This window comes from Amaranthus tricolor, chromosome 13, assembly GCF_026212465.1.
Source record: "Amaranthus tricolor cultivar Red isolate AtriRed21 chromosome 13, ASM2621246v1, whole genome shotgun sequence".
Classification (NCBI taxonomy): Eukaryota; Viridiplantae; Streptophyta; class Magnoliopsida; order Caryophyllales; family Amaranthaceae; genus Amaranthus; species Amaranthus tricolor.
The window spans coordinates 2,706,936-2,779,024 of record NC_080059.1 but is presented as its reverse complement, the minus strand read 5'-3'; the positions used below and the strand labels follow the sequence as shown (position 1 = coordinate 2,779,024).

Genomic DNA, 72,089 nt, shown 5'->3' with positions numbered 1-72,089 from the left:
GAAAAGTGAAATAGATGAAAGAGCAATTGTTAGTAGCTTAGTACGTGCACTACATACAGGATTTTGGTTGGCACGAAGACCAGGCGGTTAAAACACCTACGATAAACAGACACACGCTAGAGGGCTGAATGATAATGTTATTTACACCCATCCTTCAGCAAAGACTAACAGTGACCAGTTACCATGAAAGCTATGTGCAGAGCCCCTTGAATTCTCAAGATTCTCGATATTTTGTCAAGTCGAATGTCATCGTGCTAGAACAACTGCAAAACCGCATAGGTATTACACAATATCAAGAAAAGTAGAAAAGCCGATGCTCATAGAACACAAACATTATGTAATGTAATAAGAAAACGCGGACAATCACTAAACAACATAACGCGGGTAAAAAGACACTAGTGAGATGGTAAAGAAACTCACCTTTGATCAGAATCCCTGTAAACTCCCACCAAAGCTTCAGCCTTGTCATAGAAACTATCCTTGAGTGATATCACAATACTTTGGAAACCACAACCTCCATCGTCATCCTGATTTAGTCGAGCACCTCCACAAGATTTTGATCGGATGAACCCAGCTACCTTGGCAACATTTAAATTATCTAAAGCAGCATCAACTTCATCCAAAATGAAGAACGGTGATGGCTTAAAGCTGCAAAAATACATGGTGATAGTAAAAATAAGTACATTAAATTAGAATGTGAAGCAAATTGGAAAAGCTTAGTTATCAACTATTAAATAACACTTAAATTCCAAAATGCTAATTTCTTTCAATAACTACTTTTCCACGGGGAATAAAGGGTAGCAAGAAAATAGACAGAAAAAGTAAGGTAAATCAAGGTGAGTTCCCAAGACAAGAAAAAAGCATACAAAAGATGTTAATATGAGTAAGGAACATCCCAAAATGTAAGATGTTGAATTCAAAATGAAATGTCAAACCAGACAACCCCCCAAGAAAATAGATAAGTAGCGCTAGATAACAATGCAAAAGCTTTAATCACAACATATAGGGTTGACTACATGAATCAAAACAAACAAACATGGGAAATTCTTACTAACAAAGATTATACCTTACTTGGTTCTATCTAATATTAATCAACAACTAAAAAAATTTAATTCCAATGAAACAAAATGGTGTTTGCTACCAAGAGTCAATTGGAAATAATTTCTTCATTAGTTTTATCACCAACAAGCATAAGGTTGCGTACACCCGATCCCCCCAAACCCCACCCTAAGTAGAAGCCACTTAATGGTGTTGGGTAATGGAATATTTGTGTTGTTGTATACGCTCCTGCAAATCCCAGTTCTTCGTATCATTCTTTACTCTTGCTAATTAAGTCACCTTTGGTCAATCTGTCCATTCTAAGCTCTAAAATAGAAAATTAGGGATGACTCAAAAAAAATTGACAGCTAAAAATGACCTCCATATCTACTACTGCAAACAAAATATTACCAAGGTAATGATAAAGGTTGGGAGCAGTGTCACATGATTCGCTAATTGCCTTGCAAATCGCGAATTGAGAAAAGCGAATTATGGTATGTTTTAGGCTATTTGAACCATTTTGAGCGATTGCCGAATACAAAAGGCGAATTAACTAGCGAATTTGTTTCACTGGTTGGGAGCATTGCATTTGCAGTACTGTTACATGACTTCTGTCAACCCTCAAAAATCAAACTCCATCCACAGGAGTCATTAATGCACTCTGCAGGCCTCAGGAGTTTACAAGTAATATCTTAAATCTAAGCATCTTCCCACATCCCACACCAACCAAATATTACCATTCATGTCATAAAACCACTAAGATTAAAAGAATAAAGGAGAAGCAATGTTGTATGTATTTATGCAGTAGCCCAGTGCATCATGCATCACACCTGTGTATAGAAAAGAGCAATGCCAAAGCAGCAACAGTCTTTTCACCACCGGAGAGTTGTTCCATATCACGAAATCGTTTTGTTGGAGGCATAGCTGTGTACTTGATGCCATGTAAGAATGGGTCATCCTCATTTTCTAGATTCAGATATGCTGTACCGCCAAGTGGGTGTGTCTGGCTCCGAGTTAGTTGTTTGTATATCTTGTCAATATTATTGGAGATATGATTGAAAGCATCCATAAACTTTCTGTATCTGTATAAATGAAATTTACGGTAATCAGATCATATTGTTCTGAGACACATTTCAAGCTATCATCAAATACAGATATGGTGCAAACATGTAAAAGCACCACTAACAAGTGCTCAATGGTGGAAAGACCCCAAATATAATGGAGAGATGACATGCTCAACAGGTCTGTGTTTGTGAGTCGGGCACAAGCCCAGGCACCAAAGTGGAGGGCCGAATGCATTGGCAATTGTGGTCTATTTCTCTTAAACTCCCTCTGTTTTCATATGTTTTTCTCAAATAGAATTTACAAAAATTTTAGTATCAAACTTTGACTATGATTTCTCATAGATCTATTTGAAAAAACATATTCATATGGGATCTTAAAAGACTCGTCTCAATATATACTTTCTAAACATCAACTTTTTAGAATTTTTAAAAACTCACAATTAAAATTATTTGACATTTAAATTTGCATTGGGATCCACAAAAAAAGTGGATGGGGGAAGAACAAATGAAAATGGAGGAAGTAAAAACTAGTTAAAATAGTTATGTGCAAGAAAGTATTCTAAGAGAATTTAGCTTGATGGTTACATGATTTGACCCTTTCACATTCATAAAATTGATTACCTTTTCTCAAAGTTCTTATTTTCCTTGGATTAGCTCAAAATTTCTTTCTCCTATTAGAAATATACTAATTTAAAATGCAATTAGAGTAGCTTATTAGTTCTTTCTAATATGGTTTTTTGTATAAAAAAAATAACTTATATCTACTGCAAAGTATATTTTGATTAAATTACATTCCTATAAACTTTACAAACTTTTATCATGTAATTAGATATTGATATTTATATATGCTTTCTGAAAACAAGCTGTAGAAATGGCCATCGAAATGGTTTTGTAAGTAATTGGGTGGTTGACGAAACTTCATAATGCTTTAACTATGAGAATCAATATATTTATAAGTTGGTTTGTTAAGAGTTACAAAAAATAAACACAAATTATAAGCAAATTTATTATGAGTTGGTTGGTTTCTTAAGATACTTCTTTTGTTAGTTTGTTAAGATACTTTATTGCACATTACTCGTTAACAAGGACCAAATTCTGATTCCCCTTTATGCCACCAAAATCTAAAAAAAGATAGATTACTCGTTAACAAGGACCCAATACTTAATTCACCCTTATACTAGAAAATCTAAAAACAGGTGTGAATGTGTGATGCTTAATAAGCTCACACAGTTGAAACCCATATACCAGACAGTCATCCTTGAGTCAAAAGAAATGTATAAAAGGTATTAGGTACCTCATGTCCCTAACTGCATTGAATCTGTCAGCTATTTCTTTCTCCTCTTTGCTGGCAGCATCAAACTCTTTACTTACGAGATCTTCCTTTTGTTTTAGAGCCTCATACTGATCTAGAGCTTTGAGATTAGGGGCTGTTTTTTCAATATCTGATATGAGTGCATCCATCTTATATTTGAAATCAACCTCCAGCTTTTCCCTTTCAGATGGCCTCATATCCTTTTGCAGTGTTCGGTCCAGCTCACTGAAATCGAAAATGGGGCCTTGGCTGGAATCAGTTTCCATTGGGCTTGAAGCTATAGGGAGGCTTATTTGCTCAAATTCACACTTCTCTAATATATCCTGCTTCCTTGATAAGAGATTATCAATTTGTGTTTTCTGGTAAAATGAAGACATTTCCAGAGTTATCAAAAAATTCATTAATGTTCATGAATATAAGCAATAGCTTTTAAGATAGTCATAACTAACCTTCACGTTGATTTGGCGGTTCAATTTATCTAAATTTGCCATACCAGCGGAGATCTTCTTCACTATCTCCTGTTTGCCACGTTCACATACTTCGAGCTTCGATTTCCACTCTAACAGAAAAAAAGATCTTCACTATTCATTATGAATGTTCGAGTTTTGAACACAGTGTCACGGTGAGACAGTACAAACTTTTAAGTAGACAGGGAAGGTTAAGCACAAAGAATTTTCAGTGTTCAAATACAAATTTTGATTCATTTAATTGATGGGCTTAGTGCAGGAAGAAAGCAAAGGACACCTTGTAGTTCATCCTTCATTTGATTAATCTCAGCAGTAATGCTCTCCATTTCTAACTTGGCTTCAACCTCCTTCTCCTGACAATTTTTGAGATCATCTTCTAAGGCGCGGAGAGAGGATTGAATCTGAGCAATTTGTGAATCCAAATCTTGGTTCTGTTCATACTCCATCCTGGGTATTCAAGAAGATAGCATATACAAAAACATCAATCCAAAATCTACAGGGAAAGTCCAAACTACAACTAAGTTTTAGCCAAATGCTGCAATAGTACTAATGAACAATGACAATGAAAGTCCAAACTCCAAAATCCAACTAGGTTTTCACAAAATGCTGCAATAGTACTGATGAGCCATGACAATGATCGCATCTTCATATTTTCAAGATGTCATTCAAAAAGTATCAAATTTCAACTTCAATATCAAAATTTCATATATTCCTTTCCAGATATTTTATCAGAGAAGCAGCTTATAGCATATTTGCAAATGAAGTGGGAAGGGCTTTAACAATAAGGCTTTTCAATGTCAGTGAATCATAGTATTATCCTCAAACAGCAATGCACATTCTCATCAATCATCAGCCTGTAGACTTTAAGTTACCCGAAAAACTTAAACAAAATGAAAGCGCTTCCAATCTGTCATCATTTTGGAGCAAGTTACTGACAACAAGGATCAGTAAAACAACAAAGCATCAACCAACCAGAGCTAGCACATATGAAATTCCAACACAAATTCTGAACAGCATTGACATTACACATACCTTTTTGATTGGATGGTTCCATTCACATTTTTCACTGCAAAGGTCAATTAATCTCTAGTCGTTCTTGAAAATTTCTAAAGATAGATTTCAGACTTTAATGCTTAATGTATCTAGAAATAGCAAAAAGATCCTTTAACCTGAGTTCAGTTCGATGACTTCAGTCATTTCTCATCAAATCATATTAAGTGAGATAAGATATTCAGATGTATTTTGAATTAATTTATCATGAAAATCTCATCCAATAGTGGTTTTTGAGTTAATCAAGAGGCCTAAATCAGGTTATCTAGTTTCTGATACATTTAAGGTTGGTTTATGATTCAGATTGGATTTGACAGGATTACAACATCAATTCAACGATTATTTGCATAGTTGGACTTGTTTAGATAAAATAACAGCCGGACAGCATATAAAACGGACATCTACTACTTAAATAGGAGAAATGAAACGTACTGGTACTTCAGCTTTGATATTTGGTTACGCAGTGCAACTTTTTTCTCAAATGTCTTGGCATCAGCTGTGAGTTGTGTTTCCTCATATTCCCGAATGTCTACACCGACCGCTTTACTGAAATCTTTGTAGATGAGGTCCACAATTTCATTAATCCTGGTCTCCAATTTCTTGATTTCTCCATCCCTCTTGTTGATATTAGCATTCAACTGCAACAGAACACACAATACGTGAAAATTAGCATGAGTCTCACCCAGTGCAAAAACTATACAATTAGATTTGCATACATTTGCAAGATCAGGCTCAATCCTACGAATCTCTTCTTTAATGTTCTCCTTCTCATTCTTCAATTTCTTAAGCTTGTCCCGGATACTTTTCTGGAAACAAAAGAAGGATCAACATGACTGAAACAATAATTGGCTAAAAGACACAATAAAGATATAAATTTCAAATTGAATTCTAATGCTCAGAGACTTGTGAAACAGAGATTATTATTCAAAACCCAAAAGAAAAGTTATAACGAGGATACCACACAATGGGTTCACTAATTTAATTACCTCTTCAATTTCAGCATACTTCATCTTCTTTTCCAAGCCACTAATTTTTACAGAGATCTCTGTCTCTTTCAAATGCATCTCCCGGGGAGATTCAGTAGCCTCCAGCTCAGATTCATATTCTTCTTTTCTTTTCTTCAGCCCTAAAGTAAGAAATAAATATTAATAGTTGTAGAAGTTCAGATTGAAATGAGCATAACACAAACCTTCAATTTTCTTATCGTCCCATTTGTTCGACCTTGCCTCCATTCCACCAGTTGTGCCTCCAGTCATGGTACCAGCTTTGGTAAGGAGAATTCCATCCGTAGTTACAACTAAGAAAGTACGAAGGATTAAAACCAACAGAGGTCCAACATATCACATATAGAAATAATAGCAAAACATAGGAAAGTATACCTTTAAACCTTTCCCCAGTCCAGCTCAGACGCTTGGCTTCGTCAAGATTGTCACAAACTAATGTATTCCCTACAGAAAATAGAACCGCCTTCTCCAAGGCTGGATCAAACTTGTCATAGTCAAGGTTACAAACTCAATTTCATGCAAATCCCCGTGAACGAATGTATATAACAGCCTGATGTGGACTTGGCAGCATTAACTTAATAAAAATCCACAACATTCACATGACACCTTCAAGGTGAATAAGGTCTAAGCAGACATTTATTCCTAGACCAAAAGTATTTGAATTCACACAATAACATAATAATTGTGCATTATTTAGTGTACCGATTTCCTTTGGTTCATTACAATACAAAACTAAAATCATTGGCTCCATTGGAATTCACACAAAACAATCAAAAAAAAATAAAGCAACCTTGTAAAACATGATAATTTAGAAATCACATCAAGATCACTGAAGGGTATCCCAATGACCTAGCACAAAAGCCAAAGTCAGTGGCCTTATTAAAAGCAACCCATTGCATAGGACTTACTGTTTCAGTGACATGGGAAGATGGAAGACTGAGCTTAAAATAACACATTTATTGTAACAGAGCTCAATCAGGCAAAAGTAAAGATTCAGAGACAAGTCTGTAAAACAATGTAAGCGGTTTAACAGAAACCAAAGAGTATACAACTGATATTACTTTCAAGGAGCATTAACCTAACATCTAAAAAATGTGCATAGCACAAACTTATTATCACTCCAACAAAAAAATGAATGTTGGTGTATATTAATTCTTGCATGTACGGACACACACTCAAAAATTATAAGCAAGCTAGCCTCCTTCACCATTAAATGAAATTTCACAATATCAATAAGAAATCATTAGAAACAGTTTAATAGCGCCATTATAAGTACAATAAATTCACCACACACAATTTAAGTTTGTAAATATAGAAAGGATATTGTATCACATCATAGACCAACTTTGCGGTACCACCTAATGTTCGCAGCCTCTCAGTAATCGGCTTCACACGGACTGATTGAAGAGGTATAAAAGTCTGGGGAGGAAGCCTTTGCTCTTTCAAATACTATCACAATCAAACAGCGAGCACATTAGACATCAATGAAGTTATTATAAACTCCAACATTGCAGTCAAATCCAACAATCAAACTACACACTAGGAAAGAGAACAAAAGTACTAAGAAGGAGAAGGGAAACAGAAGAATTCGCAGATTAGAAATCTAGTGCACCGCTTAACCCTTCAGAAACATAGGATAGGACTAAATTTGACACTCCCTAGTCCCTATTGAACATCTCACACACACACACACACATATATATATATATATATAAAATCATGTCCATTTCTTATTTATATAAAGTTGCATATGATTGTTGCTACCAAGTGACAATCGGAAACAATCTCTTTGCTAGTATTATGACTAAAAAGAGTAAGGTTGCATACATCCGACCCCTCCAAACCTCTTCCTAGGTGGGAGCTACATAATGGCATTAGGATAATGGAATGTTGTTGTTGTTGTTATTGTTGTCGTTGTTGTGTGTGCGTGTGTGTGTATATAATATATTATACTTGTATAAGACAACAAAGAAGGATGAATTACTCAATAAGGATATCATCAAAAACACTCTGAGGGTACTCAATTACAATGTTAAAAAAACAAAACTGCAAAGTGTAGAGAATAAAGCAAAATTTAGAGGGGTTGATTGTCTGAAATGCATTTCTCACTTCTCTGAATCAACAAAGATATCCTCGTTCATGCACTACACTACACAACTACTTAAAAGGCCTCACTCCCAGCACATATAAAACCATACACCCAGCTCGTGTAGGTCCATCTTACTTGGGCATCTCAAGTAACAAGTCAAACTTTACACACCTAGATATTGGAAAGATAACCACCTTGTTCAATGACACAAATGTCAAAAAACTTCGCTACGCCTACATCAACACATTTCAGTCCTATGACATATAGCTTGCTCTCCAGTGAAAATGTACCACATATTTTTACGCTTTTGAGCTTCAAATAATGCTTTTACCATAAAAACCAGGAATCCACCATCCGGCATTCCCATTAGGTTCCAAGAACTTTGTCCCATATCTGACGCTTAAAGGTAACATTAAGTTCGAGTTTCAGATGAAGTAGTAACTATTTATATATATATTTTATATCCCTTAAAATCCGTAGTTCCGAATACCTTATAGGTAGCATTATACGTTCATGTTTCATATTGTACCCCTTTCTTGATAACATCGGTTCTTACAAACAGTGTATTCATACGGGTTTCTAAGCGGTCTCTAGGCGTAAAAAACGTAGAATGGATTTAATTCAATGGAACGGAAGATCCAACTTTTGGCAGGAAAGGTAATCCCTTAACAGGTCCCAGGAATTTGGAAAAGGGTGTTTATCAAAGATGAGGCTCTCACACATCAACTTTCAACTAGAGAGCTCAATTCCCTGAGCTGTAACTAGAGAAGATAATTAAAAGAGGGGTAGAGTCGTAGAGAAGCTATGCAATGTATCTCAGAAATCACAAATGAGCTAAGAAAATAGTTTTGAGTCTTTGACAAACATCAATAAACAAGTCAACTAGAAATGTGCACACAAAATTCAGAGTTTAAATACTAAAATATATCATGACCATCATGTCCCCACACTCACGTCTAAATTTTGGTAGTGCCTATCCCAATTAAAGATTTTGAGCCTAAGCAATTTGGTAAGACACTCAAATGTACTGAAATTCAAGATTAATACCCGTATCAATGTAATATAGATTTTGAATACTGTAACTAGCATACATACAATGGATGGAGAACCACTTTTTGAGCTAAACAAGTGAGCTCAGATTAAGATACCGAGTTTGTGATTAACAATGAAGCTTTCTTTATCCACAAAAAGAGCATTCAACATGTCCATCCTATTATTGTACAATTAATCAAAGAGAAAGACGTGCAAACGTATACCTTGATGCATTCCTTTCCGGTATGTTCATCCTGCACTACAACAGCGTCCATGAACTTCCCCATAGCAACAGTAACAGCCAAATTATATTTCTTTTGTGTTGGACGACATAGTTCCGTCATTCGACCATGAACACCAGAAAAAAGGCGCTTCAGGGTATCAACAGTTTGGGACAGCCTAATATCTCTCTCATTCTCATGTCTGTCAGCCTTCAATTCACGCAACTGATTCTCTAACTCACTTATTTTTAGTTTCAAATTATCATATTTTCTCCTGCATCAAGAACAACAAATAGGAAATATAACGGGTTCAATAACATTATAATGTAAACAACAACTGAAACAGCTGAAAGCACAAATAGTTTAAAGGATCAAATACGGATGATACAGCTGCAGAATATGTTCTTATTAAAAAATTACAATAGAAATAGGATACCTTGAATCTTGACTTCTGTTGCGCATCTCCTCACGTTCTCTCTTCAAGCGTTCCATCTCTTTCTCGTGTTCCCTTGAAGCCTTTTGATCTTTTTTCAATCTTTCTTTCATTTCATCTTCTTGTGCATTCAGTTCCTCATACCTGCTTTTCAACTGCTGAAGATTCTCTTCCAAGTTCTTTTGAACCTCAACATCTGCCCTCTGTTGCCTATCCAGAACTTCTTTTTCATCTTTCAATTTCACAGTTTTCCTCCCTGCTTCCTCCTTGCTGCAAATTCATCAGAACATCAAAAAACTAAGCCAAGACAGGCCAAAGATCAATCAGAAACTCAGAACCACTCCACATACTTGTAGAAGTAAAGATTTCACGATAGTGAATGATCAACTACATGTATGACTCACTTTGCTGCATTTCCATATCAGAATGTCTTACCCATTTTGTTACATTCCTCAATTAGCAATAGGATCACATTTTCTCTCCTCATCACATCTACAAAATCACTCTATTTTTATCTCATTCACACACTCCTGTCACCATTGTTCCTTTCTCAAAGTACTTCCAACCGAACTTTAAGCAAGAAAAATTAAAGGTTGTAATCTAGGGGGGACAGATGAAGATTTAAAAGAGCACCCCTTTGAAATAAATTAAGAGGCAGACCCACCAAATTGTATGTGCAAACAGACCTACTGCACATGGCCCATATATCTAAAGAGCCTCCGGTTAGTGCATCCCTAGTCAAAGCTTCTCTAGTTTCCATTTATTTCTTTTACAATTAAGTTTGAAGTAATCAATAACATAAAGGCCATTAACTTAAGCAATCAACTATGAATCGATCATTATCCTTAATGCAACAATTACTTTATTTTCCCATTGTACTACTAATCTACTATTATGCAAGTATTTTCAGAAAACCATACAGACATTTCCCCCAATGTAAAGGTGTAAAAAATAATGTATTTTGGGTCGTATCAAAAGATATCTCATGCTTTTGATCAAGATTTAAGCGTTATTGTATTCAATATAATTGCATCAATTCTGATGCCGCATCACCATTCTGTAATCGCAATCACGACATGTGCCGCATTTTTGCACTATAGCATCAAACCACATTGTGGCATAATCAATGGGACAACATAGAGAGACCCAAGGAGCATTCTTTAACTACTTTCCCAATTCCCATCCCCTGCTTTAACATAAACCTTTCCCAAGTAGCAATAGCCAAAAACAGTCAAACAATACTCTGGATACACACAATCACATATTTGACAACAAAAGAAGTCAATTCAATATGAAATCTAAACAGTCAAGCACCTATAAATAGATATCCGTTAACCAAGCAATCAAAACAGTTGTCCTGCCAAGTAAAGATGCAGAAAATTGCTTGTTCACCTCCTACTCTACGTCGTATTCACAAGTCCCCCCCCCCCCCCCCCCCCCCCCCAAAAAAAAAAAAAAAAAAAAAAAAAAAACACTATACTACTTTAGAAAGCAAAGGGACTGAGATCATTGTGCTAAAGATAGCTAACAACAAATTATACAGATGAATCAGTCCTCTTTTCCGTCATAACTCTTGGAATTTCCAAATGTACCAATGAAACACCTAGTATGTTCCCCTAGGCCTTAACATTAGAATGTAACCCACGTTATAATATGAGCCATCCATTGTTTTGCTCAATCTATGCAGTAAGCAAAAGCTGTAAAAGTACAAGTAAATACAAACCCCTCCGGACTACCTTCATAGTGCATCATCTTGGAATTTTTGGGAATTATGTTACCTGAACTAAATGCCCAAAGAAAAATGTAGGGATAGTTTTTCAAACCAAAAAAATCCTAAATTACAATAAGTTATTGATTGCATTTTTCTTTTTTTCTACTCAAGGTGCTCGTCATAATCCAAGTGAAAACCTCCATGCAGCTATAAAGTATAAACAGAACAGATATATCTTCTGGTAAAAAAAGCATTCAAGAAAAAACAAGCAGAAAATGACCAGAGGCAATGCAAATAAAATGACTAAAGTGGTAAACGAAAAACTTACACCCGGTAGTACTCTTGCAACTGACTTTCGGACAACTGAATTTTCCCCCCAACATCAGGTCCATTTTCTTCCACCTCTTTCAACTTTTGAGTAGCAACCATCAAGTCTTTTTTGAGCTTTTCTACTTTCACAGCATGCTTCTTTTTTTCTTCTCTCTTTTTGTCAAACTCTTTCTGAGTACTCTTCAATTTTGACTTAATGCGGGTCATTTGCTCCTTCAACTTCAAGAGTTCAGGTTGCTGCCAAAGAGAAGAACAGTTGGCTTCTCCAATCAGAGCAATAAATATAAAGGATGAAAGCGGCTTTGGCAACCAAGGAAACTCACATTCTTGTCGCATTTATTAGTCTTCTCTGCAATCTTTCTTTCAAGTTTATTTATCTCTTTGTGGTATCTGGCCATCTCTTTCTCCTTTTCACGCTTTTCATGCTCATAACCATTCTGTTCCTGAACAAGCTCTTGTCGGCTTTCCTTCTCGGCTTCAATTTCTTCAATTATTTTGTTGATATCCTTTTCTATGTTGTAGATTTGCCAAAGGAAGTGTTCTTTCTTCAGTTGTTTCTGCATAAGAGCAAAATCATCAGAATATGCAACTGCTATGAGTTCAGTCAACAAGAAACTCCATGATACTCAAAGAAGAAATAGTCTGCAAACTTTTGAGTTCCACGGACCGTTCTACCAGAATATATGAAGTCAAAATTTTTGGTTCAAACATTTCCAGGTAACAATAAAGTTTATTCACGGCAGTGAGGAGTTAAAAGATATGAGCTCGGGCCAAAAACCAGGAAAGAAACCTGCACATGTCCTGAAACATGGAGCTTCTAGAAACATGCAATCCACTCTTTCCGGTCAAGGAATTCTAATACTACATACCACATATCCTAGATGACAAAAATTTTAATTAAGGTAATATGGAATGTTCAAACTTGAAGTTGAACCTACAAAATATAGGAAATGTTTGCAAGGAAGTCCTTATTTCCATACTTATATTAATTAATATCATTTGGATATATATATATATATATATATATATATATATATATATATATATGAATGTTCAAATTTAGACTTACTAAAAAGAAATATTAGTTTATAGATTTTAAAACCCCAAAAAGAGGAGCCTATTATATCATGAGTACTAAATTTTTTCCATTAATCCCAAAAATATTAAATAAGGGCCAAGATTATTTACAAAAGTGATACCAATTTTTCCTGCAAGCGAATGTGTCTCTCTGCTTCTTCTTTTTGTTCCTTCTTCTGTTTCCTCTCCCCAACTATTGTTTTCTTTCGTTGATATACAAGAGCTGATTTTTCCTCGGCCCTTGCTTTCTGCTCTTCCAACTCCTCATAGTCCTTCTTGTGTTCCTCGGAGCCAGAAATCTGCTCCAAAAGTCCAGTGAGTTCTTTGGGATTCTTAGATGCAATTGACTCTACATCTCCCTGCATTACCAACAATTCAAAAGCTAACTCGTAAGAAACAAAAAAAAATCACAAACAAATACATCTATATTCTTATACCCTTAAGCCAACTGAAAAAAGTTGAAGATTTCTCTCCACATGCGCACCAGAGGCTAAGGATTGCTATTGGCTTTTTCACAGATAAAACAGCCTGAATGAACTAACATAAATACATTCTTCACAGATAACTCCAGGTAGAATTTTTCATTTAGCTTTGATGGCACGAGTTGCTCGCCTAATCTAGGTAGGAGTTCTCTATTGGAACCACCCGCATTGAATCATATACATAAAATCTTAAATCAATACTTCCTTTCAATAATAGTGTCAAAGTCTTCATCCCAAAATATTATATTCGGCTAAATGAAACAAAAATTAGTCATGGAGGTCATCCATATAAATTTTCCTTCTCTATTCCTTTGGATTATCTACCATCAAAACTTGTAAATTGAAGTTCTTTGTATCATTTTCATTCCTACCCTCAAGGTCATCTTAGATTATCTCATCCTCTCATTTTTGTTTTTGGCAAAAAAAAAAAAAAAAAAAAAAAAAAAAAAAAAAAAAGTGAAGCAAAGGTACTTAAGACTTTCACTTAAAAGTAGATTTTTGTATCAGATTTTCAAAAAGGTGCTTCAAAGTTGAAACACCTATTTTATGTCTTACTTTAACTTAATTTAAACTCTTTTGTATTTAGCATCTACTTCCACACCTTAAGATAGCACTAATTTCATCTCTAATTTTATTTATTAGTACAATGCCATGACTAAATAACATGCACCATGGAAATTCTTTCTATGTCTGGTTATCCACAACACCGAGAACATTTCCGCAAACGCATTAGTGATTGCAATTTTTCTCCTTACTACAAACATAAATTGCTGAAAGCTAAACATTGATGGAGACCAATTGTGAGCGGACAATCTTTTATTGCTCCTTCACAAGTCTTAACATTAGTTACTATTTCTCCATAAAATATTTTCAACTATATTGATATACTTACGTTACTTATATGGCTTATATTTGTCATAACCAACCAAAGTACTTTCCTCATTATTTTGTAAAAAGTCTTCTCCACATCAATGCAAATTATATGCAATTCCTAATCCTTACCTTCCGGTACTCTATATGTTGTCGTATCAAAATAGCTTTGATGGCGAATCGTTCAGTATAAAACCAAATTGATTTTTGAAAATGCTTGTGGGTCAACTAAGTCACTAATATATCACTACATTTCATAACTTCATAGTATGACTCATCCTTATACATCCCTTTTGTATCTGTTGAAAGGTACTATTGTATTTATCCTTCAATCTTTCACATGTTGTTTGGTTCTTGATATCTTGTTAGAGATTAGGTAACCAATTCAATCATATCAATTATAATAATTTTCAAGCTCATCATCAATACTTCTTCTACCTCTAGTTTGTTTACTCGCCTCATAAATCTCATTCTCTTGAATCAACTTCATCCAGATGTCTACTGTTGCCCTCTTGACATCCACTAAGCAACTTCTCCAAGTATTTTTTTTCTATCTATCCTTGATCTCTTCATCTTAGACAAGAATCTTTCGCACCCTTCACTCAATTAAGATCCTTCCGAATTGTTTATCTCCTTATGGGAATCCTATAAAAATATTTTTCCTCATCTCTCGTCCAAGGGCGGAACAAAAACTGAAAATTTTTTTGAAGGCCCTGTGCAATTTCATATATTTTCAACAATTTTGAATCTTTAAACACTTAAAATATACTACATAATTTAATATTAAAGCTACTAATTTTTAGGGGCCCTATAAGGTCGAACATGTTCAACATGCTCAGAACCTCCCCTGCTCTCATCCAACTTGTTGTATATCTTTTTGCACACTAATAATTTTGCCTCATGTATTGCTTGCTTTATTTTGGTTGACTTCCTTGTATTTTTCAATATTCTACTCACTCCTACATCATCGTGATATCAAATAACATTCTTTTCTTCCTCTATTGCAACCTTTAGTTACTCATTCCACCATGTTTTAACATTTTTCACTACCATATCACGTGTTATTTCTCCAAAATTCCCTAAGCAATAAGGAGTGATACACTCCTTAATTTATGTCCAAGATGAAAATGTATCCTCCTGATTTATCCGATCACCTTTTTAAAAGCACTTTCAGTAAAATTATTTCCATTTCTTAAAAAATGTGTGTTCGTAATCTTTTGGGATTGGCGTGGCATTGTTGTTGTTGTTGTTGTTGTTGTGGTAGTATTTGATCCTTCCTACACTTGGATTTTATCTTTGTGTGGGTTTTATTGCATATGAATATTAAGCATGAAGAGTTTGAGTAACGCATCCACATAGTATGATCATATAATTTAAACAACTTCTATTATTTCACAAGTCAAGAAGTAATCCATCTAAGTGACAATAAGTCACTATTTCATTTTCACACATTTTTAGAATATTATTAAGCACATATATCAAAAACCTAACTAAAATACCTAAAAAACAATATTAGACATTAAGCCTCATCAACAACAGGTTATAAACCAAATGCAACTGTCAGATATTAATAATAACATCAAGTAAAAAAAAGAAACAATAAAAATAACCTGGAAAACAAGGAAATTCCGAGCTTTAACAAGAATTCCAAGTTCCCGCAACTTCTCATTATACTGATCCCAATTAACCACCCTACCATCAATACGATACTCACTACCACCAGCACTAGTAATCGTACGAGTAAAATGAATTTCACCACCAGAAGATAGTGAATAAACGAGCATAACATAAGCACGGCGACCTCTGTTGTCGCGTTCACTATCAGTGAAGGCGTAAATGAGGTCTTTAAGTTGAGCGCCTCGAAGATGACCAGTGCGAACACCGAGAACGAAACTTATGGCGTCCATGAGATTAGACTTTCCAGCACCATTAGGGCCAATTATGGCAGTGAAATCGTAGAAAGGTCCAATAATTTGATGACCTTTATAAGATTTGAAGTTCTCGAGCTCTAATCGGTGGATTTTTCCAGGTGATGTTAGTGCTGGCATGATTTCTAGGGTTTGGGAATTTGTGGAAAGATAGAGGAAATGGGGGTTTGGGGGGAAGTAGACGATTGGGGAAAATGGCGGGGGAAGTAGAGAGAGAGAAAAAAATTGAAAAGGAAATGTTCACAAATCACAATTTATAGCAGCCCATGATTCCGTGAACCCGTCTCCTCTCCAAAGAAGTTATGTAGTGAAACTGATATCCAGCTTTTTCGTTTCAATTTAGTTACCAATTGGCAATTGTTACTCTCTGAGTTGTTTGAATTATTTTTCAATTGTTTTTTCAGAATTTGACATAAAGAGCAACTTGCTATAGAAGCTAAGATAAGATTAATTGATATTTCACTTTAGTTATATATATATATATATATATATATATATATATATATATATATATATATATATATATATATATATATATATATATATATATAATTTTGTATGATAACTGTTATTTGCAAATAACTACAAAAAGATAAAATAGATACTATTAAAAATACAAAAAGAATAAAAAAATAATAAATTCTCAACCCCTCCTATGAAGTTAGGGCGCATAAGCATGATATATTACTTTCTTAAATAACCGTTATTTATCTTAGATATATTTTTAAACCAAAAACATTATGAGGAGATTTTGACTAATTTTGTTTAAATAAAAAAAAAATTGTATGCATTTTAACTATAAATGACATGAGAGCATATGTAAACAAATTCTATCCGATAAAATTAATTTATTTGGCAAAATGCCAAATTCTTACATTGAGATGATTCAAGCAAAATTTAACCTTGATTATATTTTAATTTATAAATTAAAGAACTTCATATTATAAATTTGAAAGAGAATGACGTTAAATTATCAAAACATGAGTACAAGAACAAATATTGGTCGACTCTACTACAAGTGCAACAATCCCTTGGTTAAGGTTAAATTGAAAAGATGAACCCATCAACAGTTTTGACTTTTTGAGCATCAAAAAATGACATGGTAAAACCTCTTCGAACGATCAAGCAATACTTGCAAGCATCTCAATCTTTACTTGTCAAAACTTACTAGTCTTACAATTTCAATCGATAGGAATAGCACATAGGCTTAAGCTTTAGACTTCTTCCCCTTTGCTTCTGGGACAGGTTTGCTCTGGAAAGGTAAGAATGTCTTCCCTAAGACATATTGTCGTAAGACTTCGGGAATTTCAACCCCATCTTCCCTCTGATAGTTCTCTAGAATACAGCACAAGGTTCTTTCAGTAGCTGTCAGCGTAGAATTCAACAAATGGACGTATCGCTTTGTTTGTTCATTACTCTGCAAACCGAACGCAATAAATCAGATTTTTGTTTGAAAAAAGGCTAAATCATCTACGTTGATAGACTTAACGTAAACAGAACTACAGTAGAAGGTGCGATTTAGCTAAATAATAAGTAGATTATGAAACCCACTAAAATTTAAAGGATAAGAGATTACCTTTTTCTGCCCATAACGAATTTCTAATCTCCTAGACTGGTAGTCTGTACAGTTCGAACATGACACCAACTCTCGGAATGTGCTAGATGCAGGGAACCAAGCTTCCAAATCATATTTCTTTGCTGCAGCATCATTCAGGGCACCAGAAACAATGGACACTATCTGATAAGGAAGACCCAACTGCGACAACAGCAATAGCAAGTGAACAATTTTTTTTAAAAGTGGACTATATGCACTTGCTTTCCAGATAGCAATGATTTAAACAGTTGTGAAACTGAAATCAAGAAATATTCCAAAACAGCAAAGGAAAAACGCAAAACACATGATAGAGAATTAGAGAATTTATCATAAACAAGATGAGAGATGTTAAATATATCATGTAATATCTCTCCGGAAGTCTTTCGAATAATGAGTCTACACACACAAGCAGAACACAAAAAGTGAAGCGAGGAGAAAAACAACATACCTGCTGGTAGAATTCTTCCGAGTTTTTTAACATCTCTTCGTGCATTTCCCAGGAATCATTCCCATTTGGACTAGTCATGCAAAATTGTTCAACTTTCTCGAACTGATGTACTCGGAAAATTCCAAGAGTATCTCGTCCATGAGAACCTGCCTCTTTTCGAAAGCATGACGAGTAACCAGCATATCTAGAGAAAAATTAACACTAATCATCACATAATCAAACGCTTCAAACCAATTCTATCATGCAAAAGAACAATAAATCACCTTATAGGGAGTTGCGAAGGATGAATCCAATCATCCAAGTGAAAAGCACAGAGTGGTTGCTCAGCAGTGGCAATTAAATACTTGTCATCTCCCTCACCTGTTACCTATAGAACAGCTCAACAAGTCAAATCAAAACCTAAAACAATTTTCTAAACATCACGCAATTAATAATAAGGCTATCATATTTCTGTGTTCATCAGAGACCAAGGATGGCAAGCATAAAATCAGAAATATTGAGGTATATGATCGAAGACAATAGATATCACAAATATATTATGCAAAGGCTAATTGATGGCAAACAAGTTGCAAGCAGCGTTTAGCAATTACCAATGTTTCATATTTGTTCAACAATTGCAAAAAAAGAGTATTATGGTGATAAGCGACTGTCAAAAACACTGATAGACAGACATGCCGAATGCATTAATTTCATAAATGGAACTCAGTTGTAACATAGTGGAGAATTTACCTTGTAAAGCTCTTCATCAAATTGGGCTAATTGTGCACATTTTGCCATGATATCTTTTCTCATGAAGAACGGAGTCTGCAAAGGTGTATATCCCTTGGATGATAGAAAAGCAAGACCAAAGTTTATCAAAGCTTGATTAAGAAGCACACCATCACCTTTCAAGTAAAAACCTCTACCACCAGCAACATTGGATCCTGTAATTGTCATATTTAGCATAACTAGATTAAAAAATATGAAACACAAATATTAACATTATTTTGTCTAATCAGCATCCTCAGAAGGTGAGACTTATGGAGAGTTCATATTTAAAAAATTAGTGAACCATGTGACTATATGAGCAGGACATTTTCCAACAAAATTAACTCTCAGGAATACACAGGAGCTGGGCTTGAGCTTTATCAGCATCTAGCAGCAAAATGAGTAATAGGTCCCCGTACACAAGGTATATTCCAAATCCCACCAAGCACCGAGGATAACATTAATAAAAATACAATCGGACCACCAACATTTGTAGGGATAAGTGAACTACTGGGAGCAGAAGTTGTACCCTTCTAATGAGAGAGTATGTGAAGCATACATAGTGTTTTTTACGGTTCATGCCCATTAACTTGATAAACAAAGCATGACAGCAAACATGTCAAATGTTGCACATCCTCAAAAAATTATAGAAGATAGTTGAGCAAATGAAACTTCCACTTGTGTTTCAAAATCTACTATTGTTGTATTACATCCTACACTTGTGCCTTCCCAGTGATGTGCATTCGCTATTTAATGAAGCAATATAAAACATGTGGGGAAAATAAATTATTACAGTCCCCTTATTCTCAAATTTGCACAGCACATGCCTTCTTTTTCTAGGTTCAATTCAAATTAACTTGTGATTTGATAATTGTAGCATGTATTATTAACATTCCTGCCATTTGGTAATGTGTTTATAAGATATCAGAAATTTAGAACTAACAATTTTTTTCCAATGTCTTAAGACGCTAGGCATCAAAGAAAATGAAATCAGATTAAAACCATGCAATATAGTGGTACAAAAGACGTGGAGAACGTTTCCAAGTAAACAAGTATTGAAACTACTCTAGAAAAGTTTGATAATAATGATAGTTGGTGTCTACGCATTTCTTCAAGTAACTACATGTGATCAAAATTCATGAACTCTTTCAGCCGTAAACCTACTATTACATATGATAAAAATCAGCATTGTATTGCTTTTATAGTCCTATATCTTGAGAAGAAATCTTCCCTTTTATAAAGAGCTTTTATTCTCGATAATAATGATAGTTGGTGTCGACGCATTTCTTCAAGTAACTACATGTGTTGAGAGACATTGTAAAGCTGCAGGGAAGAGGAATGGAAAACACATTGCACATATGATGAGGCCATAATTGAACAGGGGCGGAGCAAAAATAAAAATTCTTTGAAGGCCCTGTATAATTTCAAAAATTATGATATTTTTCTAACAATTTTGTATATTTAAACACTTTACATATACTACATAATTTAATGGTAAGACCTTCAATTTTTCAGGACCCTGTGCAGTCGAACATGGTGAACATGCTCAAAATCTCCCCTGTAATTGAAGAAAACATCTACCACTATTGGGGGAAGTACAACACCAGTTAAGTTCTCTAGGTTTAACTTATTGGGCAACTTAGACATGTAATTACATAGCATTTGGCTTCAGCTTATCTAGCTTTGCTAGGGGCTCTCTATGTTTACACTGCTGAAAATTCCCTACTTCTGGGACCTTGCTGATTCCCGTCTCCATGCAATTAGTCACAGAACTTTGAACCATTGACAGACAACCCACTTATAAAATGTGTACTTAGCATGTCCTTTCATTGATGATTGCTTCAATGAAAATACATGGGCAAAGAAGATTATGCTCCACTTAGATAATGTATAAATGTATGATGTAGAAACATACATTATATATGCTAATATAAGTTTTTAACTTCTTGTACACTCTTATGATGGAGGTAGTATTGTTGATTTAACTTTAAAATGTCATTAAAACGTTAACAACTTGAACGATGCAATACGAAGACGATACAGGCATACAACTTATTTTTGCAGTATGCAACTTTGTATTAACAAAAGTAAGGTGGGTATATCAAGAACAGGTTTATAGCACAATAGAACTCATCAACAAAAACAAAGCAGAATAAAGTACCTTTCTTTGTATCTACAATTCCAAGCAGCTCAACGAGCTCAACATGGTTTTTGAGCTTTGGCTCGACACGCCTTTCTCCCCAAGTTTTAATAACAACATTATTGGCCTAAATCATCAAACAAACAAGTTCGTAAACAATAAATTGATAACAATCTATCAAAAATAATTAAAACAAAAATTAATTCCTAAATTTCAACTATACATCTCAATTACCAAGAAATTGGTATAGATTTCACCTTTACATTAAATCCATATTCAACATACCTCATCCTTGCTAACAGGGACTGAATCATGAACCAGGTTTCCTATCAATTCCAATTTCGCATACAATGCAGCCTTAACTTCTTGAACTTCCGCATCTTTTTCTGCACTAGACTTCTTGTTCTCTTCGGTACTCCTTATCATCTCAGATGCATCCTCACCAGCCTTACATACAGAAATCAATTATCAAAACACAAACTAACATTCAAATTACACGAAAATTCACAAATGCAATAGAAACCATACAATCTTCAACCGTGCCACTTCTTTATTAATCCGATTGAAATCCTTCCGTAAACTCTCAAGCTCAAATTGACCTATAAAACCATCAACAATCAGGAAAATCAATCACTTAATAGTCATCTAATTAGTGAAACAACCAACACTCCATAATTTTCTTTGCAAATCAACCTAAAAACACATTATTAATCAATAACGTTAATTACTTAATCCATATTGACGATAACATAGACATCATTACAAATTGACCTAACAAAATCATCGTCAATCAAACAATTACATCCTCCTACATATCATTATATGTAATCACTTTCAACTTCACTTCAATTACTAGCTGTTTTTAAATCAAGAAGTAATTTTTAATATGTCATCCACAAAATCCAGCTCGTGTAAAATTTCATAAGGCCTGCACTTAATCAGCAACAATTTACTAAAAAAAAGTTCACAAATTGACCTAACAAAATCATCTTTAATCAAACAATTGCATCCTCCTGGCTCCTTTATAAGTAATCAAATAATCAATATCAACTTCACTTCAATTACTTGCCATTTTTGCAATCAGATTTTTTACATTTCATCCACAAAATTCAATTCCTACAAACTTTTGAAAAAAAATGTTCAACCTAATCACTAATCAGCTAAAATTTACTAAAATGAATATTAATTCACAAAAAAACAAAACGAAGAGAGAGTACGTTTCCGCCATTCCTGATCGAGCTTGATAATCTCATCGACGATTGCAACGTCGGCAAAACGACGGCGTTGAGATTCTCTAATCAATTCAGGGTTACCTCCTTTATCCTCTCTGAACAAATTGATGTCCAACATTATTTCTTTTTGCTTTAGATTCAAGTTAGAGGTAAAGAAACGATAATGGGGGCGGCAACGAAGAAAAGAAAGCAGGTTGGTTGATGCAAGTCTTCGCATGAACTGAAGAAAAAACCCTATCGACTATCGTTCGTGCCGGAAAATGTATTAATTCTATTACCTAAAATAATGCTCAATTTTGGTTAAAAAAAATTGTTAATTCCAATAATTTTTTTTTTTTACCACACTAGTATATACACCAAATTTATTACTATAAAAATACATATAAATATAAACTTTAAAAAATTATACAATTGCATATTGTCATTATAAAATCATATATAACTTATTTATAACAAGATAATGATTGCATAATTAAATAAATAATTATTAACTATATATTAATATTTTGCTTAACTTCAATTCTCTTTGAAAGATGGCTAATTTTGAAATATTGTACAAAAATTGACATGTTTGCAAAAAAATTATTGTCAAAAAAATCTAGTAATTCTCTCATTCCAAATAAAATTAATGTACGTGGTTTAAAAGAATTAATATGATATTAGAATTATTAAAACAAGATATTAGTTTTCAAATAGATAAAAAGTTAAAGTAACTTATGCAGAGTCAAAGCTTAATCTAAGCCAAATAAGTTATTTTCGATCAAAACAACACGAATCTGAAAATTTAACTACAATTCTTAAACTTTTTGGTATATAGTAACCTTAACTAATAAAAAATTCGTGACTATAATTTCTAAGAGTTTCGGACTTCAAGGTTGTTTTAATAATTGACTAGATAGATTTTCGTGTAAAATACGGATATTTAAATATTTGCTGATATGAATAATGATGTTTTATAAAATTAATTCATTTACAACATACACTTAATTATTTAAATTTTGTACTATTATGATATTATCATCATCAAAGTGAATAAATAATTTATCATACAACAATATCAAAACAACACTTACAATAATTATTGAAAATTGAGACATCAAATTTAAAAGTCTTCAACCATGCGAATTTAGTTGAAAAAATAGCCAAATTAGTTAGCTTGTTCATTATGTAATGATGATTTATCTATGGTCAAATAATAAAAATTTACATGTATATTTTTTTGGTTTATATAAGGAATATAGTATTTCAATAGATCATCACATAGATTTATGGTTAATCAACAAATATTATATGTTTTAATGAGTTAATTATTTCTTTAAATATCAAATCAAATATCAAAAATTTTGCTATCAATCAACGACAGAAATGAGGTGGAAATTTTTTTAATAACAACGTGACCCGTGTAAATCTTTATTAAAATACTAATAAAAAAACGACTTGATGACACGGGTCACATTGTTATTAAAAAATTTTCCGCCTCATTTCTGTCGTTGATTGATAGGAAAATTTTTTATATTTGATTTGATATTTAAAGAAACAATTAACTCATTATAACATATAATATCTGTTGATTAACTATAAATCTATGTGATGATCTATTGAAATACTATATTCCTTATATAAACCAAAAAAAAATATACATGTAAATTTTTATTAGTCAAAAATTAATCCTATCAATTATCACATTTATATCCCTAATCATATTAAATCAAATCCACTCAAAATCATGTAAAAACATTATCAACCTTTCCAAATCAAATCCTACTTTTCATTCAATTATATTACATACACAATGCCAATTTAAGCCATCATAGTAACTCAAAATCATCAAAACAAACATAAACATAAAAGGGCACAACATAATAAGGAATCAAAAAATTGATAATCAGTTTGAATTTTGAATGGATTACAATGTTGCTAAAAAAAACCCATGTAGTAGTAATAAAAATCATTACAAAGCTCCTCTTATTTACATTACTGAAGATGTTCATTCTAATCAGAGGACATTTTGAGCATGTTTGACATGTTCGAATGGATAGGAACCCAAAATTTGGAGACCACAATACTAAATTTAGTATCCCAAAACTTTTTAAGTGTTTTAAAAATATAAAATTGTTAAAAAATTTGAATTTGCACAAGGTCTTCAAAAAATTTATTAATTTTTATTCTGCCCTAGTCCTAACAGTGATATTTGAAAATTTGGATCAGCCGCTTACTCTTACTCCATGAGGCAACCATCCTAATATATTCAGGATTTCATTAGATTAGAATGGCTTTTTTTTCTTTTAGAAATTAGCAAAAAAAAATCTAAAAATAAATTAGAATTTTAGATAACAAACCCTATAATAAAAAAATTATTAAAACAGGATAAAAACAAATTTCCTAATTTTATTGAAAAAAGGACCAAGAAATTTGAAGAGACCAAGTTGTTTGGAGAATTGTACTCCTAATGGAAATGTAAATGAAAATTTAATTATTGAAAAAAAAAAGAAAAAAGAGAAAAGTCTTATAAAGCTTTCGAAGGCAGCTTTTCTTGGGTAATGATTGAGCGCAAAAAGTAGTAGTGAGAGAATAACACGTGGCTTAAATTTTTATGATATTAGTAGAAGTTATGATATGATGATGATTCTCGACTTTATAAGTTAGAAAACTAAGAAACCTTTTGCGCAAAGTTTGTGTTGCCAAAATAAACACCACGGTGCATTTAAAAGACAGTTTGAAAGAGTGACATTACATTCCATGTACAACACAAGGGGAAGTAAGCCAGTACCTATGCTGCTATGCGATGATGCCTAGTCCAACAGTCTGGATCCGGATTTAAACCATGGTTTACCAAAATACAGAAAACGAGAAACACGAATCTAAAAGCGGAGCTGCTATTATTACTCGAAGAAAGTGTCCCAAGAAACATAGCAAGGCTGCCAAGATCATTATTTACAAAAACCAACAGCAACAGAAACTTTAGGGTGGTGAAATTTTGCATTGTCATACAGGATGACTAATACATAACTAAAACTATAAAACAACTACAACGAATCGGCCATTCAGAAGACATGGCCATCAGCATACATTATCACTCACTGACAGTGGGAGAAGAGGAAAAAAAAACTCGGCCCACTTCTCCTTGAATCTACTTTTCAGTCTGACGGCTAGATTCAGCGCCATCATCGAGGACATCAGTAGCAGAAGATTTGGTATCCTCTACTTTAAGGGATTCCCATGATTTGTCTGCATCAGCGACTTCTACCATGGGAGCGGATGGAGCATCAACAGATTGAGAATCCTTTGGCACTTCAGGCTCTTGCACATCAGATTTTCTGGAAGCTTGCATTTCCTCAAATTTGGAAATGACTTGCTGGAGTTCATCATTAAGATTCAGGGCCTCAAAGAGCAAGCTTTCGTCATCATTTGTGCTTTGAACGATCCTCTGCAGAACAGGCTGAGACTCCTTGCATTTGTTCAGCATGCTTATTGTCAGTTCATCCTGTAACAGCATAAAAGAGCAGCATTTTCAAATTCCAACCAATGAAATCAACTATCAATATCTGAATTACTGAATTGAAAAAATGGACATTGGTTTACGACACAAAATATTGCAAGTTTAAACTCCGAATGCTCTTCCGTTATGGGAACTATTCCAATTCACAGTTTTCACACCTACTGAGAGACATAAACAAATTAATAGGAGTAGGAAAGTATAGCATCAAATGAGTAAATAGCACAAGTCAATTAGGTCTTGCAACAAACACATGAATGATCTGATATATCTTTTGGCTCAGAGAAAATGTCAACAAATGTCATGTTTGAAGCTATGACTCTGGTTCTCTTCATTTCAGCTACTGTCAAACTCTCAAACAGTTTGACTCAAGTCCGAAATTTGACTCGTCAAATAGGAACATATTCATGCAAACTTTTCTGAAGTGGCCAGTCCTATCACTTTGAAAAGTACCAGTTCTTGTTCTGAGCACTAGATGATATATTTGGAGCAGCATAAATTGTAGAAAGCATAGGGCTGCAGCTGCCAAATACTTCAAAAGAAAGAAACGGACAGAATAGATCATATATTCCCTTAGGCAGCTCAAGTTATAGGGGGTGGTACTTAAAGATACAAAATCAACATAAGCAAATGATCTATCCTCTCTGTTCTGTCAAATTTTCAGGCACTTTCCCCCATATCCTTCTCAAATTCCCATTCTCAATTAGTCTTAGAGGTTTAATCAGTGGGGAGATTCAAAAAGATGGGAAAACCGTTACATCTATTGCCAAGGTTAACTGCAGAACTCAATTATGAAATATGTAATTATTGATTGCATATTGGCACTACTGTAATGCCATTCTGGTTAGTTATTTTGTATTGTGTAATATTCTTGCCAATAAGAGTGAAGAATGACAAGAATTTGAATTTGCAGGAAGACTTCACAATAGATAGGAACAAATGGAGGGGAAGAAGATATATGGATGATCACTAAAATTGATTTTCCTAGTTGTAGTCATGTAGATTAGTATTAATATGGACAGATAAAATACAGGTAGAATTGAAATTATTCTCCACTAAAAGTGGTCCGCGTTTAAGATTTTCAACTTTGAGTTTTTAACTTGAAATCCCCCTTTTATCTGTATCTGCTTTTCAAGCACTAAAAAACTTGTTACCTCTACAAAGAGTTACTTTTTTTATTAAAAAAAATGAAAAGCAATTGCTAAAGAATAAATATCTAAACTAAATAAATATAATAAAATATAGAAAAAAGGTAAACAAGAAAAGAAAAACTATATTAAATTAGCAAAACCTTCCCCTTACGGCCACCACAAACAACCCCTACCCTTTCCCCACCCTACAAAGCACAAATGACCACCCTTCTTATCCTTAGTTGCCAACATCTTCTCTCAATGCCAGGTCTGACTCACAGAGTCAAACGCAGTCGAGTAGAGACAACAAAATTGGAGGTCATGAATGATCTTCAACAGGAGAAGAAGAGCTGAACTGGCAACCATTATGCCATCGTTCTGGGTTTCAGATGGATCAATTTTCGATGGTGGGTCCCCTAGAGAACGTGGGAACCATGGCTATGAGATATAGTTACAATAATTTGGGTAGGAGAATTGGCCAAGGAATCAACACCGTAAGTTTCAAATCGACGGTGCAGACACCTTGCCAGGCATCACAAACGGATTGGAGGGTGGAGCTTTCATTGGCTCCTGTCGATTCAGGAGCTGTGGGTGAGGGAGGGTTTGCCAAGGTGGGAGCTGTTGGGGGGGGGGGAGGAGTTTAAGATTTTAATTCCTTTTTTATGATATGTTTATAATATCTTTACCTTTTGGTTAATCAAAGATTAACATCAGCATGTATGCTGCAAGTAAAAATAGGATTTTATCAGAAAATTGAAACAAATGCACAGTGATTCAAAGATTACCCTCCAGCTTCGTCTCAAAGAAAACTTCAGAAGATAAACGGCACCCTAAGCATAAAAGGGAAAATTACCTCAACTTTGGGGTCTACTTCAGAGTTCAACAAACTGGATAGCACTTCAAGGCTATTCTTGGTAATTTCTAAAAACTCTTTCTTTTGTTCACTGCTATAGGTATGCGGCAGCATCACATTCGATAGACCATTTGATTCTGATCCAGGAACTGGATAGCTTTCGGGTGGCAAGACAGCATTTTCATCAATGTAAGACTCCAAAGAATACTGCACTGGTGGATATTTTTCATCTTCTACCTGTGCAGACATGCTTCTCTTTCTCAAGTTCTGTCAATTTCAGTTGAAGAGGCAGCAAGGGAGCAAACAAAAATATTAGCACTATCGGAGTATTTAAGACCAAAATGAGCATTGAATAAAATGATATTAAATGTAATATGGTATAACACAGATACACAATTCAGTACAATCTCACTTAGTGTGGTACTTCGGAGAGACTGATACACCCTCTTATCATTGTACAAAACACCAACTTCTTTATATTTCTTAAAAACTTCAGTTGAAATACAAGAATGCTAACTCAAGCCCAGCCCGAAGCTTGAGTAATGAAACTATCAAGGTGTTAAGCAAGTAATCAGTGATCATAATTCAGGAATCACTTTTGTAGCCCTAGAGCTACAGGTGCACGAATATGAAGCGAGGCTGTGGTGGCACAGTGGGGGGTTGGGTGGTAGAAGAGGTAGGGGAAGGGATGAGCTTTTACTTTTGCTTTTTAAAAAAAAAATATTTTTCCTTTTTTTAAGTAAAATGACCTGCTACAGCAAGTCATCAAGTTATAGGGAGCACTTGGAACAAATACGGTGCAAAGATGGGAATATCTATGTATAATCAATAGGTAGGATTATTCACAGCGAATGGGTGAAAGGTGAGATTATTCAGGACAGTTTTTCTTTTCATTTTTAATAAACAACAATCTTTTTATCTCTCAAACAGCTTCAGCAAAAGTTCCATGGAGTTTCACCCCATTATTTTGACATCTTAGCTCACTTTCTCAGACAAGCAGAGATAAAATTTTTGAAAAAATTCACAGGAGCTGTCAGAAGCCAGAGAGTAACAAAAATGAAAAATTCTCAAAGTCTCCAAAAAGCATCTTACAATACAGGAACCAGGAATTCAACTTCATCACTGATCCCCTCAACTACAAAATCCTATTACCCAACTTCAATGCTGATCCACTAAATTATAAAATCTTAATACCCAAATTCATCATTAACATTACTCCCTCAATCCAGAAATAGTTGTAACTCACACTATTTATCAACCATCCCAAGTATGGTTAATAGATTTCACTGCTCTATGTGGTATGGTTTCACCAAAAGTGAGAAACAGACCATAAAAATAACCCATATAGCAATATTGTTCTCTTAACAACGAAATATTAAAGAACGTTCTGAGCTAAACGGAAGAAATCATCTCAATTCAACAAATTCGCATAAAGTTTAGATCATAGTAAAGAAATATTACTTTATGTGTATGTATTTGGACAGGATGTCCAGTCAAATTGTATAAATTTGTATGAATCTGGGTGCTAGCCCTTAACACAAAGGGGATTTGATAAATCTCCTAAAGCACACTGCACAAATGTGCCCACATGGATGACAGTATAATGCAAACGCTAGTGAACGAAAATACAAACTACATTAACAGTTAAAGTAGTATTCTTCTACGTTTTGGGCAAAAGGACAAACTTTGCATTTATGCCCTAGTTCACCTCTAGGAAAAGGGTTGATCCCTAGTTGACCTACGCCACTGAACTAGGAGAAACAAAGGTATAAGAAGTATTGCTAAAGTCAAGATATTCTACTATAAATACACTATTACTCTTCATTTAGAGGTAAATGAAGCATTTACTAAGATCTTAAGTCATAATCAAACCCAAATTACTCCAAAAGCCAAAGGCCACTGTGCACTTGGAGTTGGGCAACCTTTTGGGCCCATTTGTTCATCTTTGACTACATTTAAAGGTGGTCTTACTTGAAGACTACATAGCACCAACAAACCTCACGGGTATACTAATCCTCGATTTAACCCTAGTAAAAGACAAATTTATACTAATTAATTATGTTCAGCCCGAGATAAGACCAATTACTAAAACATTCACACATTTCATTTAGGGGGTGTTTGGCATGTGGGAATGAGACTTTGTTAGACTTTACCTGAGACTTTTAAGATGAGACTTTGAAAATAAAAAGTCTCATTTGTTATGTTAGATGAGACTATATATGTGGGAAGAGTTTGTTTGGGAAAGCTAGAAGAAAGACAAAAAATGAAAGTCTCACCTTCAAATACCACCCTCCCCCCAACACATTTATCGTGGGGACTTTCTTATTTTTAGTCCCATTCCCTTCAAACAAACAAAGACTTAGACTTTGTTTAAAGCAAAGGAACAAATACTACAAAGTCATCAAAACGCAACAAAACAAACCGAAGAATGTTTTCAATTTAACTAATTTGCAGAACAATTAGATTATTTCAAGCAAACTATCAAACCATAACGTAACACATTCACGCATTTGATCTAAGCAAAGAAACAAACTCAACAAACTCATCAAAAGCAACAAAATATCCTTAATATTACCTCATATGTTTGTCGAAAAATCGGCAAATAACTCAACTCATCAGACTCACCCCAAGCCCTAATTAACTCCATAGCTCTAACCTGAGACTCACGATCAGCTTGTGGATTCTCAATCAATTTAACAACCATATCCTCCACAACTTTCTCCGACGCAATCTCAGAAAACACTTTCTCACAATTCATCGCACAAGCTTCAAGTAACTCCAATGCTAACCTCATCGCAATCGCCTCAACATTTCCAACATTATTAATCTTCTTCTTAATTGACTTCACAATTTCAGCCCCACTCAATTCCTCAGCATTAATCAAAGAGCAAATTCTCAAATTAAGACCCCAATCAGGGGATTCAAGTGTCGGAGTCGTAGCTTGATCGACGATTCGTGATTCAGGAGTAGGAGATTGAAGAAGATCCTTCATTTCCTTGACTTTGAGGGAAATTGTCCTTCCCATTTGTGCTCCACCTAGTTTAAGCCGTTCTCCGATGGAAGCTAGCTTGGATTTGTCCATTGTTAGGGTTTGTGATGAAGGAAGTTATAGGTTTACGGATTTGAGAATTATAATTGATGGTGATGAATTTGAATTTTGGAGAGTAGAAATAGGAACGATTGTTGATGAATGAAAAGGGGAAAGTAAGGGAGTGCTTGGTCTTTTTTCGGAATGAGAAGAGAGGTAGAGCGGGTACGCGCGGGCAGGGCACTGTCGGATGTTTGCAATAGCCAATAGCCGATAGGTGATAGCTCATGGGCGATTATAGTGGCTAGTTGATTACTAATTTTATTAATTATATTAATCAGTTGATTTTGAATCTGTTGCTATAAGTATCTTGTTAAAAAACAACTAATTTTATATTTAAATTGTGTACTAAAATAATCGAATACATTGTTTTGCCAAACACCTGTACGTGTACTAAAATTTGATAATATATGATTCCTCAAACTTAGGTTTTTGGTGATATGAATGAATAAAAATGAAACAAAAAATATTTTGGAGGATTAGGGTTTTTCTCTATTTCTGAATAAATTGCTCCAATATATAGCCTGGATTATATACTACTACAATTATTATAATTACATTGCTAAATTATAGCCTAAATATTCTGAGAATATCCTAATTATCTTATTTACCATATTTATACATATACGTTATTTCCTATACTCCGCCTCAAGTTGAATCGTAGGATCTCCTATGTTCAACTTGCTCAAGACTTCTGAAAAAGGTTTACTTGCCATTGCCTTTGTTAATGTATCTGCTAGTTGATCTTTAGACCGAACGAAAGGAAGACCAATGTTCTAGTTTTTCTTTTATAAAGTGTCTATCTACCTCTACATGCTTTGTTCGATCATATTGTACTGGATTTTCTGAAATACTGATAGTTGCTTTGTTATCACACATAAGTTTACAAATCTTCCTTGGAGGAAACCCTATTTCAGTTAGTAGTTACCCGATCCATAGGACTTCACATATCCCTCGAACAATACCTCGGAATTCTGCCTCTGCACTTGAGAGAGTAACTACTTTTTGTTTTTTGCTTTTCCATGTAACAAGATTACCTCCGACTAGGGCAAAGTATCCAGCTGTTGATTTTCGATCATTAGGATTTCCTGCCCAGTCTACATCTGTGTATGCTTCTACCTCCAAATTTGTACCTCTCTGAAACAGTACTCCTACTCCCACTGTCCCTTTTAGATACCTGACGATGAGAAGAGCCGCATTCATGTGATCTTCTCGAGGTTTATGCATGAATTGACTTATAATCCTAACTGCATACGCAATATCTGGTCTGGTATAGGAAAGATAGGTATGGGAAAGATAGATGAGTTTCCCAACTAGCCTCGGATATTGTTCTGTATTTGCCGGTTTTGCTCCTTCGCTCATCTGAAGATTATGATTTATTACTATTGGAGTATTTGCTGGTTTGCAATCAATTATCCCAGTTTCTGCTAATAAATCAAGAACATACTTTCATTGGGAAATGAATATTCCAACTTTGGATCTTACAACCTCAATGCCTAAAAAGTATTTTTGTCTCCCCAAGTCTTTCATTTCAAACTCTTTGAATAGTCTTTCTTTCAATTTTCTAATTTCTGCAGTATCACTTCCAGTGATAATCATATCATCTACATATTGTAACACCCCTGAATTTCCAACCCCTTAAACGAAACTAGAATCGTGAAGGAAGAGAGGAAATTCGGGTGTTACAAAAAAGAAAAGGGGATATAATTAAAATAAACTCTAAAGATTAATTATAAGGTGAGTGAGTGGAAATTTCGACAGCATCTCTGCTGAAAACTGAGGATGTGACAAGAATATATAATTGGATAACATAACTATAATAATCAAAGGCCTTTAATGCCCTCAAGAACATGTCACGGCGGAAAGAATCATCGTCGACTTCTCAAATCATCAACTTTAATGAGGATCGTGGTTCCAGTGTTAACGCATCGATCTGACGGATACTAAAGGAGTATTCTCAATACTATACATCCAAAAACTACGCAACGGAACTTATGGATCATACAAGGAGTCACATGACTCCATACAAAAGAGATTATACAATCCCAAAAGAAAACTTTACAAGTAATATAGGAGCTACAAGCATTAGACAATTTGTACACAATTGTTACGACCGTACTCCGCTCTTTCCCCCAATGCAAAGCAAAAGAAGCTCCTATACCTATCATGTCAAGCTATGATCCTCCTACTGCTCAACATAATGACCATAGTCATATGTGTCATAGCAGGAACATCATAGAGAGTCATGAGCAAACAACAACAACACATATACGTCAGTAATAATGAACCTATAATAATTAAAGTCATTGAACAAAACAATAGACAACGATATAGTATGGCAATAACGAGTCTACTCATCTGTCTAAACACCTCTATTTACTCATAATTTCTCTTTCAAACTACTAATCTCTCGGTATATTCAAAGGTAGTGGATCCTTTCTCTATACATGGCATAGTGACACAGCCAAGGGCGTTATCGGCCATCCGGCGCCCATGGCAAAGTATGAGCTCATGCCCCCTCCAGCTGACCCTCTCGGGTCCTACCTTCGAAAAAAACTAACACACTGGAGTAATAAACCAGTGAAGAGGCTACCATATTAGGGTTTGCAAGGCCCGCATGGTATCACCTCGGTCAAGGGACGGTATCGGCCATCCGGCGCCCAGTGACCCAAGCATGCTCATACCCCCCTTACAGTGGTCCCGTCGAACCTCACCTAGGGGACTATCAAATCAACCGGACATAATCCAGTTGAGTCACGCCAACTAATCATACATCAAGGCTTAATAAGTAGGAAATCACTTCGATGTCACACACAATCATGGTGCGTTCTCTACTATTTGGAAATTTGTTCTCATAGTCTCCTAATACTTTCATTCTACTTGCCTATATCACTATTATGACTATGCGCTGGCATAGTTTCCTTTCTGGCGCTCTATAATTCTAATACGATGTATATAATCGTGAAATATTGATAATACTTTGTAACGTTAAACATGATAATAAATTACTGCGTGTACGTACCTGCAAGCGTCAATGCACGACCACAGGTTACAAAAATCACCTAACTAAGGGTCTACTTTCCTCTTATAAACTGGGAACCTATACAAGTTAGGAATTGAACTTATAAGTTCTCTTAACTACTTTGTCATACCAGCTAGAAACCAAAGTAACCACTATCATCCGTTCATAACAAGGTATGCATCTCATTCAATCACCAAGCATAATCGTCAATTCAACAATAACACAAGTTTTTCCATCAATTTAAGAATAAAAGGATTATGTGAATCGTTCCTTTATATTGACCAAATTTGAGTTATATTGGTTCATGTTACCTAAAAAAAAATAACAAATCACACTTGAATCTTACGATGTTAATATAGTGCTAATATGATGACAATGACAAATCTTAAAGTTACCACATCGTGATACCATTTATTACATTCTCCGAAGCTAGAAAAGCTACAATCAAACATCACAACAAGTAACTTTAGAAACTCTCAACAATAAGTTAGACACTATGCTCATGACTTATCGAAATTATGTATTTACAACATCAATAACAACCTAATAAGGTAGTAGCAATTCTCTACAATTAAATCACTAACAATTAACAACAATTACTCTCAAATAACAACTAAAATCACTTTTGTAGTCTATTACGATAGCAACCATTACCAACTAAATCTATCACAATCATAGCTAACACAACTAGGCTTTAAAATAACTTATGAAATTATCCAACCAATCATATCACCAATATATATAAAATAAGAGCACACACATTAAAATTTCAATTAGAAGCAAGGAAATCAATGAGAAAGATGAGATGACTTACAAAGGTGAAACAAGAGAAAAGGGGGTGAAAAGACAAGTGAATGTTGTGATGGTGGTGCCACACGGTGATGGGGGACCGAGTCCCCTGTGTAGGCGGCACAAGGCAGCTGCTGCTGTCGGTTTTTGGGCCGAAAATGCAGCACGTTGCTACTGCTCGTGGAGGAGAACTGCAACCCGCTGCTGCTGGTTGTTGTCGTGGGGGAAGGAAAGGGACCGGCCTGCTGTGGAGGCCATGGCAGCAGGCTGGCCGGTTGCTAGTGGCGAGGTGCTGCTCGTTCACTGGTGGCGCAGGGGAGAAGAGAGAATGAAGGAGAATTTTCATCAACAAAACAGTTTTCACCACAGCAAGAGACATCGAAGCTTCAATGACCAACACCTCGAAAATGGGAGAAATGGCAAGCCTCAGCTGGGAGTTGCCAATGATAGGAAGGTGATCAGGGATCGTCATGGCAGGGAGAGAGTATTCTTCATCACTTTTGTAAGGTGTTACACATATATTATGAGAAAGGTCAACAATTTACCTCGTCTTTTGAGAAAGAGTGTGTGGTATGAATTACTTTGGTGATACCCATACTTCTTCATCACTTTTGTAAATCTTCTAAACCCAAGCCCTTAGGGATTGTTTAAGTCCATATAGAGCCTTTTTCAGTCTGCATCCTTCCCCAGCTTTAAAGTTCTTTGTAAAACCTGGTGGTGCATCCATATACACTTCTTCTCGTAACTCCCCATGAAGAAATGCATTCTTCACATCATACTGATGTAGAGGCCAATCTTGAATTGCAGCGATAGACAGAAGAACCCTAATAGTGTCGAGTGTTGCAACAGGCGAAAAGGTCTTTGAATAATCAATACCATAGGTTTGAGTATAACCTTTGGCAACTAATCTTGCCTTGTATCTCTCAACGGATCCGCTGGCTCTATATTTGATAGTAAATACCCATCTGCATCTTACTGGTCGTTTTCCTTTTGGTAGTTCACACACACTTCTATCGTGTTTGGTTTTGTTGAAGAGCTTTTATTTTTGCTGCCATAGCCTCTCTCCATTTCTCGTCTTTCTGAGCTTCTTTTACAGTATTAGGAATTCTTGTTGAGTAGATTGTGGTACTGAAGGCTTGGGTTTCCTGAGTAAAGCTCCCCTTGACAATATTCGCCACTGGGTATCTTGATTGCCGAGGTTCATATTCTGGTTCATACCTTTTTAGTGGTATTTCCCGTGTACGTCTAGGAGGCAGTTTGTATTGTACCTGTGGAGATAGACCTACAATATCCTTTTCCTGTATTTCTAGATTAGTCACATTATCTTCTATAGTAGGTACTTGTAATTCACAAGATGAACTTACCTCAAGAGATTCGGCCGGGGAAGTAATTGAAGTGACACATTCAAGATTAGCTTAAGTATGTGGAGAGACGAATTCAGTTGGCTTGCCTACTAATTCTTTCTGAGCAAATTCGATCAGACTTGTACTATTGGTAATTTAGTCGTTCCAGTTTGGGCTAATTAACCAGCTTAGTGAGTTTATTGTTGTAACACCCCATAATTTATCGGGTTTAAAAAAATATAATAAAATAAAATAAATAAGTATTATTAAATTATATTATTTTCATAAATAATTATAAGAAATAAAGTAAGTTAAATTTTAACGGTAACACGTTTTATCGCATACGTTGTTATTGCGTAGCGTTTCTTTTCTATTTTTTTTAAAAAAAGACAATTACTTAATTAATTAATTAATTAATTAAAAAAAAATTAATGTTGTGTGAGGTGAAGGGGTGGCCGGTTGGTGCTATCATGGGAGGAGTCTTGTAACTCCTCTCATAATTGTGCATTATGGTACATTAAGTGAATTACCTTCTTAATGGCCTTTTAATCCCATAATCCTTCACATTTCTATCTTTCAAGTGAACAAAAAAAAATTCAGAAAAATCTTCCTCTTTGCTCTCTTGTTTTCGGCACATCGAAGAAAAAATAAATAAATGTTGTTCCATCAAATCTTTTGATCAAAGGGGTAAGTTTAGTTGAATTGTTAATCATAGATTTTATATATAAGATTTCTAAGATGAATTATATTTTATGTATGATGATATCCTATGACTTTTAGGAGGATTGAGTATTTTTTTTTTAATTTTCTCTAATAATCCTTTAATAAACTTTAATTTGTTAAAAGGATTAAGTTATGTTTCTTTTATAAAAAAAAAATCTTTCTTGATTTATATTCTTTAACAAAGTTTAAATTTGTTATAAGAATTAAGTTTATATTGATATTTAAATAAATTTCTTTTATGATCTACATTTCTCTAACTAAATTTCAATTTGTTAGAAGAAATTTAAATGGTATGGATCAAGTAATGTAGTCACCCAAGAGTTTATAAATCCTTTAGCAAAATTTGATTTGCTTGAGGAATTGTGTTTATATATATGTCTTGATTCAAAAGGGTGATTTGGTTTTATGATTCTCTATAAAATTTTAATTTGTTAAGAGAATTAAGTATTTAATTTAATTATCATAATTTATGAAATTTTAAGCTTTCTTGAAGGGGATCTTGTGGATGGGGATTTTTTTTTTATTTGATGGTTTTTATGCTTTAATGATGGGGTTTTATGTATTAATATATGTGTGGAAATATCAAGAAGTTGTGTGATAGAAAAACTTGTCTTGTTTGTTTTATCTTAGTAGTTGTAAATTTGATCTTGTTAAATCTATTTTGGTCATGAGATTAAAAGGGTTTAATAATTTGAATAATGTATATAAAAAAAAATATATAATAATGATAAAATAATAGAAAATTTCGGACAGCAGCTGCTGCCTCGACATTGGCGCCCGATCCGAAAATGTTGGGCGTGTTTCGTTGTTTTATGTACCCAATGTGTTAAAAACTCGTTAAACGCTTAAAATAATTAAAAATAGTAATTGGATGTTAGAAATTATGAAATTTGGTACCCAAGGTAATTGATGCGTTCCGGACGCAGTGATGAAGTCGGATTTTTCATTTGAATTTTCTAAACTGTCCGAAATGGCCACTTAAGTTTCTGGTTAAAATTTAAAGTTTGGAACTATTGGAAATTGGATGAAAACATTTAAAATTATCAAGACTTAGTAGTATCATAGTAGTATGGAGTGGATTAAATGTGTAAACACGTTCTAATACGTGATCGTTTTGTGTGTGTGTTATTTAGGACATCGATTCATAAGAGGGTGACATTTCTGTCGTGCTTGAACATCGTTTGTTTGCAGCGCTTAAAGGTACATGCTTAGACCATACTGTTTATGTGGTTATGCAAGTAGTGTAGTTTCATTTCTAATCGAGACATTGTAATCACATAAGGATTAGACATCTCAAATAATTTGAAAGAAGTTAACTTGGAAGTTGAGGATTTATGTGTTTGTTACCCTAAGGGGTTAACGTTTTGGTTTGGATTATTACAATTATTGTTCCCATGGCAATTTTGGATCATTACGGTCACCATGGGGGTATGCATACTTTACCACTGACGACCTGCACAGGACGGACAACGTCTTAGGTCGGTGGTTGCCTTGGGATTAGCTCTCCCAAATGTATTCCTCGAATAGGTTTTGATTTTTACTTGAATGACCCGAACAGAACGGGCTACGTTACAAGTTGGGATTATCTAGTAATAAATATATTAGAGCCTTTGCATGATAGGATGAACATATTGCTTGTATTCAACCTATTTGACAATTGTATGCAGTCTCTGACGTGTATTGGAATTGTTCTTTGGAACTTGTTACTTGCTGTCGTACGACTAGCAGGTTGATTGCAGGTGGGGCCTGGAGTGAGGACTCAACCTAGGACCCGTTATTATCAAGACAACGTTTACTTATGTAATAAAATAATGAGTAGTAGCAATATCAATTGTGTAACAAATTTTAGATGATTTTTATCAACTTCACGCCTATTTTTCAGTCTATTTTGATTGATAAATCCACTTCCAATTCCTGAAGAGGTCTCCTATGATGATGGAGTTTCGATATTCATAATTGTCCTTCGGGCAATTTCTCTTCTTATGGTGGCATAAGATTTTAGTAGATCTTGCTTGTCTTTGTCCAGACTTGATATAATCGGTTCCTTTGTGTGATTTCATTGAATTTGGTGATGTCCTCCGGGCATTTCATCGGATTCGGCATCCTCCGATCAATCTCCTTCCACACGGTTACCATTTTGCTGTAAAAAACTTTAATAGTCTCCTTTCCTTGTTTCAGTGTGTTTGATTTAACCATGAGGTTAAAAACTTGTAGGCTATCCCTCCCACTGCTATACATCATTTCAGTGCCCTTCCAAAGTTCATATGCTGTTGGGTAATCTAAATATTGATTCACTAATTCAGTGTCAACATTCTCCACAATCCAAGAGAAAACAGATTCATCTCTTTGGACCCAAGATGCATTGCCTGGATCTTTAATGGAAAGAGGTGAGGCAGTGATGTGACTGAGCCTTCCCCTATCATTAATGGCTAGGTGCATCAATCGAGACCATTTTTTATAATTTGTATTGTTCAATTTTTCGGCCAAATGAATTGTAAAGTTTGTGGGTTCACTTGTTGGTTTGTTTGTGTTGAGTTTTTGCAACAATTGCAATAGTTGCTCTATTGTTAATGTTGGTTCAATTTGGGTTTGGAGATATGGTCCTTGCTCGTTTTTTTCCATTGACAGGTAAGAATATGGTAAGTCATGAAGCGAAAAAAGAACGATTTTCTATAGAATTCGTTCGCGCTCTGATACCATGAATAAAAATGAAACAAAAAATGTTTTGGAGAGTTAGGGGTTTTCTCTATTTCTGAATAAATTGCTCTAATACAGAGTCTGGATTACATACTACTACAATTAATATACTTACATAACTAAATTATAGCCTAAATATTCTGAGAATATCCTAATTATCTTATTTACCATATTTATACATATACGTTATTTCCTACAATGAAAATAATAGATTTTGCACTCAAATTGTGTACTAATCCTGTAAATGTTTTGGTTTAGTCTATTTGAACATCATTGTTACCATTTTATAGAAGTATTACTCTCTCGGTCTCTTTAAGATTACAATATATTACTTCAAAACTTTATATATTTAAGTTTTATGATAATACAAATTTAAAGGAATAGACTAAATATTATTATATTTAGGCTTATACTTTTAATAAGGCAAAAATTTTGATCATGTTATGGTTTTCTTACACAAAATTTGTTTTAGGTTTGGAATGTCATTCATTTTATACAAGTCAAATAGTTGCAGTTAATTAGTAACTTATATGGTATTCAATTGGAAATTGATATTACTCCTTCGATTTTTCAAATAGGAAAAATCTCCGTTAATAATACAAACCTATTACTTATTTTTTCTTACAATAATATCAACTTTTGATTACCCATAAACTACACCAACTTAAAGAGTGTTTTTCTAAAATGATACCAACTTTTATTTAACCAATTTACCTTTGTTTTTGGACAAGGAAAAATTGTCCAAAATAATCTCAATATTTTTTCTAATTTTCCTACAATAATCTCAACTTTTAGTTACCCATGAATAATTCATCCAAACATATAGAGTAACCTAATATAATTGGTAACTTCAAAAAAAAGATCAAATTAAATTTTAAAAACTAAATTACCCCCCACCTTAACCCATCACCACATAACCCCCTTTCCTCGTTGCCGACACCCTTTCCCAACCTCTCTTAGTTGCTGACATCACTACAACCCCATGCCACTAGCAACACTCCCTCATTTGGTGGTCACAACAACACTTTCAATATCGCCCTTATTACCCCTATCTAAACCCACCACCACCCCTCTCGTTCCCTATTAAAACCAATCTCTCTCGTCGCCACCAACAACACTCCCTCCCTTCTCGCACAACCACTCCAACCAAACCCCTACCTTCCTAAACCACCTAGCACCAAAATGGGTAGCTGTTAAGGTGGGGTGGTAGTTGTCCACGAGTGGATAGGTGGTTGTTGAGGTGGGGAAAGGAGGTGGAAGGGAAAGATATTAATAGTAGTTGAGATGGCGTGGTTTTCGCTTTATGTAACTCATCATCTGTTTTATCTCATCATCGTCCGAAGAGGGAGGAAAGACGATAATTCATACCCATAAAAGGAGAATGTGGTAAAGAGTCTCTCGGCTTAAGAAAAATCCCCAAAGAGAGTGAATCTGTCCGGCAGCCTGCAACTTACAACACTCGATGACCAATAACAATAATTAAAAAGACAAAAAATAAATAAAATACATAGGAAAGAAAAAAAAGTTAAAATAAGAAGGTAGAAAAGATAAAAGAAAAAAAAGAAAAAACGATATGTAAAAGGCAAGGAACTTTAACGATAGGTAAGTGGAACATAATCAGTAATTTAAGACGTGGATAAGACGCCTCTAACTACTCCATATCCCTGGTATTGTCTTTAGAAAGGTGTAGCTTATGCAAATTATTTTTTATTTGTTCCTCCTACGTTTTTCTATGTCTCGCTCGACTTCTCTTACCTTTCTCTATAATGATTTCGATCCTTCTCATATATTTTGAATTTTATAATACCTAATATACACTTATTAAGATCCACAATTTGACATGTGAAAAAGATTTTATTTTCTAGATTTCTCTATTTTGATGCGTAAAAGAACGAAATTGAGCCACCCAATCCAACTTGATTTTGGAAAGATATTTTGGCATTACACCTACATTTCCAAACCGCCAAACCATTATCCCAAACCCCAAAACAAAACCACGAGAAATCCAAACTCTTAAAACTCATTTTTCAATTTTTTAAAATGGATTTATAGTGTTTGGAAATATATATTTTAATTTAAATTATGGATTATAATTATAAAATCATAAATGAAGAATTTGAGAATAACAAAGTTTGGATAGTTATTTTCAAATCCTTAATTTTAGCTACTTTAAAAACAAAGGTGAAATTTGATCTAAATCTAAATTTAAAAATTTTTGATTTGCCAAACATTAGATTTTGGCTATTTCTAAATTTTCAAATAAAATCATCATTTCCAAACATAACTTTAATTAAATTTAACTCCTTTTATTTCCGTTTATTTGTTCCATATTGATAAAAAATGTGAAGATTTATATTTTAAGTGTAACGATCAAATTAAAACATAAAGAGTATTACTTTATGATTTTCGGTAGTTGCCACTTGCTACACTTAATTTCAATTTAAATTTATCTCATTTAATTTACTACTTTTTTTGCAATGATTTTCATATTTTTTATTTTATTTTCATCCACAAATTTATTTTGATATTTTATAAATTAGTTGTCTTGCTTACCAACAACTTTTTGATATTTAAATATTTATAAAGAGTTGCAAATTATAAGAGACAAAGAAAATGACAATAATTATACATAAAAATGATATTTTAAATCTTATTATTTAGTCTTTGCATATAACTAAATATAATTAAATACATAATTTTAAGTGATTTGTGTTAATGTATAAAAGTATTTGATATCATAAATTTTTTAATTTTTTTAGTAATTTTTTTATTTTTAAATAATGTATATCAAAACATGTAAATATAAAAAAAATTAAAATATGCATTTGGTGGTACTACTTTTATTTATTTAAGGAAAAATTATTGTTAATAATCTAATTTTTTATCTACTCGCTATGAATAATTCTAATTTGGATTAATTTTTTAATAAACTAATATTTACCTTTATTTTGCTCTTATGGTATGCTGATATTAAACTAAGGACAAAAATTAAATTATTTTAAAATAAAAATTATGCTAATAGTAAACTAAAATTAAAAATTAAATTATTAATAAATAATCAACAAATGAGTTATTCACAAGTGATAAACGATTCACCGTTGATGAACGAAATATTAAATTATTAATATCAATTTTTTCTTCGTTTATTTAATTTTGTCCAACCAGTTTACTCGAACCTAGTCCCAGTTTTGAACGTCTTCTCTCCTACACCAACCACAATTATATCCTTTTTCTCTCCTCCGGTAATTCACTTTCTCTCTCTTATTTTTCCTCTGAAATTTCACTGTAATTCAGTTGACGATTATCTTTGTTGTTCGATTGATTGATTTATCAGGTGGAAAAGGAGGAGATTTTGATGATATAGTGTTGAGTTGAGTGTTTGAGGATTGTAATTGAAGGTTAACAATGGCGGCGACTTCACCTTCAGCTTCTGCTTTACTTGGTGGTGTTTCAAATCTTCAAATTCGTAAAAAATTCAACAAGAATTGGGATGATAATTGTTCGATGAATGTTGTGGCTACTTCTGGGTTTTATAGGTCTTTTTCTTCGTATTCTAGCTCTAATTGTCCTCGGTTAAGTCTTCGCCGAACTCCTAAGTGCAGGTATTATTGCATATTTCAGATTGCTTTTTTTTTTTATTTTTTTATATGGTTAGGTTTAGAGCTTATTAATTGAGATTATAATTGGTTTACTTTACCGAATACTTATTTTTAGTTGTGTATTATTGTCATTCCAAATATCCATGCATATTAATTGTAGGTTTTAAATTACGATCTAGTATATTGTTAGTTTTAAATTAATTAGTTGTATTACATGGAGTAGTAAATAACTTACTGGTTTGTTGGAGAATTCTACATTTACTATTTTGGGATATATTGACTGTTGTTTGTTAAGTCTTATGATATTTTTCCCAGACTCGGGTATATGTCTGAGCGTCCAACTTGCAGGATTATTGAAATTTGAAAATATTATATTTTTGGTCCTGACACTGAGTACTTGAGACAAAATGAGAGCCAATAACAAAGGTTATGATTGCCATTGGAGTTTGTATGAGTTTCTTAGTGGTGGGGGAGAGACTGAGATTGGCCTGATCGTTTAGTAAATTTATATCATCATCATACCCGGTATATCACTCTAATGGTGCATCTTATTTTATATAGAGTATTATTAATTATTAAGGTTGGTCTAATAAAAATCGATGAATGTATTTGGTTGAAGGAATTTAAATTTTGGAGTCAGGGTTGTCATATCAGGCTGAAGATGTGGTACAAGTGCAAAATTCATTTTTTAAAATTTGTTATCCTTATGGCTGTGTACGAAAAAGTTGCTAAAAGAAGGGGATTTTATGATGTTGAGTGGTGAACATTTGTTGTTAAATATTCTATTAGACACTTAATTGACATTGATCAATGATATTGGGTTGATGCAACGAGAGTTGGAATTTAGCTAAAAATACACACCAGGGTTTATCCAGTTCTGAACTTGATTCAACAAAACAAACGTACTGAAAATAAGAAGCGAGGGCTATGATGTATGTTTGTCTACAGCCAAAGGTTGCTAGTTGCTGCGACTGACATTTGGTAACATTTTACACAGGATACGGCTTTTCCCATAGACTGTTTTTTTGGGTGGACAAAGTATTTAAAAAACAATATTAAGGTCTAAAAGGATTTTTCATATGACAAGCTTTTTGACATCGTAATGTGTAGTTTTTGTCATTTAGTTGCTCTGGATCTAATATTGTACTTCCTTTTCTTTGCAATTGAATTGAGAAAGGTGGTCGAATGTTAATCGAACTATTGCATCTAGATCACTTACAATGAGGAACAATCTCCGGAGGCAGAAAGGTTACCTTCAAATGGATGAGCTTCCCTTGACAGCTTTATCCCAATCTAAAGGGCACTTGTGCTGCAACCACATCCATCGGAGAAGAGGGTCATTAATTAAAAATGTTGGTTCAAGATTTCCTGTAGACAAATCAACATTTCCATTGTCAAAGAACGTGCCTGACACTCTATGTGTAAGTAAGCTTCTTTTAACTACTTTTGTTGATTTATTGCTTAAACCTTTCATCAAATTTACTAAATGCTTGATCTCATTTTGTATCTTCTTTTACATTGCACATCAGTGGTGATACCTAGTCATGCACTGATCATCAGCATACTATGCTATTAGGAGTTGCTTAATTAAACAGCTCTATTGAGGGGGATCTAATCATCTAGTTTTAATAAGAAATGTGCAGGCATTGAAATGTTAATTAATTGCCAATGATGGTTTCTATATGAATAGTAGGTTTCAACTGTTCTTTTGCAGCTGCTTGAACTTCAGTCTTGATAATGATTGCAATCAAAAGCGTAAATCTCATTCTTAATTGCAGTGCTTAGTTGCTTCTTTTATTGAAAAGAAGATACCTTTATCCATATAGGGACTGTTTTTGCTCTCTGGATTCTGGACTATTGTTGAGTTCTGAGCACTTAAATGAGATGCATATGAAACGTTTATATGTCATGTAGGCTGTCAACCTAACATGTATTCTTATTTTTTCATTGAGACATGCATCAACATCATATTTGGTACAGTTTTCAGGTTTTCTGTATCTTATAAGGATTAGCCGTAAGCATTGTGTTTCTCCAGTGGAAAGTTCTTCTGTTTCTGGATTATCTGGAAGCTTTTTTATGAGTGTATAGTGAACATTTTCAGATTTTCATCAATTTTCTTACTATAACGTAGTGTGGCATGGAATAAAATGAGGTTGTTACGCCAAATAATGGTTGCTTTATAATAGATTTTGAGCTTATCGTTCCAAGAAACCTCATCATGTAACTTTTGATGCAAGATGTTATTCTAAACATGTTAGCCGTCATATTTATTTTTAATGTGTATTAGGTTCTAAAAGGTCTATTATAAGGTTTAGTTTAAATACATGATCTAGAAAACTTGAATACTATAAAATGAAGTTTTTTCAAGCTAACAAGTTAGTTTGTGATGTCCCTAAAACTAGTTGTAACTCGTAACACCACAAGGTTCCTCCCTACGTGACATCTAATTGTTACCACAATTGAAACAACATCTGCGATTTTTTCTATGCTGTGTGGTCAGAGTTAGCAATCTAGCCTCCCTGCTTGTGCTACTGTTATATTTTATGCAACCAAACACTTTCTCCAAGGACAAGGATTGGATACATGGAATCCTTGCCTCATATTTTGTGATTGAGGAATAGAAGACTTGAGCTGAAAGTTCCAACTTGATAAAGAGTAATGGATGCAATTGCATGAATGGGACTGTATCTTAAGGATGTTGTGACTTTCTTTTTTTTTGAAAAATTTTCATCTCATGTAATATTTGTATGGTTTAGGTGAAACAAAATCATGTTAGATGCTCTGCTGTTGGTCCTGATGAACCACATGCAGTCAGCACGAGTTCAACAGAGGGAACATTAGAGAAACCTGAAATGGACTTTTTCGATCCTGAAGTAAGAAGAGTAGAGGTAGAGGAGTTTTTAAATGCTGAACTTCCTTCTCATCCCAAGCTATATAGAGGACAGTTGAAAAATGGACTGCGTTACATAATTTTGCCCAACAAAGTTCCACCAAACAGGTACGGTGTAACAAGCTTTCCGTTTCCCTCCCATGATTCATGTGTTTAATTACAGTCTGCATGTGTCTCTGCTGAATTATGTTCCACTTTCTATACCTCTTTGATTGATGAAGTTCAGGTCTTCAGGGTGCTTCATCGAAAATCGATGAATGCAACCTACTGAAATATTTCTTTTGATTATTTATGAAGTTTTGAAGTTTTACAAGGGTTAGGACTTTGGTACTTGCTTGTTCTAATATAGCCTTCTAATGATCTGGTTGGGGAGTTTGGGAGGGGAGTTTGCTTAATGTTGACTTAAGTCCTCATTTTTAATAGTCCCATGTAGCAGAAATAATACATCTTAGAGATTGATTTGAGGATGGTGAGGATGTTTCGACTGCCGGCCATCTTATATTCTCAGCACAAGCATTGTTATATTTTCGCTTCTTTTGATTTGCGTTTCGCCGAGAGAGTAGCAAGCTATGTAACACTAGGCATAACAATTATCTAGCTTAAGAGTACATGTTATGGAAAGGTGCCATGCTAATTTTTGCTTGGCTAGAACTAGACTGGAAATGCGTTGTAGATGCAGCTGTCCTATTTGTATTACAAGTCACACATACCACTTTACCCTATTTTCTTTCCCAATTATTTAATAGCAGTTGTTCTAATTGTGATGCTGGTTTAAGGGATTATGTCTTCTTGCCAAGGACAGGCTAGTGTAAGTTCTGACAGTTTTGGACTTTGGGTCATGAAATGAGTTCAAACTTGAGTCATGGGACTGCTATCCTGCATTATTCTCGTTCTTTTTTTTATTGCTACTATTTACCATGTTAGATTGCAACTCATTCACTTATTATCTTTTAGGTTTGAAGCACATATGGAGGTTCATGTTGGGTCTATTGATGAGGAGGATGATGAGCAAGGGATTGCACATATGATAGAACATGTTGCATTTCTTGGTAGTAAAAAGCGTGAGAAGTTACTTGGTACAGGAGCAAGGTCTAATGCCTATACAGATTTTCATCACACAGTTTTTCATATTCATTCTCCAACTCGTGCGAAGGTCTGTTGCTTTCTTCAGAAATCTCTGTTTGTCAATGATGTATATCAGTTCCAGCACTGGTCCAAATTTCTAATTTAACAGACTTTGCTTACTGCTGTAGTTCCTCTGTCTCTCGTTTAAAGAGTAACTAATATTTAGAACTTGTAAATGCTCGCAAGAATACATGTTATAAAATATTCATAAATGAGGAAACATAATTTGTTTCATGAATTTTTTTTGTCATCTAAAATATCATGTTAATTGGAGTTGTGCAGTAGCTCTGAATTTTTTTTGAGGTTGTGTAATAAACTGTGTATAGTGAAAGTATGGCCTGTATTACCACATTGCGATCATATTGTAAATGTTCCGTAATTGAAATAATGGCCGATTCAACCGCAAAACCATATGGATCGAACCACAAAACCATATGCATTGGTGGTTTGTTAAAATAAAATATGTATGCCTACACTATAAAATGTGACCAGTTTGATGGGCTTCTGAAAAAGAGCCTATTCGAGTATAATTAGCATATAGGGAGTAAATTTACATTAAACAAGAGTCTGTATGGTGTTTGGTGATGTGATTAATTTTTACTAATAATTGCATGAGCATTTTTGAATGAGTGTGTGTATGTATTTTATTTACTGAAGACTTTATTCTACATGTTAATTTCTATTTTCTGACAAGAACTTAGGTTAACAGATATTTGCCCATTTATACGCTCACTAACTACATATTTGTGGTATTTTCCAGGACTCTGATGGTGACTTGCTCCCTTTTGTACTGGATGCTTTAAATGAGGTATTACTTTACATTGCTCGTTACAGAAATTATCCTATTTTCCTTTACTTCCTAGCAACTTATTGGAGTACCAAGAGTATATTAAGTGAAGGTAGTTTTTTCGTGTTCCATGCAGATAGCTTTTCATCCTAAGTTTCTCTCGTCAAGGGTTGAAAAGGAAAGGCGGGCAATATTGTCTGAACTTCAAATGATGAATACTATAGAGTATCGTGTTGATTGCCAGGTTTGTGGAGGTTTGAGGGTGGCTACACCTCATCTATGTCAATGTTATCTGCTTGCTGTACTGGTGGTTTCTTTTGATGAAAATAACAACTTTCAAGTGTTAAATTTTTCATTTCATGGCTTGTTGCAGCTGTTACAACATTTGCATTCAGAGAACAAATTGAGTAAAAGGTTTCCGATAGGATTAGAGGAGCAGATCAAGAAGTGGGATGTTGATAAAATAAAAAAATTTCATGAGCGCTGGTACTTTCCAGCAAACTCTACTTTGTATATTGTTGGGGATATAGACGACATCACCAAGACTATTTACCAAATTGAGGTGAGAGGCATATATCTCTATTGCTCCCCCCTGCTTGTCTGTTGTCTAGCCGTGGGTTTCATCTTTCATGTTATGCTTTAATGAAAATGCAGGCTTTATTTAGTCAAACTGGCTTGGAGAACGAGACAGAGGCTTCTCCACCTCCAACACCAAATGCCTTTGGTGCAATGGCTAGTTTTTTAGTGCCTAAGCTTCCAGTTGGACTTGGAGGTAGTTCTCAAGACAAAGCATCAAGTTCTGAGCAATCAAAAACTTCAAAAAAGGAAAGACATGCAGTGCGTCCTCCTGTCCAGCATAATTGGTCTCTACCAGGAAGTGGTCGTACATCTGATCCTCCTCAGATATTTCAGCATGAGTTACTTCAGAATTTTTCGTTTAATATGTTCTGTAAGGTAATGAATTCTTTTTGCTCTCAATTTTTTAGGTTTAATTTGAAATGGTTTGTTCGTTATTTCTTTGGTTTTTTAATGCTTTCTTGTTCCGTGTCTTGAACGGTCAAGCTCTTTTCTTCCAGAAGTCTGCTGAACTAATGCCTCTTGCTATTCTATCTAACCGTTCCACTTATTTAGCCCCCAATTCGTAGCAGCTTAATGAGAAATGTTTTACTGTTGCATCTTTTTTCACGGTCCACTCTGGGCACAAAGTGAAGTTGAATGAGCTATTGTTCACATCTGTGGCACGAGGGGTGTTTAAGGGTTGGATGTACGTACCCTTGTAATAACAAAGATGTTTGTGATTTACCTTAGAGTGGAAAAATCACCTACAAGTTCACATAATTTAAAAGTACAGATGATCTGATGAGCTATTTTACTGTAGTCCATTACAAACATATAATCATAAAATCTTGTTATAAATGTAAGTACCTATCTTCATCATCTCAAGAGATGAAGAGGCAATTTAATTGAAGTTAAAATAAATATGAAATCTTGTTATGAATGTAACCGAAATCAAATGTTGAGTTGTTATCCCACATGCCCAACTAGTGTGGATTACGATCCTACATGCCTCCCACCCGAGAGGCAAAGACGACATCCAAAAGTTTGGTCGACTTGGATTCAAGGCGTTCGTACGGTCTTTGGGGTATTTGACAAATGATTATACCTAGATTCAAGGCGTTTATGCAGTCTTTTGGGTTGTTTGACAAATGATTGTACTTGGATTCAAGGCAGTTCATACAGTTTTTGGTGTTGTTTGACAAATGATTGTTGGTTGTTACTTTTTAAATAGGCCTGTTTTTGTTGGTGTTTGAGCTTGCTGGCTAAACGTTTAGGGAGATGTTTGATAAAATTATTTATAAAAGAGGAAAAGTGGGTCAACAAGTTAAAAACTAATGGAAAAAATGGACAAAATTAGCGTTTTCATTTTGTCTTTAAGGAAAAAGCTGGGTGAAAAGTCATATACCAAACATTTTAAAGCTAAAAGTAAAAATCAAAAACCAACCAAAAAAGTTAACCCAAAAGCCATTTACTAAACAAACCCGTTGAGTTGACCCGACTTTAATTTGATTCCTCGAGGTAAACCAAGATGACGTAGGTTCAATCTTTAGTTTAGCCTACATTATAAGACTCAAAACCTAACTAGTCACTTTTGAGTGCTCTTGACTTCTTTGTTTCGAATTTGACTTTTTGGATTGAGAATGACTTACACTCGGATCAATTCAAAAATTTGGATTCTCAAACTTGTGAACCACCAAAACCTACACCCGAGATGAACTCAAAAATTTGGGATATCAAACTTGAGGTGCACCCAACATGTTATTGGCATAGCCCAAACCCTATAAATATTGAGAAAGCCGACTCTAGATGCAATTTCACTAGCAAGTTCAAACTTAGTCACCGACTTGATGTGGTATGGACAGAATTTGAGTTTAACCAGACATTAGATGACATGATCCAACGCGAGTCAACCTCGTTGTGATATGGCCCGACCTATAAAGACCCAATACCCTACAAGTAAATTATTTAAAAACCCTATGGAAAAAGGTAACTCAACTCGACCCGAAAAGACAACTCAAGACTCAATGGTTGAGTTGAGTGGATATGTGATGTACGCTTTTAATGGGGCTTTGACTCAAAGTGACCTAAGATTTGGCTTTCCCCAAGTTGTAATTAATTTGACTTGCAATTAAATACGTTAACAATTTAATTGACATGAACATGACATAAACTTGACACTTTTACAGAACACAATACGACTGGTGGTTACGGGCTTTACTATATTAAGCGGGTCATTAACGGGGCGAGTCATCAATGGGCGGGCCGTTAAGTGATTTTATCACGGTCGTCTCGTTCCTTTTTTGGCCCTTGTGCGAAACATGAAAGGGCCCTTAAAAACATAAGGATTAATAAATGATATAATACTCCTTTTATTTTTTGTTGTTGATAGTAAGTACTTTATAAAATAGCATTAATGGCTGATAATACTTAGCAAGAAATGTAAATTATATTTCAATTTATTTAAGTAAATTAACCTTGTACATAAAATAATTATTTTGGATGTACCCTAAGAATTTAGGGCCCTGCCCTGCTTTGCCCTTGTTAATCGACGACCATCGATTTTATTAAATTGGCTCAATAGTGGGTCAAAAATGCGTTTTAAATGAGCCAAACATTAAGCAACTTAATCTATTTTTTAACTTGATTAACTATGTACTTTTCAATACATGGAAAATGGTGTTTTTAGTTTCATGAAATTGATTATATTTGTGATTGTTATTATAATAATAGTATTTTAACATGCTATAAATAAAAGACACAATAATAAAATTGGATTATTATGTTAAAACAATAGTATTATAATGTTATAACATCATTCAACTAGGTAAAATAACAACAATAAATAACTCCCTGTCAAATCGCTTTAAAAATATTTGACCCGCGACCCGCCCCATGATCTGCACGACTGTCCACCCGTGACTTGTCCTGCACCCGCAAAAGCATTTGATGACCTGCATTCGACCTGTCTCGCATCTGACCCCCCCCCCCCCACAACTACCACTCTGTTGGGCACAATGTCTCTTCAAACAACACGGATGCACATTCTTTATGTTATAGGCTTGAGTGTTAAATTTTTGTTGAGAAGTTTTTCTGGCTTGATAATGTTTTTCTAGTAACTCGAGGCATATAATGTTTGCTGTTAAATGTCAATTCAAAGAAACCTTTTTTTTACAAGGGTAAGATGGCTTACATCCAATCCTCCAATCTATGCCAAAGTGGGATCAATTTTTATAGCATTGGGGGTTTGAACTGTTTTTGTAAAACGCCCTGCCTATGCATTTCTTTTTTTTTATCTATTACTAAAAAACTTCTTCGATAGTGAATATAGACACAGTCCATGAATTATAATTTTATGCTTTTTATATCTATCATTGTAGAGTCGTTGTGGTTAATGCTTACTCTTTTGTTATTCTTGTTTTTTCTATAGTGGGAAAATTTACCTTATTCCTCTAATTTATGGCTTTTTTCCTTCCATGTGCTCACCAGTCATCATTGCTCTATTGCAGGTTCCCGTGAATAAAGTTCGGACATATGGAGACTTAAGGAATGTACTAATGAAGAGGATTGTTCTTTCTGCCTTGCATTTCAGGATTAATACCCGATACAAGGTGCTTTAATTGACAATTAGTTGGTTGTATGATGCCCCTTTTGGCCTTCTCCACTCCTGTGGTTCTCTTACATAGATTTGAAATCATTTAATTTTTTCTTTAAGTTATACATTGCTATACAATAGCCAAAGGCATGTAGATCTTTTTTGCAAATTGTTGGTGCATTTACAACGCCGTTTGATCATTGCATAGTACTTTGAATTGAACAACAAATAGAGCATATTTTGTGGTTAAGTTGGTTGCTCATGGAAATGTTGTAAAGTAAAAAGCTTCATTTGTTCATGTTATGAGAATGATCATATTTTTTAAGTTAAGTTGCTTGCTTATGGAATAAATGCTAATTTAGAAAGAGTTCATTTCTCGAGCTGAGGGACTCATTGGCCGCAACCTCCTTTTAAGAGTAAGGTTGGCCGTCTTCTTTCCCTCTTCAAAGCCTGATCACAACTTCTATAGGTGGAATACACTGGGTATGATGATGATGATAGAAAGACTTGTTTTGTTCATGTTTGAGAATGAGAGATATAGCTATTGCTTATGCATTGTGTATACTTAGGTATTTTGTCTGTCTTTTACTTCCTTTTATGTGATTGTATCTCATTAAGGTCCTTAAAATCCATATATTTGTAGATGATATTTGTGCATGAGCTTGAGTACATTGCTTTAACAAGCTGTCCCCCCTTTATACATCTCCATGTGTACCTCTAAATCACAGATATTTACTGAATATGTAGAGTTCAAACCCCCCTTTCACTGCAATTGAGTTGGACCACAGTGATTCTGGAAGAGAAGGTTGCACTGTAACCACTCTTACAGTTACAGCAGAACCTAAAAATTGGCAGAATGCTATCAAAGTTGCAGTTCAAGAGGTTTGTGTGATGTTAAACTAGTTAAATTGTGCCACAATCTTTGCTATTCGCTGCTGAAATGAACATCAAAATGTGGGTTGATACTATTTGCTTTGGTTGCAGGTCAGAAGGCTGAAGGAGTTTGGTGTGACAAATGGTGAATTAGCTCGTTATAGGGATGCCTTGTTGAAAGACAGTGAACATTTGGCTGCGATGATTGACAATGTGCCATCTGTGGATAACCTTGATTTTATTATGGAAAGTGACGCATTAGGACACAAAGTCATGGACCAGCTACAAGGTCATGAGAGTTTGCTCAATGTTGCTGGAACAATTACTCGTGAAGAGGTATTTCTCATATTTTTCTAGTTTCAGATTAAAGGTCTGTGTTAAATGTTATACAAATAAACTAAGGGTTATGTGAGACTTTGGAGATTCCTATTTATGAGACTAAAACAACAATTTTCAACTGAGGGAAAACTCATTAGCGCGCTGTTAATCTCAGATATGATGCATATGGGTGTCCAACTTGGTATTAGTCCAAGTGTTGGACTTGTCAAGTTTGAATTATTTGGACATGGGGACTCATTTTTGAAGGTTCTGAGTTCTGAATAATTTTTCAATGTGGGCTGAGCTGTTTAAGAGAAGTGTAGTTGTAATTTGTAAAGTCATATCTTTATTATAGTTAATAGAATTATCAAAAAAAGATAAATAAAATAGTTTTTGTGTTAGAAAACCAACAAAGGCATAAGAAAGATGCCATCTTATGAAAAATTACGCTGGTACTAGTGAAAGACAAATCTTTTAGAAAAATTCTGGATGTGAAGTTAAATCTTGACTTTTTCTTCACCCTTCCAAGTCTCAACATATTGTATTAATTATTTTTTTTTTTGAATTTGTATTTTTTTGATAAAGAAAAATTTATGGATGTGAAATATAATCTTGAGTCTTGACTTTTCCTTCATCCTTCCAAGTCTCTACATAATGCATTAATGCATCCACTTTGGCTCCTTCCTTCTTTCTATAAAAACTTTATCGTTCTCTCAACACAATGTTGGGGTACTGACTATTGAGATCCATTCATGCCGATGGTGGCTAATAGGACTCCTTCTCCTTGATTTGGTCCCTGATTTTAAGATCTAGGGGTTTCTTTGAGTTATTGAAGGGTCAGCTTTCTCTCCTCCGCATTAAACCTGTAGTTTCTTTTGACACCCGGGTTATTTTGTATGGACACCAGTACAGCTGGGAGGGGAGCCAAGTCCCTGCATCATAGATGTCAGAACGGAGTCTTCATAATATTCTGTATTTATTATGCCTCTGAATGTTATAATTATTGCGTTTTTACTAATTTGCATCGTGTTCATTGATTTATTCGCATGTTCTTGATAACATTGATACTCGCATTTCTATAAAACAAACTTCAGTTATGAGTTAAGATTAGGCACACAGTTTAAAAAGTTTAAATAGGGGATGAAGGTTCTTTTGCTATTAGTGTAATAATAAGAAAATAAGCTGACTGAGAGTGAAGTTGGTGTACTACTCCATCACTTGGGATGGAGAGAGAACGACAGAGAGTGTGTGTAGAGGATCCACATCTTATAGGATGAGTTATGTAATCTTCATTTGCTATTCTGGAGAAAGGAGAACAGGGAATTTATTTGAAACCCATGGGTTGAAAGTGTTTGAGAATCGTGCACCACAAATCATACTTCTTCCTTTGCCATATGCCTATATATCATGCTGCCTATAATAATATTAACACTCTCATTCTAGGGCTGTCTAGAATTTTTCTTTGTTATGTGTGTTAAAACACTATATTTCAAACAATGTTTCAAAAATTTTCTCTTTCACTTTTCTATTTCTTAGATTTTTCTTGCTTTTGTCATGTCTATTCTCCAATTCCAATTCTTTTATTCTACTTTTATTTGTTCATGTCCAGGGATCACCCCACATGTGAAATTTGGGATGGAAAGTAGGTTTTTGACATTGGTAGGAAATAGTGGAGTCTAGGTTTGCAATGTGGATCGTGTTATTGATCTCACAATGACCAAATGTCCAATCCTAGTCGCTCATGGATTCGATGAAGTATAGGATCACTCTGGATTAGGGATGATAATGGATCTTGGACCCGTTCCGTATTATCCGGCCTTCGTGACGGATCCAGGTCCTATTTTTTGGACCCATCAGACCTGGTTTGGATTCTGATCCATATTAAATTGACGAATCTGGATCTAGGAGATCCGTTTTATTTTTTAAAATGTATATATATATATATATATATATATATATATATATATATATATATATATATATATATATGAACAGTTCAAGTGAGAACCATCCTTATATGAGAATCGTGAGAACCAATCTGCCTGACAAAAAGTATTACTTTTTTACTAAAAAGGTGTTACTTTTGGTCCAAAAAGTGTTAGTTTTTTTGAAAAAAAAAGATGATACTTTTAGGCAAATAAGTGTTACTTTAAGAAAATATTTCTGGAAAAAAACTCACAAAAGGTGTTACTTTTTATATAAAAAGGTATTACTTTTCGAAAAAAACGTGTTACTTTGTATTTATATTTTTTTTTCTGAAAGTAACACTTTTTTGCTAAAAAGTACAAGATTTTTTTTAAAAAAAAATGCAATATTTTTTTTGTCCAAAAGTAACACCTTTTCTGTGAAAAAGTAACACATTTTTATCGGAGAGATTGATTCTCACGGTTCTCATATAAGCTTGGTTCTTACTGGAACTTGACCATATATATATATATATATATAGGGGAGGGATCCAATGAGAAGGGTGTTGAAAGTGAGAAGGGTAAGAAGGACTCCACACCCTTGATTTCACTAAAATAAAAAAATCTATGGTTACGATTGAGCCAAAAACATACAATTGTAAAAGTAACTATGTTACAGAGAAAAGTAACTAAAACATAAATTTTTAAAATGTTCTTACTTTATAATATAGTATCCTTTTTTGTATATATAGTAACAAAACAAAATTAAACAAAAATCCTTCTTATTTGATCCTAAATATATATATATATATATATATATATATATATATATATATATATATATATATATATATATATATATATATATAATGGTCTACAAGTTTACTTTATTAATTAGTAGCATTATTTTGGATGTTAAATTATGTTACGAAGAAACTTTTAGAACTTGGTTGATATTTTAAGGACATTTATAGTTTGTATAATATTATTGGATGTATTTTAGATTATAATTGATACTTTATGTATTATTATCATTAAATGAGCGAAAATTCAATTAAATGTGCGAAAATTAGCTTGGACCGATTTTGGACTCGGAGTCTGGGACCTGATCCTGAATAAATTTTCAAGATCACTTAGAGTTGGTTAAGGATTGCTCGAGATCATACATAATTTTGGAATTGCTTTGTAGGATTGTTAGAATTGAGTGATGCCTCAAATGGCTAGCTTTATGCTTTATTTAAGCATCGTTCACTTTTATACTTGTTTTTTTCTTCAAGAAAAATGTATGGATATTTATCTAACTAAATGCAAGTAAATAAAATAATTATCAAGTTGTCTTTACTTGTCATTCTTTTATTAATGTAAAGTATTATATGGTTGACTTTTCAATTCATGTGTACGTAACGTATCATTGTCAAATGTACCACCATATAATTTTTAGCATTTTTAATGGGCAATTGCTCTTTAAGGATTCTTAATCTCAAAATGTTATATTATTTTCAACTAGTCAACCCAACAATCCAATCCTATGAAACACCAAGTGCAATTCAAAGTAGGATCTTGTTTTTGATAACCTTGGAACTAAGGGAACCCTTCCCCGACATTAGGTACTAACATGTGATTTGTGCAAAGGGATTGGATCTTAGTTTAAAACACCACCTCGAAGATAGGCTCTAAAATTGCTTCTAGTCTTGGCTCAGCGAGATATGCAAGATGTGCATTTTGTGTGTTGTGCCTTTTTTTTTTTTCCGTTTTTTGAGCTTTTGGTCTATTCAGGCATAAGCCTTTTTAGTAATCTAGAACAATTAGATTAAAATAGTTGTTTGATTCGAAGAGAGAAAAAGAAAATGAAAAGTAAGTGGATCCTCTACTACTACTAGGTTGCTTCTTTTAGACTCTTGGATGGATATGTTTGTCTTTCATACCTGGTTTTAAAGTTACACTTTGTAGTCTAGGTCATAACTCATAAGGACTTGTGTCAACTGGTAACTTGGAGCCAACTTTTGGTGCAAACCTTTTAAACCTCTGGGCTCAGACCTCAGTCCTTTGGGATTTCTTAACTATGGTTGTAGGTATCGTGAAGCAGTAAGTTACTAGGTTGTAGCCTTTTAAGCAGGCTTCACTACAGCTTCCTCACGCATCTTTTCACTTTGACATTGAATTTCATCTTTCTATCATTCGACTTTAAAAATAATAATATCTTATAGCTTTTAAAATGGGCTTGCAAATCAGCTTCTTTTGTGGGTCGCTGTTGTGGGAACCATTCTCAATAGTTATCCTTTGACCTCCAGATAGTACAAGAGTTTCTGACATTGTCCTTATCATGAGCTATAGCTATTTGGTGGATCGTCAGTTTTTTTTTTCTTTTTTTCTTTTTTTTTTTGGAATTAGCACATACTTAATTCATAAATGCCACCTTTCGGTCTTGTCAATGGTTTTCATAGACCTACCCCTATAAAAATGATTCTGCAGATGCCTTTCAGCTATGAGCTATATTGCTTATGATGCTCTTGTCAATGGTTTTCGTGGACCTACCCTTATAAAAGGAGCTCGAGGAACATCTATGATCTATCTCCTTAAATATGGGTTTGAAGTGCTTCAAGACTTTTGAGCTTTGGCTTTTACTTTAGGCTTGTGTTAGGATCTTACCCTGATTATTTTATGAACTGATCATTTCTAGTATATTTTACACCTTTTTCGATGTGAATGGGGCTGTCATCTATAGTCAAATAAATCTTAGGGATCAAAGGTTTTTATTGGTTGTAAATCATCCTGTACTTGAAAGAAAAATATTGGTGGCAGAACTCTGTTCTTAAGGTCCAGTTGAGTTTTCGACTTAATTTGTCTGAATCTATCCTTCCTACTCTTTGTTCTTGTGTGAGTTTTGTGTTCCATGAGAATATGCAAATATCTTTAATATTTTACAACATCCTGTGAAATAATGAGTGGAAAGTGGTCGTGATTTTCTAGTGTAACTTTTCTTTACCAAAATTGAAGGGCTTTTGGAGTGGGATTAATTTGGTACCTAGGCTGCTTGTTAATTTTATTACTTTCACTTTTGATAACATTGGGTCATTACATGGCTTTGAGTCTACTATTCTTTCCTTTAATATTGCATTTGTATATTGAAGTATATAAGTTTCAAAAGCTGTTATAGACTAAAATTGGCTATTCCTTAAAGGTCAATTCCATTGGTGCTGAAGTACTGGAGTTTATTGCTGATTTTGGCAAACCAACTGCTCCTGCTCCTGCAGCAATTGTTGCTTGTGTTCCCAAAAAAGTGCACATTGATGGAACTGGTGAAACTGATTTCAAGATATCACCTATTGAGGTTTCTGAAGCTATAATATCAGGATTGAAGGAACCCATTGAGGCTGAACCAGAGGTGCAGTTCTTAAAAGAATTTTCAAATGCTTCTTGAATTTATATTTATTTTTGTCTTCTTGATTCCATTATTGTTCTGTATTAAATTTTCCAGCTTGAGGTGCCAAAAGATCTCATAACCACAGCTCAACTACAAGAATTAAGGTTGATGCGCAATCCATCTTTTACACCACTGGACTCAGAACAAAATGGCACTAAAATCTATGACAAAGAGACAGGAATCACCCAGCGTCGTCTTTCAAATGGTATTCCAGTAAATTACAAGGTAGGACAGCCATTTCATGTGTATTTGTTGGTTATATTTTATTTTGTGGGATTGTCATGCATTTTATCTTGCATTTTGGTCTATTGCCATTATTGAAGGTCATTCAAATTTTTGATAAGGTCTAGAATCACATAGGAGATTTTGATGCTGGCTTGTCATCAATATCTGGCTCCTGTATGACAATGCTTTTGCGCAGTGTCTTCGTGTGTTGTGTACTTGTGTATTCTTCTGAACTACCCCAAATGCTCGACATCCCAATTAATAGGTATTAGTCTAGAGAAAAGCAAACCTTTTCAACTAGAATGGCTGTTTTTATATGCTGCTTGTACGAGGTTTCCTCATCAACTACTGACCTCAATATAATTTTGGTCTGAGAATACACTTTACAAGACAAGTTTGTGAAGTAGCACTGTAGCACTTTCCGCCTATTTCTTTAAAAAAGTCAACATTCCTGCTGTAGTGCTGTCTGACTCCTTTTCCCCCCAACAGCCCACCCAAGTATACTGCATAAGGTGGGTAAAATGGCTAGAATAGATAGTTTAACACCTGGAAATTCGATTTTCTTGTCAGAAAATGGCTTTTATCCTGTAAGCTTGTTTGGTTCTATAAGGAATTCCTCGCCTTCAAAAAAACTGTAAAATGTATTTCCTTCTTGAACTGAAGGTTTTAAAAAGTTTTTTTGGTAAAAAATAGAAATAGCTAAGTATAATTATTGAATTGAAGAAAGATAAAACAGAAAAAAGAAGCAATTTAGGGACCAGAAAATAGAGTTGTTTGGTAAGATTGATTTTCTATGATGTAATTCCCTTTTAATATCTTTGGTTTTTAATTATTTCTTTCAGCTTTCAGTGCTCTGCCTTTTTCTTTGTTTGCCTAACTGCTGTTTGCATTAGTTCATGCAATTTTATTCATGCTTCATTTATATTTTTGTAGATTTCAAGACATGAAAGCCAGAGTGGTGTCATGCGTCTCATAGTTGGTGGTGGGCGAGCTGTGGAAAGTTTACATGAGAAAGGATCTGTTGTTGTTGGCGTTCGGACTCTCAGTGAGGGTGGTCGTGTTGGAAACTTTTCCAGAGAGCAGGTAGTTAGAGTTCATTTAGTGTTTTGACTGATTGCAAGTCAGATGAATACCTGATGGATTTTGATTAATTCTGTTCATACCATGATTTATTGAGGCTTTTGAATCTGCTTATGCAGTGCAAGTGAATGTGTTAGGCATTAGCCACTGCTGCTGTACATGTTCCCTGAGGGCTGACTAGATCTTATTAACTTTGGTTGTGTATTATAGAAGGCTGGACACTAACTAAATTGCCACTTGTATCTCCACTACAATGAAATTCTTAGTCACTGAACTACTAATAGCAACAAAGTTGTTTTGGACTCTGTTATATGCCTAGTATCTGCTGCACCATTTTCATTAATGCTTTTCAATTAAATGAAGGGATGTCTTATGTAGTAGCTGTTGCTGCTCATAGCTTGTAAATGTTTCTCTGATGGTAATGATTCGTCGGGCAGGTAGAGCTTTTCTGTGTGAATCATTTGATAAATTGCTCTCTGGAATCCACTGAGGAGTTTATTTGTATGGAATTCCGCTTTACATTGAGAGACAATGGAATGCGTGCTGCCTTCCAGTTACTACACATGGTTCTTGAGGTACTTTTGCTCTTTTGCTATTCAGAAAATTCAGATTCATTTGACTTGCTGCCTGTTTGAAGCATGCTTATTCTATGCTGAGAGCTATTACCTTTTTTTTCTTTAATGTGGATGACCTGGTCTAGATTAGTTAGAGCAATGTTGTATTTATCTAGAACTGTCAAGGCCTTGTTGGCAGAATCCTCACTCACATGGTGCTGGGTGTATAATTGTATTGTCTCTTTCAAAGAGGCTGTTGTTGTTAATCACTTGGTATGTCCTGCCCTTTTGTCTTATGACTAGCTATTCCAAGTCTTCTTGGAGCTGAAAGTAGGATTGAACAATAGGATCATTTAGGATGCAACCTGTTCTATCTTATGATTATTGCATTTATGATCCAACACTGTATAGAAGTGCTCCCACGTCATAATGCTGAACAAATGTGTTATAGCATACGAAGCTCCTCTTTGGTCTATGTCCTGTTGAACATTTTCTTAAGTAATTCTTTGTTAATTGCTATAAATGTTATGTTTTTAGGAATGGTAGTACGTGAATTGAGCTTAAATTCTGAAGTGTAAAATTTTTGCTATCAGCGTTTAACAACAAAAAGTCCAGTATAACATTACCGTGAGACTAAAAACTGCGGACATCTCAATCAATATGCTGCCATTTTGTTTCTTAGGTGTTGCAATGTGTTTGATTTTCTATCATCGTTTAAGCTTCTTGTTGACTTGCAGCATAGCGTCTGGCTGGAAGATGCATTTGACAGAGCAAGACAGTTATACTTGTCTTATTATCGCTCAATTCCTAAAAGCTTAGAGCGTTCGACTGCACACAAGCTCATGTTAGCAATGTTGAATGGAGATGAACGCTTTGTTGAGCCTACACCAGAATCACTGCAAAAGTTAACGCTAAAATCAGTGAAAGAGGCTGTAATGAATCAGTTTGTGGGTGATAACATGGAGGTAAATGCTCTTTTTGTATATAATTAAATACATCGTTTTTGAAATATCTGTAACATAAGTCTTTTGGAAATCTAAATGATCAGGTCAGTATCATTGGAGACTTCTCAGAAGAAGAGATTGAATCTTGTATTCTTGATTACCTTGGTACGGTCAGTGCTTCTCGTGATGTTGAGAAGAAGGTCTATGATGCCATTATTTTTCGCCCACCTTCGAATTTGCAATTTCAGCAGGTAAGATAGTTAAAATACGTATAATATCTTAAGGAGTGTTTGTTTCAAAGTTTTTTTCTCCTTTGTTACAAAATTTGGCATGACTACTGGTCTTTTCATAAAGTGGCAGGACTAGATATCTGGTGACTGGTCTGATTAAAACTGGATCAGACCTCCAATTCTTTGGGATACTAATATTCACAATCTAGTCCCGATTTGGCTTAATTGGAAACCACTTTAGACTGGATTGAAAAGGATAATTTGGATTTAGTATGCCAAGACTTAGTATACAGTAGAAAAAAATTTACTCTGATGAAAATACATGAAGCACAAATCGGTCAATGACAGTTCTGCTATAAAGTCATTACTATGTTTTGAGATATTAATGGTCAAAGTTGTCAAACTTATACCTAAAAGTCAAACTTGGAAGAATGTATAAGATGCAAGGAAGGGAAGGAGTAATAATACTGTAAATGAATTCTGATAAGAATGAATTACAATTTAAGTGTATAGAATTTTTACAAGTATATTAAACTGTCTATTCAAAACTAGTCACCTGGAATAAGTTAGCAACTTACGGTAGAATCTATACCAGTAAGGCATAAAAATAAAGGTATTCATTTTCTGGCTACTAGTTAAGCGCTCATGATGTACAACTGGAGACATTTAAACGTGATCAAAAATAATTTTTTTTCAATTTTATGTATTTACTAAGTTGCCTTTATTATTGAACTAGCAAGTTCAAAATGGTGAACAAGTTTGATAAGTTGCAAAAATTAGATACTAATTTTGACCGTGCATCGGAACCTGATTTCTGAATTGAAACATTTTTGATTATATTCTGTTCTGTACCTGGCCATCCGATATCCAATTTTTGTGATAATTAATTTGGATATCCAAATTTGTTGAATTTTTTGTTAGCCCTAGTCGGCTAATCCTGAATGATAAATTTGTTGATTGAGAAACTGGATTGGTTTCTTCATGTTTGCAGGTTTTCATTAAAGACACTGATGAAAGAGCTTGTGCCTATATTGCTGGGCCTGCTCCTAATCGATGGGGCATCACAACTGATGGTGTTGATCTTTTTGAGTCTGTTCAGAATGGTAGTGGTAAGCTCCTTACACAACTGCTGGTTTTGTTTGATTGCTGGCCTACTGCTTTACTCAGTTGGGTGTTCACAAATTTTAGATGATACTCTTATGGATGCTGCTTTATAATATACTCCACTTTGTTTATCCATCTCAGAATTCATGTTCTTTTATTAAATATACTGCTGATACTATTCTGTCCATTTCCCTAAAAGGGAAAAATAATAGTACATTTAGGACTCCACATGGAAATGTGCATAGCATTTATATGGTTTCTATCTTGTGAGTTGCTGTAAAGGAGCTTGAACTTGTTCACTCCACATTTTATCTTTGGCCCTGTTCTCCTTTCAATGTCTAGAGCCAGAAACAGAATTAAGTGAATCTTAGTTTGAATACACTTGTAAATTTTATTTGGAAGCTAACAAATTTGTAGCTTGCTGTGTTGATGAATTAAAATCCTTTCTTTTGATAGATTTTATTATGTCGTATTGCAAAAGAATGTCTCTTACTATTCTTGTGAGTTTCTGATAGGTGAGCTATTAAATTCTGAGACTTCGCCATCTGAGAGCTCCAATGATGTAAAGAAGCTGCAGAGTAAAATTCGGAGCCATCCACTGTTCTTTGGGATCACAATGGGTTTATTAGCAGAGGTTATAAATTCCAGGTAATTTATTGGATAGCTTATTAGATATTCTTTGAGATTGCAACAAACGCACTCGCGCGCACATACACATTATGTATGTGTTTATGCACGTCTTTGGTCGCACACATAGAATTGGCTATTTTTAACCGAGTCCACATGCTTTGGCGATAATCTTCTAAATTGATTTACTTGGCCTATATTCTTTGTCCAGTAATTGTGAAGTTTGCTTATGATGAATGTGTAGTTGTTTCGGCCTCTGACTAAATTGTATATCCCATAGTACTTCTGTTATAGCTAGTTTATTACATGATGTTTTTTCTGAATTTATGCTTATGATATCTGGATAGGGTACACTTGAATTTTTTTGTTGAAGATTTCTGTTGAATTAGTTTTGGTATTAGATGTTGTTCTTCACACCCTCAATGGCGGAAGATAAGTGTGGCGGGTAGGGGCTTTGCCCCCTGAGTTTGGCCAGATTTTTTAAATACTTCATAACTTGTTTTTAGAAATTGCTGGTTTTTCTGTCAGTCAAATGATGAAGCCTAGATATACTAGTATAAAGTCTTTGAGTAGGCATACAATAAATTTCATTATAGTAGTACTATTTCATTGTTACTCTAATTTAATGGTTACCAGTTTAATAATTGAAGAAGTTCATGATTGGTAGTTTTAATTAATTTGCTTTCTTCATAAATAAAATTCTCATTTAGTACGGTCTCATCGGTTTCATCATGAGACAATTCAAAATTGGTTTAAATTGTCCTACTAAATTAATTAAAACATTTGCTTTCATACTCAATACATCCGCTTTAATTATTTGATGTTTAATATGACATTTTATATGTTAAAACTTAAAAATGACACTTTGGATATGTACACTTATTTTTTGAATTTGAGCTCTTTGTATGGATTGTCTCATACAAGAATTGCTCACGAACACAAATATTCTAATCTATAAACTTGTTTTGGTTGATGCTAGTAGTGTCTTATGTATGTGTATTATGTTTTTTTGATTTAATGATTAAATATTATTATGAAAAAAAAATTATAAATAAATCTCGCCCCTCCCAAAAATTTGGCCAAGTTTTGCTGCTGCACACCCTTGTACCTTGGACTAGGTGTACACTATGTAAGGTAAGGGCATTAATTCATATACTGGTTCCTTGTTTTCCTGTGTCTTTTTGTTGGTGGGTTGCAAGGCGTGTATATTTCAGTGCTTAGCTTTGATCGGATTTGTCGATAATTTGTGTTTGGTTATTTCTTCAGACTTTTCACAACAGTTAGGGATTCCTTGGGTTTGACATACGATGTGTCTTTCGAGCTGAACTTATTTGATAGGCTAAATTTTGGGTGGTATGTGATTTCTGTGACTTCAACTCCTGGAAAGGTATGGACTCTGTTCGGACATTAGAACCTTCTTTCATAGAGGCTTTGCTTGGGAGTTCTGCTGATAGAATATATCTTCAGGTACATAAAGCTGTCGATGCTTGTAAAAATGTGCTCAGGGGCTTGCACAGCAACAGAATTGCTCCAAGGGAGTTGGACAGGGTAAGTGTCTTATCCTATCTTTGTAAGCTTATAATTATAGTCTACCCCCATATTTTGGTTGGGGGATGTGTCAAATAATCTACCCCCATATTTTGGTTGGGGGATGCGTCAAATAAAGAAGACTTACAAAGTGGTGAGGAGAAAATTAATCTCAAAAGCACACAGGTTTTTGTCCGCATGTGAACCATGTCTTAGTTGTTGATTTCGATATGTTCATATGACTGGGAAAATCAGTCTTTTTGTGTATTTCTTAATATTTTAGCTACATGAACCCTTTCCGATATAGAAGGATAAGGTTATTACAAGGGTAAGCTTGCTTATCCCATCCCCCTAAATTTGCCTGGATGGGATTAGATTATTGTAATGTTGTTGTATACCCTTTCTGATATAGTTTCTGTAATGATGCAATAAAGCAATAGTTAAGGGGAGTTGGCTTTAATTTTCTATCATCCAGATGATTATCATTGCTTATTACTTGGTTAGTCTATGCATAAAAGGATTTGTGGTCTTGTACGACATGTGATTGACTCTGTATGTGATGAGTTTCATACAGCTTTTCAAATTATCTAGTACTTGAGAAGTCGTTCGTGAGTCCTATTTGTTGTTTTCTTTATTGCCTTGTGTGGTGTGATGTATTCATATATATACATTACATTATTTTGTCCTATAGAAGTATAAATTTGCTTTTAGCTTTTGTTTTTATTTTAATTTCTGCTGTTGACTTTTACAATAATTTCTGTCCAAATTAATTAGTAAAATATTATAATATACAGGCAAAGAGGACCTTGCTAATGAAACATGAAGCTGAAATCAAGTCAAACGCTTACTGGCTTGGGTTGTTGGCTCATTTGCAAGCGGATTCTATACCAAGGAAGGTAAAAGTCGCCTTTCAACTATCATTTTCCTCTAATCTGTGAAGCAATTTGTTTCCTTCAGATCTGATGTGGTCTCTTTTTTTCCTCTCCCATTTGACGTACTTTCAGGATTTGTCATGCATAAAAGACCTGACCTTCCTTTATGAAGCTGCCACTATAGAGGATGTATATGTTGCATATGAACAACTGAGGGTGGATGAAAATTCCCTGTATTCCTGCATTGGTATTGCTGGAGCGCAGGCTGAGGAAGAAATTTCAGGTGACAAGATCTAGTTATAAGTTTTGTATTTATAAATATGAAGAACAAGGGGAAGGGATCTAGTTATAAGTTTTGTATTTATAAATATGAAGAACTAGGGGAAGGGGGATCTATTTGCAAGTTCTTATAAAACTAAATTTCTGTCGATTGGTTTAACCATGATAATTTTTTTAAAAATGGACCATGATTTTTAAAGGTGTTGAAGTTAAGATCTTATAAAACTTATTGAACAGTGCCAACGGCCTTATACTTTGATGTTAAGATCTATTTTTCATTTTCCATTAAGTTTAGTTATAATTGTTGATGTCAAAAAGAACTCCCAAGTGCTTAGCTAGCATTACTTGTCCACATAACTTATTTTAATTAGTTAAGCATAACACAATTAGTACGACTAACATACTCTGTAAATGACTTGTTTTTTGACGGAATATAGTATTGTTAATAGTTACTTTATGTTCGAAAATTGCGTACATGCATGGTTCAATCTCAGTATGTTTAGTGGTGTTATAGCAACTCTGAGACAACTGTCTGATTTGTAGATGCTGATTCCTTGTTGGACGATCAAGACTCATTCGGAATGCATCAAGGAGGCTTGCCTGCCGGGCGTGGACTATCGACAATGACACGACCAACTACATGAAAATTGTTATGTGAGTAACAGATCTGAGCAAAGGTTTTTGCCTAAACAAGGTACTTATCTGGCATTATTCATACTCATGTCATGCTTGTATTGGAGTAAATATTTAAGGGGAATAAAAGTCAAATTATGACAATAAATGTAAGTAGACGTGATCTGAGAAGGAAGATGAAGGAAAGGTACACATTAGTACGAGGAGGATGAAAAAAAGGAGATTATCAACATATTTTGCGGAAGGAGGAGGAAAATATTTTTCCTTCAACCCACTAGGGTATATATTTACCTCCAAAATGAGGGGACGGATTCCTCCATTCTTCTTTCTCCATCAATTCATGATTATCTCTTATCAAAGAAGATCAAAACAAGCACGACCTCATTAGAAATTGTAATAACTTGTAACAGACTTTTGCTTATAAATTTGACATTTTTGATGTTTTAGCCCATTGCAAGTTGTGGGACTTGTCCCATCTATGGGGGGTTTATTGATTAATTGGACTCTTCACAATTCACACCTTATAGAGTAGTCTTATCGCTTAAGGAATGAGCTTTCCCCTGTGGAACTTGAGGATATCTAATCATCTATAGTTCTCTCTATTGATGCTGGCATTTCTTGTTTGAACTTTGACCCTGTGCTCAACTCTTCTACGGAAACTTCTTTAAAAAAAACTGGTGGTTCTCGTTTGACCCTGTGGTTGTCTCTTACGGAAACTTATTCAAAAACCCTTGCTGTTCTGGTTTGACCTTATAATCTCATTTTAAGCAGCCAAACTATAAAATGCTTATGTCTTAGTCTCTAGTGTCTATGTCAGGTAACAAGGCTATGCTTTCGAGCCAGTAACAGTGCAACTGTTGATATCAGAAGACCAATACTTTTACTCGAGACTTGAATGGAAATCATTCTTCTTTATGTGGAAGTCAGGTCAATATTGTTTGGATTTTGGAATATGGCTCCATGTTAACATCCCTCAAAACAGCAAAAAACTGCACCATTAGTTCTACAGAAAATTAAGTGAAGTCCAAGTTTATAGGGTTCACGTTATAGGCTTTTTCATTCATTTGAATATACAATAGTTCATAGTATAGTCTTGTAATGTTTGTTACTCCTATTTCAGTATTCATTCTCAAAGTTGTGATTTTTCTTTCTGTTGTACACTTGTACTTCTAGCCTTCAGGAAATGGGTCAAATGAGTAATTGTAACTAAAATTCTTTTCCTTGATTTTTCCAATGTAAAATCATATAGATTCTTTTTTGACCTTTATCTTTTCTGAAACAGGGAATCAATTATTTTCCAGCACATCATATTTCACATGCAGACTTGAGATTAGAGTACAAAAGCTATCTTATGATAGTATAACTGGGATTGCTCAGATTATATTATCCCTTAAACCTTCTAAACAATTTTGAATGCAGTCAACTAGCGTAACCCATGGTTAACTTCGGATAAGTCAATGGCTACAAACTTCAAAATAATTTTGCAAAAAGAAAATGCATGCATAAGTAATTGATTCGACTATAGCTCACTCAGTAGTTCAAATTCACCTAATTTTAACCAACAAAAACACTTATCCTATTATATGAAGTAAATCTATTTTATTATTGTAGATTTACCTTATCTATATAGCACAATTTGATTTCTTATAATTAAAAATACTGTACATGTTTTTCAATTTGTATCATTATCATCGTATTCGGTGCATTTTGCTCATAAGAATTATGATCAAAGTCTGAGGAGTAATGAAACTACAACCCATATACATAAAGGAGAATATGGCCAAAAAATTCTACTTTAGAAAGACTCCCAAATAGAAAGATTTTTGGAATGATAGAAAATAAATGAATTTAAATCCACAGGCCATAAGCCTAGATATCTTAACGACAGCCCCTATAAAATTAAAAAGATAACACTAGTTAATTATAAACTTCTTGTTCCATAATGCTTAATTATGACTAATTTAATATGCTCGTTTTCTTTAATTTATTTGTTACATAATACTTAGAGATTACATCTACGCTATTCCAACAAAATAACAAAATCGTAAGCAAAAGTTTTGTTGTCCCCTAGATTTGGCTCCATCTATAATTGACATTTGGAAAATCAATTGGTTTCTCTAAGAATCTCATGATAGTTATAAATTGCTTTATAAAAGAAAAAAAAGAAAGCATGCATTATCATTGAGGGACTACACTTTCAAATAAAAGAACAAACAAGTAAAGATTTACTTTCTCCTTAGATCCTAAAGTTGGCCCATTTCTAACTTTGTTTCTTTTTATAAATAATCTAAAAAAAAAAATACAAACCATTAATTAATTTCTCATTTTTGAAATCATAAAGAATAAATACAAGAATATAATAATAGCATAAACTTGACTTGTTCAATGTATTGCAAATTGCAATGATAGTAATAACTCATATTGTCAAACTTAGATATTATTATAATACTTTTATGTCCTAAAAGCAAAAATGGTGTATTCATTGTAGAAATAGGTGATGATTAAATGGTTTTTTTTTTGGATTCTCGATTAAGTATTTAGTTCATTTCTTTTTACTTGCTCAACTTTTCAAATTACCCATATAAATAAACATTTTTAACAATTAATATATCTAATTATATATAAGTAAAAATTATAAAAAGTTATTTTATTAAATACTATAAAATCTCATATAACTACATTTTTAAAAAAATTGTTCATCAAAATAATCAAAATATAAATATTATAAAAGTCAAGAAAAAAAAGACAATATTAAAGTTGATGTGGGTCCATTTGGAACTGAGCTTTATGAGGGTCATCGTGGATCTCTAAACACTTGGAAGTTCAGTACAGATGTCTCATAAAGCCTAATTGTTCAATCATCAAGCATGGATTGCTAAACCCATGCTTAACCTTATGTTTTGCTACTAATTATTAGTTGGTCCAAAACATTTAAACGTACATAGAATCGGGTTTTATCTCAGTTAGAGTAAGTACCATTTTCTTTAGATAAGGTGCTATGTAAAATTCACATTTTTTACTTTACGATATCTTTATTTTGTATTATATTTCAACAATTTTCTTTAAATCTCTACACATTTTTTCTTAATTATCTCACAATTTTAATGCTTTTCACACAACTTAATTGTCTCTATATTTTTTCAAATAATTGTATAATAGTATGTAATATGTTGTTGTAAAATTACCTTTATCTTTACCTTGTTACATATTATTTTTTTATTCGTTTTTACCTAGTTATTATATATATATATATATATATATATATATATATATATATATATATATATATATATATATATATTATTTAATTATATGTTTTTGACTACTGAGGTTTAATATGAGGACTAATCTGTGGATTTTTCTCGAGACAAGGGGTTCTTTAGCCGTATACCCCTTTATGGGCATGAGTTGCTGCCTTTCTTTCCTCCGCATTTCTTGATTATAGTTCCTATAAATAGAGTATACTAGGTATGATAATGATATATGTTGTTGTAAAACTCTTAGAATTAAAAGGGAGTAATTAGCAAGACCTAAAACTTCCGATCATCATTTGGAATCGAAGTATATGTACTAGTATTCAACTTACCTATGGAGATTAGTAGAGTAGCTAGGCCGGCTAGTCAAAGTTTGATACTTGATAGCTTGATACTTCATTAAAATTTTAGAACAAAATTCTTGTCACTCAATCACTCAATTTGTTTACACTCTCATTTCACTTATATGTCTTTTTTTTGAATGAAGAATCCTATAAAACACTTCAAATCTTGTTTATAAGAATATACTTTTAATCATTATAAAAAAATAAATCTGCATATATATGACTGATAAAAAAAAGTAAATAAAATCAGTAAAGATAAATATTTCATAAATAAATAAAAGAAAAATATAAATAAAGTAATTAAAATTATATTCTTTATAATACTAAAAAGTTGACATCAACATGTATTTCATAAGGTGTAAGGTATTGTAATAGTTATTGATATGTACCGTATTTAATGTTGACAATTGACCTAACATATACTCCATGGCTATTTTAGGTTTGAAACCAACATGCACACAATATGAGAACAATCAACATTTGAATTTTGAGATCAATGAAAAATGTGGACTAGAGAACCTAAGATGCACCTTTAGTCTAGTAAATATCAGCAAAGCCCTAGTTAAAGCAACCTACCATTCAATTTTTCGGGTCGTGATCTAATCTATAAACCCACGGCGTTGACGTGCTACAAAATAGAATGGACTCAACCTAGCCCTAGATAAATCTTTGCTTAATGTTGACATGTACGGATTTTCCTAAAGAATTCTTATGTTCCATTATACTTACTACGTTTCATTTTATTACGCAATTCAATGTGCTACTTTGATCGTTTACGTCTTAAGTTATTTATTACTAAAAATTCTAAAAAAAAACTAATATTATGAAAATTCGCGATTAGACGATTTAAATAAGATCTTACTTGACTATATTGTTTCTTACATATTAGCAGCAACATATAAAATAAGCTTGAATAATAAATATATCATACTGGAGGTAATATTTCTTAGTTATTTTTTGAATTATTATTTTTTTTACTTATAATATAAAAGTGTAATCTGGTTCACCTCTTAATTGGGGCTCATTCGGGCAGCAAAAATTTGGGTTCCCTACCAGTGATCGTCCAACAAAATTGGGCCAGAACTCAGTTGTTGGCTTGTTGCCCATCCTTCACATGTTCTTAAAAGGTACAGCAATGAGCTCATTATTCAGTCATCCACAATAATCATATTTTTTAATACTCCAATAAAATTCAATCATCTAGAAGATTAAAAAAAAATTAAAAAATCTAGCATGTAAGAAGATTTCGAACTGTCCACCAAATTTATCATGCTAAAACATGTCCATCCAAACCAAGATAGCATTACAATAAACATAATTAGTTATGGACATTAGCTCATTTCAAAATAAATGAATAAATAAATAAAATAAAGGATAATAGCTTACTTAATTGAAACTTGAAATTAATAGGCGTGTTCAGTTTAACAGTTTAAGTAGCTTTTAATAGTTTAATAAGGATAAACCACTATTTTTATAAAATGTCCATGTTTGGTAAAGTAACAATTTAAGTTGTGTTTTAACTTGTAGAGCTTTATAATCTAAAGTAGTGATTTAAGATCTTCTCTATATTTTCTCAACAAATTATGTTCCAACAACTATCATATCCACTTACACAACTAAACACCTACGACTACAACTATAAAAAAAGTTAAACTAACAACTAACAGCTAATCACACTATACTGTATTGCGCCAAACACACCCAATATCTTATACTAGCTAGTTGCACCCAAGTAGTGGATAATCTTAAATTATAAGTTAAAGAGGGCCAAGATTACCATTCAAAAAAAGGGGCTAAATACAATATATACATGCATATTATTAGTAGAACACGATGCACTCAACTTTCATCGTACTTACTTGAATCTATCTTTTATTTTTATTTACAAACTTATTACATAATCTATTAAATTATCTATTGACAATCTTTTCTCATA

General features: G+C 33.9%; 4 protein-coding genes across 7 annotated transcripts in view; 1 reads left to right on the top strand and 3 right to left on the bottom strand.

Moving 5' to 3' along the window:
• LOC130798596 (structural maintenance of chromosomes protein 1) overlaps window positions 1–16,469 on the bottom strand; it is a 16,551-nt gene extending 82 nt beyond the window's left edge. The window contains exons 1-18 of the mRNA XM_057661654.1: window positions 15,791–16,469; window positions 12,951–13,187; window positions 12,075–12,308; window positions 11,750–11,988; window positions 9,714–9,980; window positions 9,281–9,551; window positions 7,261–7,384; window positions 6,311–6,421; window positions 6,121–6,228; window positions 5,918–6,057; window positions 5,648–5,737; window positions 5,364–5,569; window positions 4,159–4,328; window positions 3,864–3,973; window positions 3,397–3,773; window positions 1,869–2,120; window positions 421–648; window positions 1–263 (exon numbers count right to left, since the gene is read on the bottom strand). The exon at window positions 1–263 is cut by the window's left edge and continues 82 nt beyond it. Of these exons, the coding sequence (XP_057517637.1) occupies window positions 215–263; window positions 421–648; window positions 1,869–2,120; window positions 3,397–3,773; window positions 3,864–3,973; window positions 4,159–4,328; window positions 5,364–5,569; window positions 5,648–5,737; window positions 5,918–6,057; window positions 6,121–6,228; window positions 6,311–6,421; window positions 7,261–7,384; window positions 9,281–9,551; window positions 9,714–9,980; window positions 11,750–11,988; window positions 12,075–12,308; window positions 12,951–13,187; window positions 15,791–16,228 (3,651 nt within the window). The 5' untranslated portion in view covers window positions 16,229–16,469 and the 3' untranslated portion in view covers window positions 1–214. The remainder of the gene's footprint in view (window positions 264–420; window positions 649–1,868; window positions 2,121–3,396; window positions 3,774–3,863; window positions 3,974–4,158; window positions 4,329–5,363; window positions 5,570–5,647; window positions 5,738–5,917; window positions 6,058–6,120; window positions 6,229–6,310; window positions 6,422–7,260; window positions 7,385–9,280; window positions 9,552–9,713; window positions 9,981–11,749; window positions 11,989–12,074; window positions 12,309–12,950; window positions 13,188–15,790) is intronic.
• Window positions 16,470–17,056: 587 nt separating this feature from the next.
• On the bottom strand, window positions 17,057–22,532 carry LOC130798595 (serine--tRNA ligase-like). The gene is made up of 9 exons (XM_057661653.1): window positions 22,255–22,532; window positions 21,566–21,636; window positions 21,323–21,484; window positions 21,059–21,164; window positions 18,880–19,073; window positions 18,414–18,517; window positions 18,151–18,334; window positions 17,685–17,864; window positions 17,057–17,525 (listed from the first exon to the last, which is right to left on the bottom strand). Exons 1-9 carry the CDS (start codon window positions 22,484–22,486, stop codon window positions 17,316–17,318), a joined length of 1,443 nt encoding a protein of 480 aa, XP_057517636.1. The 5' UTR covers window positions 22,487–22,532; the 3' UTR covers window positions 17,057–17,315.
• A 2,597-nt stretch (window positions 22,533–25,129) lies between these two features.
• Window positions 25,130–31,028, bottom strand: LOC130798594 (TOM1-like protein 2). Its single transcript, XM_057661652.1, has 3 exons — window positions 30,324–31,028; window positions 27,749–28,015; window positions 25,130–25,753 (listed from the first exon to the last, which is right to left on the bottom strand). The coding sequence occupies exons 1-3, from the start codon at window positions 30,828–30,830 to the stop codon at window positions 25,400–25,402; spliced, it is 1,128 nt and encodes a 375-aa protein (XP_057517635.1). The 5' UTR covers window positions 30,831–31,028; the 3' UTR covers window positions 25,130–25,399.
• Window positions 31,029–42,499: 11,471 nt separating this feature from the next.
• On the top strand, window positions 42,500–67,834 carry LOC130798593 (stromal processing peptidase, chloroplastic). 4 transcript variants are annotated; one of them, XM_057661651.1, is made up of 26 exons: window positions 42,500–42,652; window positions 42,745–43,012; window positions 44,220–44,430; window positions 45,766–46,007; window positions 46,854–47,052; window positions 47,785–47,832; window positions 47,948–48,055; window positions 48,185–48,373; window positions 48,466–48,765; window positions 51,876–51,977; window positions 52,709–52,843; window positions 52,946–53,170; window positions 58,238–58,441; window positions 58,535–58,705; window positions 59,639–59,788; window positions 60,223–60,360; window positions 61,077–61,304; window positions 61,388–61,534; window positions 62,505–62,622; window positions 63,133–63,265; window positions 64,511–64,631; window positions 64,712–64,792; window positions 65,566–65,667; window positions 65,776–65,926; window positions 66,466–66,616; window positions 67,373–67,834. In XM_057661651.1, the coding sequence occupies exons 2-25, from the start codon at window positions 42,816–42,818 to the stop codon at window positions 66,564–66,566; spliced, it is 3,801 nt and encodes a 1,266-aa protein (XP_057517634.1). In that variant the 5' UTR covers window positions 42,500–42,652; window positions 42,745–42,815; the 3' UTR covers window positions 66,567–66,616; window positions 67,373–67,834. The 4 variants fall into 4 exon arrangements, with proteins under 4 accessions (XP_057517634.1, XP_057517633.1, XP_057517631.1 ...); XM_057661650.1 differs by having other exon boundaries at window positions 67,361–67,834; XM_057661648.1 differs by having other exon boundaries at window positions 44,187–44,430.
• The last annotated feature ends 4,255 nt before the right edge of the window (window positions 67,835–72,089 follow it).

Excerpts from the sequence above, each read along its gene's own strand:
- LOC130798595 (XM_057661653.1), bottom strand. The coding sequence starts at position 22,486 with ATGCGAAGACTTGCATCAACCAACCTGCTTTCTTTTCTTCGTTGCCGC. Across the intron at positions 21,637-22,254 it reads CGATCAGGAATGGCGGAAAC|GTCAATTTGAGCTTGAGAGT; the intron begins GTACTCTCTCTT and ends ATGGTTTTATAG. Across the intron at positions 21,485-21,565 it reads AAGTGGCACGGTTGAAGATT|GCTGGTGAGGATGCATCTGA; the intron begins GTATGGTTTCTA and ends TCTGTATGTAAG.
- LOC130798594 (XM_057661652.1), bottom strand. The coding sequence starts at position 30,830 with ATGGACAAATCCAAGCTAGCTTCCATCGGAGAACGGCTTAAACTAGGT. Across the intron at positions 28,016-30,323 it reads TTTTTCGACAAACATATGAG|AACTTGAGAAAGAGAAGCAT; the intron begins GTAATATTAAGG and ends TGAAATTGACAG. Across the intron at positions 25,754-27,748 it reads AAGTAGACCCCAAAGTTGAG|GATGAACTGACAATAAGCAT; the intron begins GTAATTTTCCCT and ends ATGCTGTTACAG.
- LOC130798593 (XM_057661648.1), top strand. The coding sequence starts at position 42,816 with ATGGCGGCGACTTCACCTTCAGCTTCTGCTTTACTTGGTGGTGTTTCA. Across the intron at positions 58,706-59,638 it reads GTATTCCAGTAAATTACAAG|ATTTCAAGACATGAAAGCCA; the intron begins GTAGGACAGCCA and ends ATATTTTTGTAG. Across the intron at positions 62,623-63,132 it reads GTCTGTTCAGAATGGTAGTG|GTGAGCTATTAAATTCTGAG; the intron begins GTAAGCTCCTTA and ends AGTTTCTGATAG.